At 40.2% G+C, this 53,491-nt stretch overlaps 1 protein-coding gene across 2 annotated transcripts; it reads right to left on the bottom strand.

The window, feature by feature from the left end:
* Window positions 1-4,755: 4,755 nt before the first annotated feature.
* LOC107148099 (proton-coupled amino acid transporter 2) lies at window positions 4,756-40,860 on the bottom strand. 2 transcript variants are annotated; one of them, XM_015492708.2, is made up of 10 exons: window positions 40,565-40,860; window positions 37,252-37,342; window positions 36,607-36,695; window positions 35,997-36,092; window positions 33,460-33,544; window positions 30,188-30,406; window positions 28,670-28,768; window positions 11,232-11,398; window positions 9,021-9,190; window positions 4,756-7,828 (listed from the first exon to the last, which is right to left on the bottom strand). In XM_015492708.2, exons 1-10 carry the CDS (start codon window positions 40,726-40,728, stop codon window positions 7,557-7,559), a joined length of 1,452 nt encoding a protein of 483 aa, XP_015348194.1. In that variant the 5' UTR covers window positions 40,729-40,860; the 3' UTR covers window positions 4,756-7,556. The 2 variants fall into 2 exon arrangements, with proteins under 2 accessions (XP_015348194.1, XP_048639013.1); XM_048783056.1 differs by lacking the exon at window positions 40,565-40,860 and adding an exon at window positions 40,175-40,193.
* Window positions 40,861-53,491: the final 12,631 nt, after the last annotated feature.

The raw sequence follows: 53,491 nt of genomic DNA, 5'->3' as shown, positions 1-53,491 counted from the left end.
GCTGTGACTATACCTGACAGTGAGCTTCAGAAGCCTTTGGAAATGGTTTGGAGAAGTCTGGAATAGTTTGGAGAAGCAGACTAGAGAAAGCCTAGACTGTTGTAAGTGGACCTTAATGGGCGATTCTGGTGGATGCTCAGAAGACATACTGTGTTGACATAAAATAATGACTCTATGTTAACAGGAATAAGAAAATAGTATGTTCCAAACCACACATGAGTGGCCATGTCCCTCAAAACATAGATTCAAGTTAATCTGAATGATATGTCCCACTGTGGAACAAGTTACATGAGCTTTCATAGTCACAGAATGAAAGTAAGTCATAAATCAATACATTTACCAGTTACATGGATGAGAAAATCAGGTCGGTGGGTTATAGCAAGGCGGGGAAGCCTCTTCTACAGGTTTCAGATGTTACAGCATTCTAGCTTTAGGGTAGGTGGAGGCTAGAGGTCTCCTAGGCCATTCTGAAAAGTTATTGTGACCTATTAGTCACAAGAATGTTAGGTCAGATACAGAGTTAATGTAATTGACTATAAAGGGTCTGAGATAGCCCAAGATAATTTTGGCTCTTGACTTCCAACTTTCCAGTTCTCCACAATCACAATGATCTTGTCATCCAAGGTCAGGCAGTGGTAAAATAAACAAAATTTATCATCCTAACCATTTTGAAAAATTTTTTTAAAAATCTCATTTCTATTGTATTATTATTATTATCATTATTATTTGCAGCACTGGGGATTAAATCCAGGAGAGTTCTACCACTGACCTACATTGCCAGCTCTTTTATTATATTTTGAGATAAGGTCTTGCTAAGTAAGTTGTTGAGGCTGGCCCTGAACTTGTGATCCTTCTGCCTCAACCTCCCAAGTTCCAGGCATGCGCTAACACACATGGTGCATTGTAAGCAGTTTTAAGTGTGCCGTTCAGTAGTGTACAGTATACACCCACACTTCTGGGCAACCAATCTCCAGATTTCTTTTCATCCTGCAAAGCTGAAACCTATACTCAGACAAATTCTCCATTCCCCTCTCTTCCTATGCCTGGAAGATTATAAATCCTATGTCTCTAGGTACCTCAGTAAGGGGAATTATATAGTGTATTTCCATTTGTGACTGGCTTCTTTCATACCATAATGTCCTCAAGGTTTATCCATGAGGCACCCTATGTCAGAATTTCCATGATTTTTAAGACTGAATAATATTCTATTGTGTATGTATATACCCATTTTATTTTTGTATTTATCTGTTCATAGACATTTGGGTTTTTATCCACTTATAGGCTATTATGAATCATACTGCTATAAATATAAAGGATCAATATTTCTTCAACATTACATAATTGCCCCACTTAAAATATACTACAAAAATCTTCGTGTCACTAAATTAAGAAATAATTTTTAATGGTTGGAGAATGTTTTGTTCATAAAGTTGGATTGATTGAGGTATAATCTTTATCCAGAAAAACTCACTTTTTTAAAGTGTGCAGTTCAATGAGATCTGACTAAGTGCACAGTCTTGTAACTAACACCACGATCTACAGAACACTCCTAAAATCTTTCTTTTATTTCCAGTGCTCCTACAACATCTGGCCCCTGGCAACCATCACTGTGTTCCATCCTGACAGTTTATTTTTTTATGTTTTTTATTGATTTTATTTTTTTAACACATGACAGTGGGATACATTACAATTCTTATTACACATATAAAGCACAATTTTTCATATCTCTGTACATAAAGTATGTTCACAACAATTTGTGTCTTCATACATGTACTTTGGATAGTGATGTCCCTCACATTCCACCATCCTTGCTAACCCCCTGTCCCCTTCCTTTCCCTCCCACCCCTCTGCCCTATCTAGAGTTCGTCTATTCCTCCCATGCTCCCCCTACCTACCCCATTATCAGTCACCTTATATCAGAGAAAACATTCGGCATTTGTTTTTTGGGGATTGGATAACTTCACTTAGCATTATTTTCTCCAACTGCATCCATTTACCTGCAAATGCCATGATTTTACTCTCTTTTATTGCTGAGTAATATTCCATTGTGTATATGCCACATTTTTTAAATTCATTCATCTACTGAGGGGCATCTAGGTTGGCCCCACAGTTTAGCTATTGTGAATTGTGCTGCTCTAAACATTGATGTGACTGTGTCCCTATAGTATTCTGTTTTTAAGGCCTTTGGATATAGACCGAGGAGAGGGAGAGCTGGGTCAAATGGTGGTTCCATTCCCAGATTTTAACTGCTTTCCATATTGGCTGCACCAATTTGCAGTCTGACAATTTAAACTTTTCCAGAATTTTCTGTAAATGCAATCATATAATATGTAAGCTTTTAAGTGTGGTGTCTTTCATTCGGCCTAATGCTTTTGAGGCTTATCCATGTTGCTGAGAACATCAGTATTTTTATTGCTTCTTGTAGCTGAGTAATATCCATTGTATGGATGTGCCACAATGTGCTTATTTGTTCACTTATTGGACATTTGGAGTATTTGTAGATTTGAGTGATTATGAATAAAGCTTCTAAAACATTCACATATAGGACTTTGTGTGGTCAAAACCTCTCTTATCTGGTGAAGATTTAGGAGTGGTCATGCTTGGTCATATATATGCATTTTAAGCTTTTTACAAACTGCCAAAGTGGCTATACCATTCTACATTGCTATTATCAATTTTTAAGAGTTCCAGTTGTTCCTGCCATAGTCTTTTCTTTTTAATAAATCCCTTACTATTGAATATGTAAGACATTTCCAGTTTTTTGATTGTAGAGACAATGTATGATGCCTTATAAATATGCCTTTGAGCATTTATCTGATTATTGCTTAGGATGAAATATTAGTAGTTAAGTCCAATAATGTTCTTATTTTAAATCCTGATTCATATTTCCCTCCATAAAAGCTTGGTGCCAAATACACTATTATCAAAGGAAAAGAGTGTCAATTTTTCCACATCCTTGAAAATAATAGTTTTTATTAATGTTTTAAATATTTAGAAATAGGATAAGTAGAAATGGCTCATTGTTGCTGTAATTTTTAATTCTATGGTTACTACTGAAGGTACACCCTTATGTAACCTGGACATCTCTATTTTTTCTCTTATAAATTGCCTGCTTGTGTTTTTTTGTCCCTTTTTCTATTTTTAAAGAGGGAGGTTATGAAGGGGTGTGTGTGTGTGTGTGTGTGTGTGTGTGCGCGCGCGCGCGCGTGTGTTTGCATTTGGGTATTTGTCTTCATATAGTCTGAAAATATTTATTTATATTAGAAATAATCATTTATCATTGTCTATGCTTTTTCTTAAATTTTTAAATGTGTTTGAGTCTAATTTCTTAATCTTTTTTCACTTTGGTTTCATATTGAAAGGATTTACTACATCAAACTTGTAAAATGTTTTCAGTTATGTCATTTTAAAATGATCATTAAAAATTTTATTTTAAATAAGCATCGCCTGCTTATCCACAATTTCAGTTACTCGTGGTCAACTGTGATCTGACAATATGAATAGAAAATTCCAGAAATAATTCATAAGTTTTAAATTGCCAATCTGAGTAACTGGATGAAATCTTGAGCCATCCTGCCCAGGAAATTAATCATCCCTTTGTTAAGTATAGCCACATTCTGTTAGTACCTGCTCCATGTCAGTTGAGGAAGACAGAGACAGAGAGTGCTTGTAACCATAAGAGCAAACACATTTACATGACTTCTATTGCAATATATTATTGCCGCAGTCTGGCTGGGCACAATCAGGAGCCACTTGTCAAAAGAAACTAACTTTATTTTTAGAACTACACATGCCAAACAAAACAGCCTCTCAGGAAAAACCCTCAGAGCCTCAACTGCCACCACCGGCTTTCCACAAGCCTCTCTCTCCCACACAAGCTTCTCTCCACCTCCCACAATCCTCCTGCTCTTGAGGCCGATTGGCTGGGTCACGTGGGCGGAGCCAAAAAAGTCCCCCAATGAGCAGCTCCGTGGTCTGAAAGGGCAGGGAAACAGCCCAATGAGCATCACCGCAGAGGAGCCAATCAGCTAGATGTTGCTGGGGCCGAGGAGCCAATCAGCTAGATGTTGCTGGGGCCGCTGTGAGCCAATATTATAATATTATATTATAATATAATATAATAATCATTCTATTTTATTGTTAGCTATTGTTGTTAACCTTTTACTGTGTCTAATTCATAAATTGAACTTTATCATAGATATATATGGGGTAATCCAGTATATATAGGGTTCAGTACTGTTTGAGGTTTCAGGCATAACTGGGGGTCTTGGAACATCTTCCCCACAAGTAAGGGAAGAGTATTGTATTTAACTTTTAACCATTATTAGAATCCTGCTTCTGACACTTATGGTTTGTCCAAATCTTTTAATCTCTTGGTGTCTCTCCTCATCTATGAAATGACTATAATAGTAAAACCAATATCAGATAATTTTTGGAAGACTGAATGAGTTAATAATACACATATAGCATTTCAATAGAACTTAGCTTCCAATAAGTGTTATTATTATGGCCGTTAATCCATTTTCCAGATGGCTAACTAGTTTTCCCCCATGCCATTTATTGAATTATCTGTATTTCCTACTTTATTGAAAGCTTTTCCTTGTGATTTCTTGCTAATTGGTCTTGAGGGGTCTCTGCTGAGTGGTTGAAATCCAAGATGGCTATCATTCCCTAGGTGAGCCCTGATGCAGGACAGGTAGGTTCAGGTGTGTCATCGGCCCTTTAGTAAACATCACTTATCACAGGAGACAGCAAAACGAAACAGAAGCAGTTTTTAATTTGCCTACAAATTCCAAAGAGAAGAAGACAGCATGCCTTACAGAGCCAATGGGAATGGAGGAGCCATTTGGAACATGCACGCTTGACCTGTGAATGGAGAGCAGGAATGAGAGAGAAATAGAGGGCTGGGAAGTTCTAATTGGTGGATTTAAAGCAAGCAGACAGGAGCTCTAGGATGATGGTTAGTATGTGGGAAAGAGAATGATTTGCTTTGTTCTCACCCTTTCACGGATCCCTTTTATATCTAACACCTTGCAGGAGAAAAAAATTCTGTGACCCTTGTCCCAAAAGCATGCTTCAAAAGTTAAATAATGTGAGGTAAAATGAGGTGAGGGGAAAGTCATGCAGGAAGTCACACAAACATTACCCAAAAACTTTAATACAATGCTACCACTTAAATACAATGCCCACATTGTTTGGTGTTACTGACAATTACTAAGGAGTCTCCCTAGCTTGCTTTTATAAGTTACATTAATGTTGCTCAATTCATTTTTGTTTTTCAAGGTTTAACTGTAGTCAGTTTGGTCTAAATACTAACACTGACCTGATCTTCTTACTGAGTAGGGGCTTGTCCTGGGCAGAACAAAGGTGAACTTGAGAGGTGGGGTAATAGTGAAGCAGGGTGGGAGAAAAATGTTTAAGGAGAGGAAAACCATGTTGCTGGGACTCTGAACTAAGTCGTGGAAGTCCTTTGGGTTTGCTAATGAGATTGAGAGCCCAGGGTGGAAATGATGACCCCAGACTGAAAAAGTAGAGTGTGGACCACTGTGCAGCCTAAGAGTATCCCATCTCCCAGCAAGGACCCTGCAGACTCTGGGTATGGATGGCCAGCCTTTCCTTCTTCTGAGTGGGACTTGTGTTTCTGAAATACCTTCTAAAAGTCCAGCAGGTAGAAAGTAACACACAAAAACAGCAGACCAGGTCTTGGGAATTGGGGTCACCCCTCTTCTCCTCCCCTTCACATCTTCCCTGTGCTGCATAGAGATGATGGATGGAAATAAGGGGGAAGGGCTCTTCAAATGTTCTTTTAATACCAAGGCTGAAAAAAGCATGGATCACCCCACGAACCAAAGAGCATGCTGAGAATCCCCAGGACTGCCTTCCACATCTGCTCAGCTACCTAAGAGCATTTCCCCAAGTTCAGTAATGGGAGTGGGGAGCAGTCACCACCAGGAAGGTTGAGTGGTGTCTCAGGTTGACAAGTCTCTGCCAGCCAAGGACAGACTGGAGAACAGACTCTGTTATGGCAAGTGACAAGTGACAAGGGTATCAGACCCATGTTCTACTCCAAACCCAACTTCCAATGGTAATAACCTGGGCAAAGTCCTTCCTGGTTCCCCAGAGCAATGAGTGTCCTTTAAGGACCTATGATGGTGCTACTCTTCCTCAGTAGATAGTAGACTGGTTCCATGAGAGGGGGGATTCTTTTTGGATTCATCAGTGTGTCCCCTTTAGTAAACATCACTTATCAGTCAACTTTTGCTGCATAAAACCCCCACACCTTATGAATTCAAACCACAAACATTTATTATTTCTTACAATGCTGTTGGTCACCTGTACAATTTATTTTCTGTTTTTGTTTTGTTTTGTTTTGTGCTGGGATGGAACCAGGGCCTTGCTCATGCTTAAACCTGTGCTATACCACTGAGCTACACCTCTAGCCCCTATCTACACAATTCTTATTGTCTTATGACTGGAGCTGGATGTGGTCCAGATTGGCCTCCCTCATGTGTCTAGAAGTTAACAGGCTGGTTGATCTGGGGGAAAGAGCTCAGCTGGGGTGATTGTTTTCTCTTCCACAGCATCTCTTCTCCTCCAGTCAGCTGCCCCAGGTGTTTTCACTTGATGGTCTCAGCTCAATACAGCAATAAGAATGCAAGTCTCCGTGCATAAGTTATCACCAAATCTCTGCTTGCATCACATTTACTGATGTCCCACTTGCCAAAGCAAGTTAAAAGGTCAAGATCATATACAAGGCATGGAGGTATAGACTCACCTCTTGATAGGGGGCTGCAAGTCCATTTGGTCAAGAGAAACTTATGGCCACTTTTCCAAGTCACTATAAGAATCTTGCATTATGCTTGGCACACAGTAGGTCATCAAGAATGTTAATTGCAAGAATTAAGAGGTAAAGTCTATTCAAATACTTCTCTTGTCTACCACTCCATCTCTCAGCACATCTAGACCTGTGCATTCTTTTCACTGTTGGGATCTTTGAACTGGGCTAAAACTGAATCTAGTGGTTTGGAAATTAATATGGATGGTGCTTTTCTGAGAGATATTGGTTATCTTGGACCTAACCATTTCTGATGCTGGAGTTCTTCATACCTTGCTGAATTGTGCATTATGTCCCCTCTCAGTCTACTGTTTGAACTGATCAGGAAAAGGGAAAACCTTTTGTCTACCACAGTATGGTCAGCCTTAGCTAGTGGCACCTCCTTCTGCAAGTTGCTACCATCTGGAGCCCCCTCATAACTTCTTCCTGCCTAGCTCCACTCAAGGTGGGAACCTCATCAAAAAATTCTGGTAGAATCCAGAACCTTCCATGGGAGAGTTCTAAACATAGTGGAAAGCTAGAGGAGGAAGGGGGAGGAATAAACAACAAAAACAATAATTTTTTAAAACTACCGTTTAGATCTCATAGCTGCTGAGTTCCTGCTTGCTTTACTGTGACTTTGCCCAGAGAAAAGGCAAAACAGCAACATAAAGATTGTCCATATAAAAAAGATCCATATCATCATGAGGCACGTGCTGGTGAGTGAGGAGCAGCGACAATCTCACTGAATAAAAATGGTGGAGTTGGAAAAGGGGAGAGAGTCTTCGGGCTTGATCAGTTCATCAAGGGCCTGGTAAGTCCCCGCCACAAAGCCCACAAAGCCCAGGATGCTGATGAGGGCGTCCTTGGCGATGGTGAGGGGGTTCATGCCCTCTGAGTAGTAGGTGGTGATCTCCAGCAACGGGGGGATGATGAGGGCCAGGGCGCTGCTGCTCACGGAGCCCACCAGGGAGAGGACCAGGTCCAGGCGGGGGACAAGGACGGCCAAGATGCCTATGGGAGATGATAGGGATGGAGATGGAGAAGCTCAGGCTTAGCCAAGCTTTTAGAGTTTATTCTTAAAATTCTCTTCTAAACAAACAAACCAGACGTTTCTCAGAAAGTAAGTTATAGAAGGTAAAATTTGAAAGTCTTCTTAGCACCTCTAATAACACTCGTTAGAGGCTATACATTAAAAAATTTCATATGTCTCCTCCCAGTTTTTCAAATATATGCACTCATGTTGTTGGAAGAAAAAAATGTTTTCTCTACTAACTTAGATTCAGTGGTAGGTGGTCTGCAAATTTAACTGATGACAAAGAGATTAGCAAAAGAAAAAAAAAAGGTTATTTATGACCCCAGAAACTTCATATGCATTAGCTTTCAGACCAGCCAAAGACATGGATTTAGGTAACCATTTAATAAGAACTGGAAAGTTTGACAGTTCCTGAGAGGTTTTTTTAAGCAGTTTTATCTATTCCAGTGACAATGGTTAGTCTCTGGTATAAAACTCCTAGAGAGAGACTTATGAAAGTTGTATTTTTCAGGTTGTCCCACTGAAGTCAGCAAAAGAAGTTGAGATAATGCTATTTTCTGCAGCTTCTGTTTGTACAAATGTTTTTAGCTTAAAATAATCCACATGCCACTGAAGTGCACATTTTTAATGTTAGCCCAAATTTATGCATCCTTAGGCAGGTCAAAGCTGTGGTCAGATTGGACCCAATGGCTGCCCAGTTTCAATGTCTGCCTTGGAGGTGAAGGGTGCTGGCTCTGGGCTTAGATGACTTGGGTTCAGATCCCACTTCTGACATTTACTGTATAATTATTGATTACCTGCTGCCCCGGTTTCCTCTTTTGTAAAGTGGGGCTTAGCACAGTCCTATTTTATGAGAGTTCTCATGAGGACTGAATAAAATATCATGAAATATGAACTAGAAGATGCGTACTTAGCACAGTGCCTGGCACACAGTATTCAATCAATATCTTCTGATTATTTGATAAGCTGCTGTCATTTCCTTTGGCTTGTTAGTGGGGTTGTTCTTGAGACTTAAAGGAGTTAATACAGGTAAAGCTTAAGTACAGCCCCAGAAATACAGTAAGAGATTAATAAGTGCTGGTTTTCATGACTATGCTCTAACATTTGACTGATTCCTGATAAATTTCAAGCAAAGGTTGACAGGAACATTTTGCTCTGTTTTCTACTCACATGTCAGGCAGACCAGGGCAAAGCGCATGGACAGGTCCACAAGCAGTGACCAGCGCTTTGACACCCGGGAGACGGTAAAGGGGATGATGATTTCTGCAGGGACATAGAACTGCAAGGCATAGGTACACAGGATTCCAATGATGTAGAGGAGCTTGACCGACTGGTATAGCCTGCAAGACAAGCCAGAGTCATGCTCTCCACGGCCACTTCACTTGGACACCTGGGCTCCTACAAGTATTAGCCTCTGATCTTGGGACAATCCCTTGAGCTCCTGTTGCCCTATCTGAAAATGATGGAGAGGAACCTTCTAAGAATCCAGAGGAAATTACACCAGATCCTGCAGTAAAACTAGAGTGAAGCATAATGGATTCGGGTGGAAGGGTCGTCTCTAGATGAAATGTAAAGAAACTTGAGTACGTTTATATGAACAGTACCTTTACCAACCACTTGATGCTCAGTTTCAGATTTTAGGAAAGAGAGGCTCAGGCCAGATACCTTTCCCAGGGAGAAAATCGATACGTGGCTAAGACCAAAATGTTCTGGTCTTTAGACTCTCGTGGTTTGTGATCTGTCAGCCCTCAGGAATTCTCTGGATCCCTCAAAGTTCTTGGAACATAACAGGCCCTCAACAAATACTTCTGGTTGGTTAGGGAACTACAGAATGCCAAATACTTGGGGGAAGATACAGTTTACAAGTGGAGTTCTACAAAGTCTAGGGGTGGGTGGGGAGGTCAATTAAAGGAAAAATGAGGTCATCTGCAGACTTTGAGCTAGGGGCAGAGAGAGGCCTCAGGAAAGGTTGAGTTCCATCAAGGTTTTGTTTGACCTGTGGAAATTTGAGTACTTCCCTTTCATCCACTAATGTTGTAGATCCATCGCACATGTTTAAGAAGTGTGTGTGTGTGTGTGTGTGTGTGTGTGTACACGCGTATACCCTCACAAGCATGCAGATGCTCACATTCGTGTGTGTGTGTGTGTGTGCAAGTGTGTGTGTGTTTAGGCCACTCCTTTAAAAGGCTAAATTCCACGTTTCTGTGTTTCTTACACTAGTCCTGCTTCCAAGAACACCCTGTTTACTCCATTTTCAGTGGTTCAAACCCCACTGATATTTTGAAATTCCTTTCTTTTAATCAGGTACCAGGAGCTGGATGCTTTTAGATACACCATCCAATGTGTATTAATCCCCATGGCAATCTGCCTTATTGATGAGAACGTTGAGAGGAGTTAAGTTAATCATCCATGAAGACTAGCAAGTAGTCTACTGGGACTTGGCCCCAGGGGCACCAGTGTGGTCTCATTGGACAACTGCTTTCCCCGCTGTCTCATTCTGGTGTGCCTTCTTTCCTCAGAAGTCCCCAGGCCTGTCTGCTGCTCTGGAAATCTTCCTTTCCTGGTGTATGGAATAGTTTGCAAAAGTATACTACCTACCATTGCCATTGGATGGATAATAAGCTACTGAAGCTAGTGAAGCTCCAAGATCATTGTCCACACTTGTTTACAACCCCATGTATCTAGACTGGCATCTGTGTATAATTAGCACACAGTAACAGGTTGATGAATAACATTTATCACCTTGGGAAAAGGAGCCCCAGTTTAAGCAAATTAACTATCTGCTTTAAAAAAAAAAGACACCCTATTATTAATGTCATCATCCTTTTGGGGACAAAATGCTGCAAAATGTGGCTTCATGTGGCTATTTAAACATGGCACTGTTGAAGTCTGCATCATCTAATTCCATGAATTGGGGCATATTTAGACAGAAAATTTTTACAGATTACTATGGTCCCACCAAGTTGGTTCTTGTTCTGCACTTTTTCTTATCCTAGCCACCCTGACTTGTGATGTGTACCATCGGCTGAGGCAAGCAAGACTTGGCTCCACATCCTAGTGAATAGCATTGGAAGAGTTGCCACCTCCTGACTGTTCTCTGCCTCTCACCTTCCTCCAGTACTCCTCCCTTAGGTGACCCAAGACTCTCACTTCCATTCTTTCTTCTTAAAGCATGTCCTCCTTCACACTGAAATATCAAGGCCTAGCAATGTGGGAAGCTCTTGTTGAAGAAGGAACACTGGAGCCCAAGGTTCCAGTAACAACTCCACTTCTCCATGAGGGAGTTTCTCTAGACTTTGGTGTGTTCCAGCTGTAGAAGGGAAGTGGAAGAGATCTACACGCTCCCATCCATCCCTCAATCCCCGCCGCCTATGAAGGTACCAGCAATCGGGCAGGTTAAGGGTTATGCTGGCCTTGATGTCATCCCCAAAACGTAGGTATCCCAGAGTTCCAATGCTGGTGTACAGGGCGGTGACGATGGACAATCCCAAAGACAGGATGGCTGGGAAGCGGCTGGCATCCTTCATCTTGTTTTCCAGAGGCAGGACCTACAAAAATATCACAGTGTAAAGAGGAAGGAGGAAGGGAAAAAAACATGAACATAAAGAAGAGAGTGCCATGCCACTTTTGGGTTTATATCCAAAAGAATTTAGAAGCAGCACAATAAAGGATAAATCATCAGCACTATTTTACAGCTCAAACAGAGGCTAAGATAGATGAAATAATCTGCCCAAGAACCCTTGGATAGTAAAAGACAAGAGACTGGATTTAAGTTATATCTTACTATGGAAGTAACTGTCTAGTTTTGAATTTTAGCATCAGAAGTGATACGCAGTAAGCCTCTACTGCATTGCATCCCATTTTTAGGGATGGTGACCTACAGGTCAAGTCCTCAGCTTAAATTCTCAGTTGCTGACTCATGAGAACTTAACCAAGCCACTCAGACTCTGTACCTCATTTTCCTTAATGGCAAAATGGGATAAAAAAAAAATATCTGACTTAAGAAACAAAGAATTTGGAAGCAGGGAGTTCAAGAGATATCTGTACTCTTGTTCATGGCAGTATTATTCATTATAGGCAAAGGACAGAAACAACCTAATTGTCCATCAAGAGAAAAAAATGTATAAATAAAATGTTCTAGATCCATGCGATGAAATATTACTCAGCCTTTAAAATATAGGAAATTCTTTTTTTTCTTCCTTTTTTTGGTACTGGGAATTGAACCTAGGGGTGCTCAAACACTGAGCCACATCTCCGGTCCTTTCATATATTTTATTTAGAGACAGAGTCTCTCTGAATTTCTTGGGGCCTCACTAAGTTGCTGAGGCTGGCTTTGAACTGGTGATCCTCCTGCCTCGGCTTCCAGAGCCACTGATATTACAGGGGTGTGCCACCATGCCTGGCCAAAATGTAGGAAATTCTGACACATGCCACAACATGGATGAACTTTGAAGACATTAGGCAAAGTGAAATAAACCACAAAATGAGATACCATGTAGTTCCATGTTATGAGGCACCTGTAGTAGTCAGTAACAGAGAGAGAAAATAGAATGGGGGTTTTCCAAGGGCTGGAAGGAGGAGGGAATGGGAGTTATTATTTTGTGAGTTCCAAGTTTCAGTTTTACAAGATGACAGATTTCTGGAGATGGATGGTGGTCATGGTTACCTAACAATGTGATTGTAGTTACTACCACTGAACTGTACACCTAAAAGTGGTTAAGGTGGTAAGTTTTGTGTTAGGAATATTTAACCACAATTAAAGGGAAAGGTGAAATATAGAGGAGGGGGAGGGGAGGAGAAAGAGGGAGTAGAGGAAAAGGAATAGCAAGAGTGGGGAAAGAGGGGGAAGAGTGGGAAAAAGAAAAAAGAGAGAGGCCTAAGTCAAGTCACAAGATGATGGGGACCACTATGAGCTGGAAAGACTCCTCAGGTTATCCAGATAAAGGATCTCAGCAACCTGCGACAGCTAGATCTCGCCAGCAGGTGCATCTTATTTAGACAGCTTAGTCCTTTATTTAGTTTTGATAACATGTATTTATTGTATGTATTAATGGAGTTCAGTGTGATATTTCCACACATACTTACAAAGTGCACTGGTCAAACCCAAACCTCCCTTTTCCCACCCCTCCCCTTCCAATCTCTAGTAATCACTCTTATATTTTCAGGTTGACTTTTTTTTTTTTTTTTTAACGTACATGTATGAGAACATAGAGTATTTGTCTTTCTCTGCCTGGCTTATTTCATCTAACATAATTACCTCCAGTACCACCCATTTTGCTGCAAACGACAGGATTTCATTCTTCTTTATGGTTGAATAATTCTTCATTGTGTGTGTGTGTGTGTGTGTGTGTTTTCTTTATCCATTCATTGGTTGAAGGGCACCTAGGTTGATTTCACTATCTTAGCTATTGTGAATAGTGCCACAGTAAAACACAGGGTGTAAAGGTGTCTCCTTGGTATGCTGATTTCATTTTCTTTGGGTATGTACCCAAAAGTGGAATAGCTGGATCATATGGTAGATCTATTTTTTTTTAATTTTTTGAAGAAACTTCATACTGTTTTCCATAGTGGCTATACTAATTTACATTCTCAGCAAGAGTGTGTAAGAGTTTGCTGTTATCCCCATCCCCCAGCATTTGTTATTATTATTTCTTATAATAACTATTCTGAGATGATACTTCTTAGTTGGTTTTGGTTTGCATCTCCCTGATGGTTAAGGATGTTTTTTCACACATTTATTTGCCACACATCTATTTCACACATTTTTCTGTACTATTTCTTTTGAGAAGTATCTGTTTAACTTATTTATCTGTTCTCATTTTTTGCATTGGTTTACTTGTTCTTTTTTAAAAAAAAAGTTTTTGTAGTTATAGATGGACAGAATACCTTTATTTTACTTTTTTAATTTTTATATGGTGCTAAGGATAAAGCTCAGTGCCTCACACATGACAGGCAAGTGCTCTGCCACTGAGCTATATTCCCAGCCCTTTCTTGTTCTTTTGATTTTAAGTATTTTGAGCTCTTTATATATTCTGGATATTAATCCTCCATGTGATGAATAGCTAGCAAATATTTTCTCCCATTCTATAGTTCTCTCTTTGCTCTGTTTCCTTTGTGGTGCAGAATCTTTGTAATCCTATTTTTCAATATTTGCTTTTGTTTCCTGTGCTTTGGAAGTCCTATTTGGAAAATCATTGTTGTGTTGTCTTCTAGAAGTTTTGAAGTTTCAGGTCTTATGCATTTGACCCACTTTGAGTTGATTCTTGTATAGGGTGATAGATAGGGGTCATGTTTCAATTTTCTCCATGCAGATATTCAGTTTTTTTCCAGCACTATTTATCGAAGAGATGGTCCCTTTTCCAGTGAATGTTCTTAGTGCCTTCGTTGATAATTATTTGGTTGCAGATATAAAGGTTTGTTTCTGGGATGTCTATTCTGTTCTACTGGATGATGTGTCTATTTTTATGCCAATAAAGTTTTATTTCTAGTTCTATGAAAAATAAATCCACTGGTATTTGGACAGAGATTGGATTGACTCTGTATATAACTTTGGGTATTATGGATATTTTACTGATATTAATTATGCTAGTCAAAGAACATGAGAGGTTTTTCAACTTTTTTGTGTGGTCTTCTCCAATTTCTTTCTTTCGTATTTTATAATTTTCATTGTAGAGGGCTTTCATTTCCTTAGTTAAGTTTATCCCTAGATATTTTTTATTTTTGTAGCTATTCAGAATGGGGTGGCTTTCATGATTTGTTCCTAAGAAAATTCATTATTGGTGTACAGAAAAGCTACTGATTTTTGTGCCTTGATTTTGTATCCTGCTATCTTATGGAATGTGTGTATCAGTTTTAATGGGTTTTTGGTGGAAATATTAAGCTTATCTATTTATAGAATAATGTAAACAGGGATAATCTGACTTCCTCTCTTCTTATTTGTACTTTTTATTCATTTTTCTCACCTAATTTCTCGATCTAAAACTCTTAGTCCCATATTAAATAAGAACAGTTAGAGTGGACAGCCTTGTCTTCTTCCTGATCTTAGAGAAAATGCTTTAGCTTTCCACCTTCAGTGTCATGCTGGCTGTGGGGTTGTCATATATATCCTTTATATTCTTCTATAATTTGTTCATGGCTTTTTATTGTGAAGGGTGGTCAAATTTTATCTGATTCTTTTTCTGCATCTATTTAGATGATCATATGATTTTTATTCTGCTTTTTGTTGATGTATATTGAACCATCCTTGCATCCCTAGGATAAAACCAACATTATCATAGTGGATGATCTTTTTGATGTGCTGCTGAATTCTGCTAGTATCATATTGAGAGTTTTGCATCTGTATTCATCAGGGATATTGGTCTAGAAGTTTTTTGTTTGTTTGTTTGTTTTGTGTGTGTGTGTGTGTGTGTGTTTTCTTGTCTGACTTTGGTAACCTGGCCTACGCTGGACTTCCAGAATAAATTTGAAAAGGTTCCCTCCTTTCAATTCTACAGAATTGTTTGAGAAGTATTGGTGTTAGTTTTTTCTTTAAAAGTTTGGTAAAATTTAGCAGCCAAGTTGCCCAGTCCCAGGCTTTTCTTTGTTGGAAAATTTTATTACTGTTTCAATCTCATTGCATGTTATTAGTTTATTCATGTTTGTATGTCCCTTTGGTTCAATTTGGATAGGTTATATATGTCTAGAAATCTGTATTTTCCTTCTAAATTTTCAATATATTAGCATATAGTTTTTCATGATAATCCCTAATGATTCCTTGTACCTTTGAAGTATTGATTGTAATGCATCCTTTTTCATCTCTTATTTATATTTTCTCCCTTTTTCTTGGTTTGTCTAGATGAAGGTTTGTCAATTCTGTTTATCTTTTCAAAAAACCAACTATTTGTTTCATTGATTATTTTTGTGTTTTTTTAGTCTCTATTTCTGTCCTGATCTGTTATTTAGATTAAGTTGGGGTTTGGTTTGTTCTTCCATTCCCAAGTCCCTAATAAGCATTAGGTTGCTTATTCGAAACCTTTCATTTTTAAATGTTGACACTCAATACTATGAACTCCCCTCTTAGGACTGCTGCATCCCACAAGTTTCAGTATATTGTGCGACCATTTTCATTTGGTTTGTAGAAATTTAAGTCTTCCTTCTGACTTCCCCAATGGCCCACTGTTCACTCAAAGTATGTTGTTCAGTCTCCATGCATCTGTATAATTTCTAAAATGCCTTTTGTTGTTAACTTCTAGTTTTATTCTATATTATTAAAAAAAATAAAAGACATGACTTCATTTTTTAAAAAATTTGTGATGATTGCCTTATGACCTCATGTAAAGGTCATTCTAGAGGAAGTTCCACGTGCTGATGAAAAGATGATACGCATGTGTATTCTGTAGCTGTTGGATGGAGCGTTCTGGAAATGTCCATAAAGTCCATTTGATCTATAGCATAGTTTAATTCTTTTGTTTCTTTGTTGATTTTTTTTATCTGGATGATCTGTCCACTGGTGAAAGTGGGGCATTGAAATCCCCCATTATTATTCTACTGAAGCCTCTCTCTCTTTTTAAGTCTAATACTCTTTGTTTTATAAAACTGGCACATGTAGATTATAAATATTATATATTGTTGAATTGATTCCTCAATCACTATATAATGACCTTCTTTGTCTCTTTTTATAATTTTTGTCTGAAATTTTATTTTAAATTCCATTTCATTTGATATAACTGCTGCTCATTTTAGACTTCCATTTTCTTGGAATATCATTGACCTTCCTTTCACTTTCAGTCTGTGTCTTGTGAAGAGAATTTCTTGTAGGCAGCTTATTGTTGTGTCCTGTTTTTGATTTTTGTTTTTTAATCCAATCAGCTAGTCTATGTCTTTTAGTTGAAGAATTTAGCCCATTTACAATTGAGGTTATTAAGTACAGGTAAGGACTTTTTCCTGCCCTTTTGCTGATTTTATTCTAGTTGTTTTGAATATTCTTTGTTCTTTCCTTCCTCTCCAGTTCATCTTTATGGATTGATGGTTTATTGTATAGATAACGTTTATCCATTTCCATTTCTCTTCTGTGTATCCACTCTTCTAGTGGGACTTATTCCTGCACAGGCTTTTGTGATGTGTTCTTTCTTCCACTCTGGGATGTAGGACTTCCTAACATGTCTTTTGTCAGGCTTTTCTGGTGGTCATGAAGCTGACCATGCTCTGCTCTCAGGACTGAGTGTGAACATCACAGAGGGGTGCTCCAGTTCCTTCCACAACCTCTCCCCATGCAGCATCTGTGCCCACAACATTGACTGGTAGGAGGACAAATGCTTCAGATCCCTTGCCATTGCTGGTGCCACCAGTGCCAGAGGCTCTTGCTGGTTACAGAGCTAGCATCAACAATGCCTAAGGAGACTTCTGTCACTGGATAGGGGCCATCATTCCCACGGTGAGCACCACCCACAGACTTCTATGTTCACCACACCTACCTCAATTACTAGATCGCCTCCACTTATCCATTACCTACAGAGACAGTGAGTCTATTTGTCTCCAATATGGTATATATTGTGCTCAAATTCACTAATCACAGCCAAAGAAGCCACAGGGAGATTACAGTTCAGTGCCAAGATAGACTCAAGACCAACATTACATAATAAATTGACATTCCACATCACATGTTTAAGAGAAAGCTGCTTATTAAGACTACTATAAAAGTAGTTGAGATATCTGCCTGATCTACCAGATGTGCAAATATCAATATAGAGCATAAGATATATGGGGAAAAAAGTAATATGAAACTCTAAAAGAACATAACTCTCAAGCACAGATTCCAAAAAATTGAAGTGGATTAAATGTTTCATAGAGAATTTACAAGAATTATTTTAGAAAAGCCCAATGACAGCTAAGAAAATATAGATAAACAGTTAACAAAATTAGGAAGAAAATTCTAAACATGATGAAAAATTCACCAAAAAACATTGGAAATGAAGGAATCAATGTCAAATAAAAATACAACTGAAAACCTCACAACAGGGTAGATCAAGCAGAAGATAAAAGATCTAAACCTAAATACAGGTCTTTGGAAATATCCCATCCAGACACCATTAACTCCAACCCCTTAAATGAAGAGAACACTCAAGACTTTAAGATACCATTAAGTGAATAAATATCTAAATATGTGGAAAATCTATTTAATGAAATAATAATGGAAAACTTCCCCAATATGGAGAAAGATATGGACATTCATGTACAGAAGGTTTTTATAGAACCCAAAATAGACATGGCCAGAAAAGATTTTCACCATGTCGTATTAACAGCCAACTGTCAAAAGACAAGACAGGCATTTTAGAATCTATAGAGAAAAGCACCAAGTCACATTTCAGGACATTCCCTTACTCAGCAGATTTCTTAGCAGAAACTTTGTAGGCTAGGAGGAAATGGAATGATGTATTCCAAGTCCTGAAAGAAAATAACTGCCAACCAAGATTACTATACCCAACAAGGCTATCTCTCCTTCAGCAACGAAGGAGAAATAAAAACCTTCTAAGATAAGCAAAAACAGGGAATTCATGACCAGCAACACAGCCTTAAAAAATTGAACAGGAATGCCTTTAGGCACAGCAGGCTTTTCCCACTCACCAGGTCTCCCTCTCGCCTTCCATGACTGAACACCTGGCCTCTTCTCTGGCAGTTCTTTCCAAAGACATTTGAGTTGAAGGCTCCTAATTCTGATATAGGTTGTCCCTTTTCACTGTATAGATGGGGAGACTGAGGTGCCAGGTACACAAGGGGCTGCTGACAGCTGAAGAGCTTCCTGGTTATCCTAAAAGTTCATTTCCCCACACCAGAGATTCTCAATCTTCTATCCTTAGAATGCTTCCTTCCTAGCTCTACAAAAATCCAAGTTGAGGCTATACTGCTGTTTTGAAGGACACTTCTGTCTTTAGGCTTCTCATCCCCTAATTTCCATTTCAGGCTCCCAGTAGCTAGAGACCACCTACACCTTCCCCTGCTTTTTGTTCGGGCTGTGTGCTAAACATACCTTTTATGGACCATTTAGCTGATTTGTGCCTTAGTCCTTTGTAAGAAAATAGGCAAACAAGTAAAACTTGTCTTTTGGAATTCTTTGGAGAATTACATACACGCTATAATGGCCCATAATTAGGGCTTAGTCAATGGTGGATACCATTTTTTAATATTATGAAGACCACAACTCTAGGAAGTTGGTACTTGTATAATTCTTATTTTACAAAAGAGAAAAACAATGCTTAATAAAAAGTAGTTTGTCCAAAATTATTCAACTTGGAAGTGCTTCAGACATGGATTGTAGACCAGGGGTGCCCTCCAAAGTCCCGGTACTTGCTTCTACCCAATCTTGCCTGTATTCCCATAGCATTGGGCATGTTGAGTATTAAATAGGAACTTACCATTTTTCCCCTTAAGTCTTTTTTTTTTTTTGTCTTTTATGCACACTTGCCAGCAACTCATGCAAATGAAAGACATTTGATTGCAATGCCATGTAGGGTTCTTATTTTAACTTCCTATTTTCTTCTGGGTTAAGTCTAGTTGCAGTAGGTGCTCAAGAAAATGTCGAAGGATTACATGGAGGGCAGACAATCCAACCTGAGTTCTCCCACCCCCGTGACACACTTGCTGCAAAAATGAATTTTTATAAGGCCATAACATGTTAAGTAGCTGGCTTCCTCCTCTCTCTGGCCCATCAATCAATGAAAGGGATAAATGTCAATTGATATAATATGGAATGGTCCCTGGGCGAGTGTCAGACATATTGGAGATTAAGTCGCAGCTGTTTCCTAGTTCCTTTCCCATTTCTTGGGTTCCCCTTATGTGAAATTGGAAACAGGACTAGAAGTTAGATAATTTCAACTCTGATAGAAATAAACACTAGCACATAATTGGCATTCAGTACATACTTATTGAACAAATGTTATCAGCATTTTATATATAGTTGGGGAATTATGGTTCAGAGAGTAGCCATGGCCATGGCACTATTCCAGCACATTCTGTCTCCAAAATCATTAATCATTCACTCCACTCCTGAACTCTGTTTTTTCCATGGACTGTTTTTGTGTGTGTGTGTGTGTGTGTGTGTGTGTGTGTGTGTGTAACAGATAATAAAAATAATTTTATTTGTGTTTTGAATGTGTCATACATAATGAAATGTGGCTTATACTGCCTAATATTCTGAAATTATAAATGTCAAATAAAAATTCAGAACACAAAGTATTCCCAGTTCCATCTAGATATCTAGATGGAATAAGCACTCCTTCTCTCTCTCTCTCTCTCTCTCTCTCTCTCTCTCTCTCTCATTATAACTAAAAACCTTGGACAGAATACATAAAGCAATTATGCATCAATTGTGAAGAGGAAATAGTAACAGGTGGATTGAGGAGGAAAGTTATAACTAGAAAAAATGAACACTCTGGTGGTGAATTTTCTGATTTTTTTTCCTTCCGTTATCTCCCAGCTTAAACTCAAGGGAAGCCCAAATTCTAGGACTATGCAGTGGATGAAGACAGAAAAACTTCAAGAAACACTTTCTCCTTTCAGACAGAAGACCTAGAATAAGAATCCCTGTGGGACAAAGAGTATGAGGAGAATCCACATTTTCTGTTCCTTTGATTTCTCTCCAATCTGTGTCCCCAAGGCAAGTCCCGGTCACAAAGCTGCATTTTGGTGGATCATTGCCTGTGAGGTTCACCCAGAAACCTACAAATCCTTCTCTCTGAATAGAGGAACTGAGAAAGTGGGCTTTGGCAGGAGTGGGGGTCTGAAGAGGATGAGAAATCGGGAACTAGCCACATAATTCATGGGGCCTTCAGCAAAATGAAAATGCAATGTCCCTTTGTCAAAAATCAAGAATTTCAGGATGGTGGAAGCAGAGCATTAAACCAAGTTGGGTCCCATGAGGCTACACAGTTTTTTATGGCCATGAAGCTGGCCCTGGAAAGAGACTCTGCTATTTCATCCCTATTTTCTCTCCATGTTTAACTCTAGAGGCAGACCCAGTCACAGCAAGGGCACAAACATGTAGGAGGGCCAAGGCCCTGGCATTCCAGCCAGGGGACAAGTAAAAAGAGGCCGTGGGAGCTGGTGAGTATACAGGAAAACACAGGAAGGAACTGGAGAAAGAGGTCCTCTAAAGCTGCGAATGAAGCCCTGGGCTCCTCCCTGAGCTGTACCTATGTGGAACTGATGTGAAGCATCGAGAGAAGGTTTAAGAACTGAATCACTATGTAGGCTACCATCTACAGGCTGGTCCTTGGGTGGCACAGAGGCAGGGTGGGGTCAAACACCACCTCAAGAGCTTTGAAAACTAATCTGATATTAGTACCATAGCCCAGAGAAAGTGGGTCAGTCCTTCTGATTGGAAACTAACCAGGTTGACTGTTTGATAAAACTCAAAATCAACATTCTCAAGAGGATTTCAATGGGTTCCAGAGTTTCATAAAATAATATTCAAAATGTATAGGACGAACTCAAAAACTACTCAACATAAAAATAAGCACAAAAATCTCAACAACTCCTCAAGGAAAAGACAAAAGATGCCAACCCTAAGATAACTTAAATGTTGGAAATATCAGACAAAGATTATAAAGCTATGCTCCACAAAGTGAAGGATAAGACTATTAAAGCAAATGGACAGGTATAAGGTCTCATCAAAGAAGTAGAAGCAATAGAAAAGAACCAACAGGAATGACCAAATCTGAACAACACAGAGAAAAAGGGGGTTTTTGTTGTTTTTTTTTTAAGAGAGTCTCAGAAACCTATGAATATATATCAAATGGTATAATGATCAAATAAATGAAATCTCAGAAGAAGAAAAGAAAGAGATTGGTGCAGAAAAAAAATTTGAAAAAATAATGAAAACTTCTCAAATTTGGTAAAAGACACACATTTAAAGATTCAAGAAATTAAGGGAGTACCAAACTGGACAAATCCAGAGAAAGCTATACCAGCTACAATATATCTGCTGAAAATCAAAGATAAAAAAGAATTATGTAGCAACCAGAAAAAAATATATTACACAGGGAAACAGTGACTCAAGCAACTACAGACTTCTCACCTGAAACTATTGAGGGCAAAAGGCAGGAAAACTTTATTTTCATATATATGAAAAAAGGCCTAGAATTATATATTGTGAAAAAGAATCCTTCAGGAATAAAAGCAACATAAAAACAATCTCAAACAACAGAAAGAGAAAGAAAATTGATTGCTAATAGACCTGCTCTAAAAGAAATGCTAATTGGAATTCTTCATGGCACAGGAAAACTTGGAATTTCAGTAATAAAGAGCAATAGAAATGGTAAATATCTGGAAAGACATCCCATGTTCATGTTTTCTTCTGATACATTTAAGCACTGTATATGACTATTGAAAGCAAACATGATAACATTGTCCAATGGTGTTTTAGTGTATTTAGATGTAATATACATGGCAATACAACATGGAGGATAGTAAAGAAATGTATATCATTGTAAGATTTCTACCGTTTATAAGCAGTAATAAAATATTAAAGAAAAATTACAGATTTCAAACTATATTACAGAGCAATAGTAACAAAAACAGCATGGTACTGGTACCAAAACAGGCGGGTGGACCAATGGTACAGAATAGAGGACACAGAGACTAATCCACAAAGTTACAACTATCTTATATTTGATAAAGGGGCTAAAAGCATGCAATGGAGGAAGGATAGCATCTTCAACAAATGGTGTTGGGAAAACTGGAAATCCATATGCAACAAAATGAAACTGAATCCCCTCCTCTCGCCATGCACAAAAGTTAACCCAAAATGGATCAAGGAGCTTGATATCAAATCAGAGACTCTGCGTCTGATAGAAGAAAAAGTTGGCTCCAATCAACATATTGTGGGGTCGGGCTCCAAATTCCTTANCTATTCCCTGAAGACCTTAAAAGAGCGTACTACAGGGATACTGCCACATTGATGTTTATAGCAGCACAATTCACAATAGCTAGACTGTGGAACCAACCCAGATGCCCTTCAATAGATGAATGGATAAAAAAATGTGGCATTTATACACAATGGAGTATTACACAGCACTAAAAAATGACAAAATCATGGAATTTGCAGGGAAATGGATGGCACTAGAGCAGATCATGCTAATTGAAGCTAGCCAATCCCTAAAAAACAAATGCCAAATGTCTTCTTTGATATAATGAGAGCAACTCAGAACAGAGCAGGGAGGAAGAGCAGGAGGAAAAGATTAACATTAAACAGAGACATGAGGTGGGAGGGAAAGGGAGAGAAAAGGGAAATTGCATGGAAATGGAAGGAGACCCTCATTGTTATACAAAATTACATATAAGAGGTTGTGAGGGGAATGGGAAAATAAACAAGGAGAGAAATGAATTACAGTAGATGGGGTAGAGAGAGAAGATGGGAGGGGAGGGGAGGGGGGATAGTAGAGGATAGGAAAGGTAGCAGGATACAACAGTTACTAATATGGCATTATGTAAAAACGTGGATGTGTAACCAATGTGATTCTGCAATCTGTATTTGGGGTAAAAATGGGAGTTCAAAACCCACTTGAATCTAATGTATGAAAGATGATATGTCAAGAGCTTTGTAATGTTTTGAACAACCAATAAAAAAAAGGAAAAAAAAAGAAAAATTACATATTTGTGTTATAATTGCTGGAACAACTACTAAAAGCATTTTGGAAAGAGATATAGTCAAAAAGTCAGTAGATAAATTAACGTGGAATATTAAAAATTACTCAAGTAACCCAAAAGAAGGTAAGAAAGAAAAAATAGAAGAAAAATAAAAGAAAGGGTGAAAGAAAAAACACACAGTAAAATACAAACTTAAATTCAACCATAATTACCTTAATTGAAAATGATCCAACCATATTGATAAAAGATAAAGATGATCAAAGTAAATTAAAAAACAAGAACTATATTCAGTCTCTAAAAATTCCACTTTAAATACAAAAAAAAGGACTGGACTTATAAGAAAAGAAACCTATAGCCCAATATTCCTTATGAATACAGATATAAAGTTCCTCAATAAAATACTAGTAAACCAGGAAGGAAAGGTAAAATACTGAGGAATGATATTGACCAAATTATATTGTTATATTGTATGCATGTACAAATAGGTAACAACAAATCCCACCATTATGTCAACCATAATGCACCAATAAAACTATGGAAAATAAAATAAAATACTAGTAAACTATATGGAGCAGCACACTAAAAGTATTATGTACCATGACCAAGTGAAATGTATCCCAGGAATGTAAGGGCAGTTCAATATATTAAATTAGTTAAAGTAATATGTCATAGTAATAGAATGAAGAGGAGAAAAGCCATGATCACCTGAATGGATGCAAGAAAGAACTTGAAAGAAAATCAGCATTGTTTCAGAATAAAAACACTCATCAAACAAGGAATAGAAGGGACGTCCTCAACCCCATAAAAAGCATCCAAGAGAAACCTACAGTTAACATCATATTGGATAACAAACTAAGTGTTCCACCTAAGATCAGGAATAAGAAGGGGATGTTTGCTGTCATCACTTCTATATAGCATTGTACTAGAAACTCTAGCCCAGGCAATTAGACAAGAAAAAAAACATTCAAATTCACACACACGCAAACACACACAACTATTGTGTACTAAACAAGTTGCATGATACAAAAATCATACAAAAGTCAGTTGTATTTTTGCCCCTTAAATACTATGAACAATCTGAAAAGGAAATTAAAAAGACAAAACCACTTACAATAGCATTAAAAAAAAGTGCTTAGGGACATAATTTAATTTAGGAGATGGAAAAACTTTTATATGCTAAAAACAATAAAATTTGTCTTTAGAAATTAAAGGAGACCTAAATAAATGGAAAGACATCCCATGTTCATCACTGCAAGACTTAATGCTGCTAAGATGGCATAAAGACTCAATAAAATTCCCGCTAAAATTCCAACTGCCTTTTTGGCAGCAATGTACCTTAAAGTTGGAGGAATTTCAAAATTACTATAAAATCTAAACCAATCAAAATTGTGTGATTTTTAGTATAAGGACAGATATATTCCATTCCTATAATGGAATAGAGTCAAGAATCCAGAAATAAACTCATATGATCCATGATTTTTAAAAAGATTACCAAAACTCTTCTATGAGGAAAGAATGTTACTTTCAATAAATTGTGATGAGACAACTGGATAACCATATATAAAGAACAAAGTCACCACATACCTTATGAAAATTATAAGCAGTAAAATTATAAAACTCTTAGAAGAAAACATTAGGGTAGGTTTTCATGATCTTGGATTTGGCAATGTAATCTTGGGTATGACACCAAAAGCAAAAGCAAGAAAAAAAAAAAAGAAAAATCAGACTTCATCAAAATTAAAAACTTTTTTGCGTTAAAGATACTATTTTAAAAGGTGAAAAGATAACCCACAGAAAAAGAAAAAATATTTGCCAACCATTTATATGATAAGGATCTACAATTCAGAATATATTAAAGAACTCTTAAAAACTCAGTGGCAAAAAGACAATTCAAAGCATCATATGGAACTCCACAAATAGGTACAAATTTGTTTTCCTATATGTTACAAATGAATTTAAATTTAACAAGATAACCCAACTAAAAATGGGCAAAGGACCTGAATAGACATTTCTTCAAAGAATATAAAGAAATAGCCAGGAAGCACATGAAAAGATATTCAATGTCATTAGTCATTAGGGAAATGCAAAGCAAAACCACAATGAGCTACTGCTTCGTACCTTCTAGAATGTACAAAAAAAAAAAAAAACACAAACAAAAAACTCCAAATTAAATCAATACAACAAGAAAAATAAGAAGTGTTAGCAAAGATATGGGGAAACTGGAACCCTTAATGTTTGTTGGTGGAATCAAAGTAAATGGTGCAGCCACTGTGGAAAATGGCTCCTTAAAATGTTGAACAGAATTGCCATATGACCCAGCTTTCTCACTCTGGGTGTTTACCCAAAAGAACTGTAAACAGTTGCTCAGACAAAAATATACGCATGAATTCTCCTAGGACTATTGCTTACAATAGCTAGAAAATGGAATAAACCTCAAAGTCCATCAAAACAAATGGATAAACAAAATGCTTTAGATGCATACAATGGAAAATTATTAACCCATATAAAGGTCTTAATTGCTGACACCAACACTAACAGGTATGAACCTTGAAAACATTGCTAAGTGGGAAACTGTGGGGAGTCACATTGAGGTACACCTCCTTCCAGTCCTGATGCACCATTGGGATCTGAAAGATCACTGTAGTCTGGACTCGGTCTTTTCCCCTGCTCGAATAGCAAGGCCAGTCTTCTGAGTAGGCATACCCCTGGGGTTGAGTTACACTCACCTATTCCTTTGTGATCCTACCCCTTTGCCCTGTTTGGGATAGAATGTTCCATGGAAGCTCCCTTTGTATGTCCACTTCTCTTGCTCTGCTTTTGGGTGGGGTCATCCTAGATGTCAGTCAACCTGCTGACAGCAGACATCATGAAGCTAGACTCAACCCCCTGAAACCTGACCCCTTGCCTCATTGAATGGCTTCTCCCCAATAAAAGGGTTCAGTAAGTGAGCTCTCTGGGGTCAGAGGAGCCATCACAGAACCCAAAGAAAAAGGTATCTCTGTCTCTTGTGTGATTATTTCATGCAGGCAAGTTCACCTGGAGTGACCCTGAGTGTTTTAGTTGTGGAATGCGACAGGGAACCTACCCACAAAAGGAAGCATACTCTATGATTCTATTTACATGAAATATCTGAACCGAGCAAAGGCACAGGGATAGAAAGCCGGCTTGCATCAGAAGAATGGAGAGAGTGAGTGCATAATGGGTCTCTTTTTTTTTCTTTCAGGTGACCAAAATGTTCTGGAATTAGTGGTTATGATTGTATAATATTGTGAAAGCTATCAGACTGCTTGCATTAAAATGATGAAATTTATGTTATGTAAGTTATCTCAATAAAAAAAATTAAAAGGATGGAAAAAATATACAGCACATACACACTAATCAAAAGAAAGTTGAGGCATTCAAAACCACTAGTTTAAAAAGAAAGCATCTGTTATCAGTACAGCTTGTTATAGACACAACAGTGAATCAGTATAGGAAATTCAGAAACTGACCCATACACATGTACCAATCAACTTCATATAGAATGCAAAGCAACTCAAGACAGAGTCTCTTCAACAAATGATACAGAAACAAGGGGCAGCCTGTTTTAAAAAATAAACTTCGACCTATTAACAACTTGAAAATTAACTCAAGAGCAGATCATACATCTAACTATACAATGAAAACTATAAAACATTTAGAAGAATATATCTATGAGCTTGGGTTAGGAAAAATATTTTTAGAGACAACACCCAAGATCCATAAAAGCAAATTTTTTATATATTTGACCTTATCAAAATTAAAAACTTTTGTTCCATAAAAGAGACTGAAAGGACAAGCTGCAGACTAGAAATGATATTTTAAAATTACATAATCAATTAAGGATTTGTGTTTGGAATGCCTAGAGAACTCTTAATAATAAGTAAACAACAGCTCAGTATAAAAATTTTTTACAAAAGATTTGAACAGATACTTCACCAAAAAAGGTATACAGATGCCAAATAAACACACAAAATGATGCTCAGAATCACTAGTCAATAGTAAATGCAAATTAAATCTTAATCAGATACCACTACACAACTATCAGAATGGCAGAAATAAAAAATATAGCAGGGCTGGGAATAGTGGTAGTGTGTGTGTGTGCATGAGGCCCTGTGTTCAATCCCTAGCCCTGAAAAAAAAAATACTGACAATACATACAAGTGCTAGCACAGATACAGAACAACTAGAAAGCTCCTCTACTGTGTTGGAAATGAAAAATGGAACAGCCATTCTAACAACAGTTGGGCAACTTCTCAAGTTAGAGATATATTAATATGTGACCTAGAAAACCTACTCCTGGAGAAATAAAAACTTATATTCACACAAAAGCTTATCAGAGCATTATTCACAATTGCCATAAACTAGAAACAACGGAAACACTCCTCAACTGGTAAGTAGATAAAAGGTGGTACTGCCCACACAGTGGCTGCTCTGCACTGACAGCCAGGAGTATGGATGGATATGTGCGTCACCATGGATGGGACATTAGGCTGGGTGGAAGAAACCAGTCTCAAGGGGTTACATACTGCATGATCCCATTTATATGACATTCTGCGAAAGGTAAAATAATCGAGGCAGAGAATGGAAGGTGGTATCAGAGTTAGTGGCATGGGGTGGGAGTTGATAAAAAGGGACAGTGAAGGGAGTTTTGTGTGTGACAGAATTGTTCTGTGTTCTGATGTCAGACATCTATGACTCTATGCATTTTTGAAAACTTGCTGGAATCTTATACCTCTCAAGAGTGAATTTTGCTGTATGCAAATGAAAAAGTAAATTAAAAAATACGTGAACAGCACTACCCTTCCTCAGATGTGGAAGTAGAGACTATATAATAAGTCACTATAAATATACAGTTCTTTTCAGGAAACTCGTTTAAATTTAATCAAATCCTTTAAATTGTTTGCCACTATTAGTCTTGATTTTTGAAAGATTAGGAAACTTCTGTTGATAGGAAGAGAAATGTTTAGTAGACTTACTGAGACAAAAATAAGACTTGTCACCTAACTGCCTGAATGTTGTAATCTGACTTTTTTTCTGCTGGTCACAAGTCACCCAGATGAGGCCAGAGGTTATGCTCTCCCATGTGTATTTTCTATCAGGCCCCACATAATGGTCAACAGGGCACCAAAACCCAGAGCTCACAGAGCCAGGGAAAGATCACCCCATTCAAACCTTACCACACCGATGCTTTCAAACGAAAAAATGGCTGTTCCAAAGAAGAGAGGGTAGGTCTTCCAACTCGCCACCAGTGGCAGCCGGCTGGGGTCTGGAATTTCCTGTAGGAGAGAAATGCAATGAGGTGGTTACGCTCAAGGCACATCTGAGCACTTTAAGAGAGAGAGGTACTCTGAGAGGAGACCTGAATTTTAAAACATTGAATGTCAGGAAGTTTAGAAAACTTCAAAAAGAATCAGGGCATGATCAAAACTGATTTTAATATTGCGCAATACAAGACAGCCAGAGGACAGAAACACAGAGGTGTCATTCAAGTCCTGAAGATTGTCAAAGGATCTCATGGAGTTTGGTTCATCAGAAACCTCCCAGAGAAAATCTGACACATCACAGATTAGTGCCAACCTAAAGTTCTCAAGAACACCTTTGAATAGACAGTGGTCAAAGGTGTTGGATATTACTGTTTCTATAGTTACAGAATATTCACAGGACCTCCAACTATTAGTTAAATATGAGCAATAAATTACAGGGTAGGAGAGTATTTAGAGTAAATGTTTTATATATCCTGTGACCCAAAATATGGAAATAACAGAACAATTTTCATAATTGGACAATTTTGGGGACTGGAAATGTGGTTCCGTGGTTAAGCACCTTTGAGTTTAATCCTTGGTACCAAAAACAAACAAACAAACAAAAATGAACAATCATGGGAATTGTCCAAAGGTAAATCAGAAGTGGTTATCTCATTAGAAAATTTAATTTTTTAGACTTTATCAATAACTCCTAAGGAATATGAGACTGATGTGTAGTCATTCTACAATATTTGAGTAATTTATTATTTTTACTAAATTCTATAGACAATATCATTTTTATTTTCTCTTACAGCTTCCCAGAAAAACCATCTGAAAATTACTGGTTCTGCCAAAGGATTTCTGGGACTTAAATTTCAATGTAGTGTTTTCAACTATAAAAAACAAATAGGATAGGAAGTAAGGAAATTGATGGGAAAAATCAATATCCATAATTCAACAAGTGTCAAAGACAGTCATTAACATCATAATAGATTTGCTTATTTTTTAGACACTTTTATAGCTCTGTGACTAAATATTAAACTTTTTTCTCCAGTGTTCCCTAGGGAGTAATTTTAGGTGCCTGGAATTTTAGCCCAGAGGCTATAAAACTATGGTAGAAGCACCTGTTTTTCATCTGCCTTTTGCTACCCAATCATAGGAATGGTCTGTAGTTTAATAATCAAGATGTTTTCCTTACAAAGCAAGTATAATTTTTTTTTTAAAGCCAGAAGTTGACATAAAAACAGTTGTTCAGAGAAACATGAATGAGAAGATTTGGGATAGCACAGAGTCATGGTTGTGGAAAAAATGTTACAACAAGGGGGGTCCCAGGTTGAAGAGTGAGAAACACACTTACCCCACCCCCGGGGTAGGCCCTAGATCTCCAGAGCTTAGTCTGTCATTGATACAAAGGCCCTAAATCACAGGCATTGGCACGTGGCACACACTAACCTGGGCAATGTACTGGGCAATGATAATCAAGCTGGCCAGCATGCTAATGTTGGCCAACATGGAGAAGATGGTCAGGATCCGGAGGTTCCTGATGAAGACCAGCAGCACCAGGACAGGCAGGAAGGAAAGCATGTAGAGTCGCGAATCCATGGTGGGCATCGGGATCACTGTCTCGTTGTTATAACAGTTGTTGGTTGTGCTGTTAACAGCTTCCACTACCTGAGGAAGGAATGGGGAAAAGAGGAGAAAATAAATCTTTGGATCACACCATTAGTTCAGTGCTTTGACCACAATAAAACTCCCTCACAAAGATTTGGAGTGTCTCCGTGAGTTGGGTTGAATTTAAAGCTTCTAATTCTAAATTCTCTGTATCATACTTCCTTCAAGGAGGCTATACAAGTAACTTAAAAAATTTTTAATAACAAATAACTGGATTTATAGAGGTATTTCTTGGCTCTTGGCAACCCAGCACCCATTCCTCCTGTTATCAACTTATTTGTGGTGAGTTCTCTCCTGCCGTTGAAGGCAGCCTTTGAGGACCATAAATCACAGTTGCATGGTAGAGCTAGGGGACTGGCCTTTGACTCAAGCTAGGGCGTTCAGATTCTCTCCCAGGAATCCAAAGCTAAATCTTAATCCAGTTATCTAAGAACAGAATGGGTAAAAATTAACTCTGATAGTGAATCCCTGTGGAGACTGCTTATTAGTTCTGCTATCTACTCTCTCCTAGCTGCTCTGATTTCTGTTCTTTTCTTAGATCTGTGTTTTAACCTTCTCTGTCATTTTGTAAATTAGCTAATATCCTTCCACTAAACTAATTTCTGCTGAAATTTCCCCAGAATCTCTTTTTGGCTTATAACCAAAAAGACTCATCACTTACTATTTTTTTAACTAACCCATAAACTTACTGTCTCCTAATTGGACCAATACTTACAATTGGACTAATATTGGAGACTGAACCCAGGGGTACTCTACCATTGAGCTATATCCTCAGCCCTTTTTTAAATTTTTTATTTTGAGATAGGGTCTCACTAAGTTGCTGAGGCGGTCTTGAAATTGTGATCCTTCTGCCTCAGCCTCCTGAATCACTGGGATTACAGGCGTGTGCCAACACACCCAGCCAACACTAGCATTTTGAATGTGAGAACTCTTCCTTGTGTGGATGAACTATTAATTGTAGAACATTTAACATTCCTGAACCCCACCTAATGAAAGCTATTATTATCCTCCAACCATTGTAACAAACAAGAAACACATCCCCCACAGTTTATGTGTGTAGTATATATACCTTCCTAGTAAAGTCAGGGATTAGAATTAGGTTTAGAATTAACATGACCTATGTGAAGCAAACAATACAATACAATTGTGCAAACAGTATAATTCACTGTGGAACCCTTAGAAATCAGAGTTAAACAAGAAAAAAAAATTAAGTTCAGTACTCACGGAGAGTCATGATAACACCTTGCAATACATTCCTCTATATGTTTTATAGGAAATCTCATAAATTATTTGTGTGATACACATCTTTTTATTTTATAAGATGTCAATCACAATAAACTCTTGGAGATTCTCACTGCACTGAAGTACACACTGTGGATTCATAAATGTGAATCATTAAATCTTGTTTGTTTGCTTTTAAAAAATGATTCCTCACTACAGTAGGAAAAACACCTGGAAGATTAACCTGGCATTTAAGGCCCTTTATTAACGGGTCAACCTTCAAGACTCTTCCTCTCCCATACTGACACTTTCTTTTAAAAACAATTTTACTGCTTCTTCTGAGCAAGTCCCCTATATCCTGCCTCTAGGTTTTTACTCATCCCTTCTCCCACCTTGGCTGTCCCCACTTGTGCTCCCTGCTGCCCTTGAATGCTCAGCTCTGATGCACCCCCATGGAGCTAGCCTTCCCTGATCCTATGATCCCTGCATACAGCTCACAATGAAGCTTCTTGACCTCAGGATATTGTTAGTAGTATGCTGACCTGGCACTAAAATATCATACTGACATTTGTTTTATATTTTAGAACATACCCCACTTTGCCTGTAAATTTGAGACAGTTCTTGCCTTCCTAATAAAGCAGCTGATTAATAAATGCAGATAATAAAAGTCTGCAGAAATCATATTACTTTCTGAAAAGCCATCTGGAAATGTGTTTTAGGAGATTTCAAAACAACTCTTAGACTAATAATATATATATATATTTTTTTTCGGTACTGGGGATTGAACCCAGGACCTTGTACATGTTAGGCAAGCACTCTACCACTGAGCTACATCCTCAGCCCTTTCTATTTTATTATAAGGCAGGGTGTCACTAAGTTGCTCAGGATGGCCTTGAACATGAGATCCCCCTTCCTTAGCATCCTGAGTAGCTGAGATTATAGGAGTGTGCCACCATGCTCAGTTCCACAACTATAATGAAATAAACTAGATAATTAACTTTTATTATAGTGATGGAAAGGTTTATTTTCCCACACAGTTTTGGAGGTTCCAGTCCATAGTAAATTAGCCCCGTTGCTTGGGCCTATAGCAAGACAAATCACTGGAGCACATGGCAGAGAAACAATCACAGTGTTTACTCTGATAAGGTCAAGGGAAGAAATAAATGATGGAAATCATGTAAAAATTCCAGCAATGTATCTAATGCTTAATAAAAGCTAACTAAATGCTTACTGTTTTTTTTCTCTCTTCTAACTTTTTCATATTTCTAAGTTTCTGGTGTTACTACAATAAATAAGAAAAAGAGCTCTAAAGAACAGGGTTTTTTTTTAAGTGCATTGATTAACTTATGTTACCTACACTATTTTGCTCCATTTGTTGCAAGATAACATCTGGGTTAGATCAGAAGGACTTCTTGGGAAAAATAACCATTAACCATAGATCAAGTAGCTAACAGTATATAAAGATGTCCCAAGCAAGATCAGGTACCCCACCAGACATGATCCAAATCAACTTGAGAAGCGTTTCAGTATGATTAAACTCCAAGGTAGAAGAATTGACAAATTCCAAGGGTTTTTCCAGCTCAGCATCTTAGAAACTAACCTTGAGGACAGGTCCAAGGTATGGGGCAAAGGGTATTGTGGCAAAGGTCATCACACAGAAATCTGCAGATTTGTGAACCGGGGGAGGTCAGGTTCTTGGATAATACCTAGATTCACTTCCTGTGTTGTATTGATAAGACACTAGGACTCAGAGGAACGCATTTGTTAAACAACTAGCAGAAAAGCCTCCTCTTCCACATCTCTCCTCTTCCACCTTCCCTAGAAGTTTGTACCTGTTTTAAATTCTCAGCCAGAAACACGATGTACACGCAGCAGAAGCCCAGCTGGGTGATAATGAGGAAGAAGCTCACTATATGCCTAGAAGAGAGGAGAGGAGACAGGGGCTTGTTATCATAAAACTTTGCAGTTCCATTTCTTGCCATTCTGTCCCCTGTCCCCAGGGGTTGGTGGTCCTATAACAGCACCCTCCGTCCTTCTACCACAATCAACAACGAGGCAGTAAAAAGTGATGTAACAATAGTTCTTTGTGAAAAGTGGTTTTCTAATACCCTCACACTCTCAGCACAGGGAGCAGTAAAATTCTTCCTGGTTAACAGCCTCTCCACTCTGCCACCCTAGTCAGGCTCTGCGACATTCCTCACCCCACTGTTACTATTGATGTGGGACAACAGTAAACACAATGTTTTTTATTAGCTACCATTAACATTTAACATATTTTTTTCCTACCATGGGCCAGACTCAATGGAAGGTACCAAAGATGTGCAGAAAAACAACATAGGGTCCCTTCCTCGAGTGGTACATAGGCTAAAGGGTGCTATAGACACAAGGTAATATCATAATACAAGACTAAGGACCATGGTAAAAAGGACACTTTATCCAAACTATGGGCAGCCAGAAAACCTTCTTAGGAAAAAAAACAATATATGAGCAAGAGTCCCTTAGGAAGGTGGAAAAAAAGAGAGAGAGGGGGAAAAGAAGGAAAGAAGAAAGAGAACAGCAACCGGAAGTAGAGGGAGATGAGGAGGGAGAGGTAGAGCAGGAGGAAGACAGGAAATGAGGAGAGGGCATTTCAGTAGGGGGAGCAGGCAGGTTCACTAGCTTCCTTGTGCAAAGGGCCCTGAAGGGCAGGATTTTTTTTTTTATGGGTGGAGAGACTGGGTAGGAAATTCTTTCATATGTGGAGGTGAAAGAAGGCAGCAGCCTGAACAAAGACATGTCCACTAGCATTAGAGAATTAGAGCATTTGAAAAGATACCAGGAAAGCAGAGCTTCTAGAACTTGGTGATCACCAACTTCTGGGGATGAGGGAGAAAATGACATTACAGTGCTCTGCAGACTTTTGACTTGGATGGCAAAATGAATGCGGAAACTCAGAACAAGTTTTAGGATAAAGGGAAGAAACTTTTAATGACACATTCGGTATCTGAATTGTTGCGCTTGAGGTTCTGGAACTGTTCAGTTGTAGATAACGGATAAGACCTTAGGGAGGTAGACCCATGTCAGAAAGTTCACAGGGTGAGAAGAGGAGAAGGCACACGTCTGCAAACAAAGATGAAGGAATAGATTTAGTCCCAAGTACCAGAGGACAAAGGGTGTCGACTCATGTGTGTCACTCCTGAGAGCTAAAAGGTGGACTTATAGAGAAGAGTTAGCTCAACAAGGATCCTTAGCGCCTTGGTCTTTTTCTCTCTCTTCATTTTATATCCTCTCCCTAAGAGACCTCTTCTGCCCCCAGCTTCATGGCTGATGACGTTAATTTTGTCTCTCCTGCGTGAAGATCAGATCAGAGCTGTACAGACCCATTGAACAGTTCTACCTGACTGTCTCTCAGGCATCTCAAACCCAGCTTGTCCAAAATAGAAGTCATCAGAAATCTCCCTTCTCTCTCAATCCCAGGAGGCGATTCATGACCAACTTTCTTCATCACCATTGCCACCAGCTTGGTGCAGCCACATTGCCACTCGTTGGGACTTTATCAACAGCCTCTTTGGGAGTCTGTCTACTCTTGTTCCCTTTGACCTGCCTTCCTCACAGAAGCCAGACGGTACTTCAAACAGTGCAAATATGACCACTTCCCTGGTTCAGCCCCTTTGCCTTTACAAAAAGAGCAAAACTGCAAAAGGGTCTGAAATGTGCAACTTGATTGAGCACCTTGCTCCTTCTTCTGTTTGACCTCCCTGATTCTCTCACCTCAAGCTACCTGGTCTTTTTGGACCTTAAAACTGCTGCCTACACCCTCCTGCTTCTGAGTTTTCACACCTGCTCTTCCTTCTTCCTGGAAGGTCGTCAGGCCTCTGCCTACTTCCCCTGAGAAATTCCTTATGTTTCAGGACTGCCTTCATCAGGACTCCACTCAACTGTTCCAGCCTAGGAAGCCCCCCACCTGATCTACACACACATCCTTATTTGTTAGCTACTAGCTAGTACTTCTTTCCATTATCATATTTATCCCAGTAGATAGGCTCTCTAGTCTCTGCCTTTTCCACTGGACTCTGAGTTCTGCAGGGAAAAGCCTTCTTGTTTGCCTTGTTCCTCATGGTATTTCTTTCCAGGGTCCACGAAGTAGGAACAACAGGATAATATGTAGCTTAATAAAAGAGCGAATAATATTAGACTTTCATAAAAAAGGAATGAGTACCCTATCACTGGAGGTATGTAAGGAGTGAGATCTGGGATCTGATCAATGAACTCTTTCCCTGTGACATTCTGTCCCACATGAATCACCTTTCCAGGGAAGAAGGTACCCCTAAGAGCAGCATCTTCTCCTCCAATATCCTACACTACAGAAGACCAAGCAAAAGCAAGATACCTCCCCCAGTGGGCGTGAGTTTGGAGCCAGATGCTGGGGCTGGCTTCTAGTCCATGCATCACGGTATCCCCATAGTCCATAAAGGGCTTGTTGAGCCTGAGGAGAGAACACAAGCACGGTTGCAAGAGATGGTTTAACCTAAGATCACATACTCACCAATCAGGAGATGTGGAACAAGACAGAACTCATCAAAAGGGTAGAGAGAATACTGGGGTGGGGATCTAAGTTCTATACTTTGACACCTGGCAGTAATTCTGTGGTGGCTTGTTTTCCTTTCCTGTCAAATAAGGCTGTTACTATATAGCAAGCATAATAATAAAGACTTTGTGTGGGTATGGTAGTTTCCATGCCCATGTATTCCACTGGATCCTCATGACAATTCTCCAAGGCAAGGTTAGGCAAGGATTGTTTATATCCAGTTTGCAGGTGAGCCAACCACATAAACACAATGGCCTGAGATCATCTAACTGACTCTATGGCAGAATCTCATTCAGGTCCCTGCCCCTAAATGCTCCTTTTTTTTTTTTTTTGGCCACATTGGGAAAAAAAATTAAGAAGTAAACTCTTACTTCTTATGTGTAGGATGTTTCTGGGATGCTGTTTTTCTCACCTGTGACAGAAGCGCCGGGCACACCTGACCAAGATGTGCATACAGTGGCAGGCAATGAAGCCCATCACCAGTAAACTGAGCGGACCCATCTGGAGGAAGGGGCGACAAAGAGCAGAGCAAGAGAGAGAATTTATGAAGGACACTGTGAGCAGCAATTGGGGACTTTAAGAACCACGAAGAACTTCCTAGCAAACTGGTTTGCAAGGCTTTTTAGCATTAACAGCCGTTCTTTCAAATACAGTCTCAAGTGGTCGCCCAATAAAGTTCATAAAGCCTTTCCACTGGGATATTGCAGGAAGTAGGGAAACCAGAATCATGACCACATGTCCCCTTGATGGCCTCTGAGGCATCTCCAAGGAGACCTAGACTCCACAGAGCACAGCTGAAAAACCAGTCCATAGTTCAACCTGTATGTTCTACAAGGGAGGAAACTGAGGCCCAGGGAGTAGACACATGACTTGCCAAGGACACTAAAGTCTGTGGCAGTGCCAGAGCTCAGGCCTGAACTAGGCATCTGGATGATAAGTCTGTACCAAGCCACCTCCCAGAAGGCTGCTCACCTGAGGCTGTTGTTAATGCTGAGTGCCTCTCTCCTCCCATCCTACTACCTGGCCACGTGGTCCCACCCGTGGCTTTCTCTCTTACCAGGATGCCAGCATTCTTCACAGCCAGGGGTAGTCCCAGGATCCCTGTGCCCATGTTGCCTTTCAACACATGAACCAAGGTCTGGAACCCTCTAAAGGAGAGGAAGGAGATGTGAGGATGTGTATGGAGGGGAGGAAGCCAGCAGTCACTCCCTGACTGCATGCCAACTGACACCTGAGTTAAGCTGGGCTGGTGGCCTCCGGGCCGTCTCTCAGGTCATGGATCCTTGCCTGGCATGTCTGAGTCTCCTGTAAGGTAACCACCTACCTCAGTTTTTCCACAACTGTCTCAATTTTAGCAGCTCACGGTATGCCATTACAACACATGCTATAAGAGACACTATGAGAAGTACTTTATCTGTATTTATCTCATTTAATCATCTTGTCAAGACTATAAAATAGGTACTGCTATTATCTTTTTCTTTTTTTAATACTCATTTTTTAGTTTTCGGTGGACACAACATCTTTATTTTATTTTTATGTGGTGCTGAGGATCGAACCCAGCGCCCTGCGCATGCCAGGAGAGTGCATTACCGCTGGAGCCACATCCCCAGCCCTGCTATTATCTTTAGTTTGCAGAGGGGGAAACTGAGGCAGAGACTTTTAAAAAATGTCTTGTCCAAGGATATATTGAGGAGCTAGTGTTAAAACCCAAGACTACCTCAGAGTCCCTGTTCTTTACTCTCACTTTTGCTGAGCGGCCTCCCAGACAGAAGGTCAGACAGAGGGTAAAGAAGTGACAGCCTGAGAGCCATTTCCTCTCTGAGGAACTGAAGCCATAAACTAGTGGTAGAGATAGGACTGAACTCCAAGAAAAGAGAAAAAGGCAGGAAGGAAAAAGAAATCATGGTGACGTCTCAATAAATATGTCAAATGACTTGGGTCATTTGGGGATTGATCTCCGGAGTGTTTTTCTTTTTTTTTTTTCTCTCTGCCCAGGGCATTAAGGCTGGAAAATGTCATGCCCCCAACTCCCCTAAAAACAAAAACAAAACAGCAAAAAACTCCCACTCTTTAAGACAGAGATCTAAAGGTCGGTCCAGAGGACAAGGTCTGAACCAGCAGGGAAAAAAATTCTAGGCAGGTGCCCTCTCTCCTGAAGAATCACGTAACAAACCTACTGCTACACCTCTTTACACTGGACCTGGTGAAATCAGGATGAGTACCGGGTTATATCGATAACCTTAGGAACCTTGGAAATTCCCCAGAAAAGCCTTCCAGCCAGGAGAAGCCCTTAAAAGCAGCAGAGGGATTCTGGAAGGAACCTGGTCTCTGGAATTGGACAAACCAGGGATTAAAACTCAAGGCCACCACTTAACCTGCTACATCATCTTGAGCAACCTGTTCAACTTTGCTAAGCTTCTGCAAATGTTAGGAGTAATGGTATTTTGAAAGAAGTTCCCCAAACACCCCTGTCTCTATGTTAAACTCCTAAATCCTTTAGCTTCCCAAGAATCTGCCCTTGATTTGTCAAGGGTTAGTGAGAACAATTGAAGGAGAAAGGGGGTGGAGAGTCTCCGCGTGCCTTTCCCTCTCCCTGTGGGTGTCCACATCGCTGACTGAGCACTATTCCCTGTGGCCCCCAGTGATGGGCTTGTTTTGCAACCAGGAAAGGGTCAACAGGTCACTTAGGAAATTTCTAACTAAAGGACTTAGGAAATCAGAATTTAGCTTTCAGCCATTCGGCCAACTTACAAACAGTGCAAAGCCCTATACTGGGAGCCCAAACTCGAGCCCTGGGTTCTATCCTTGACTCCTTTGATGACCTTGGACCACCATCATAGTCACAGAAGCTAGCAAGCTTTTAGGACCCTGCACTTGGGGGCTTTAGGCTCATGTCATCTGTGTGGCAGGTACAGACTATCATTTCACAGACGAGAGACGGGGCAGAGAAGTTCTGTCACTTGCTCAAGCTGGGAAGCAGCAAAGTGGGACTTCAAACCCAAGGGGCCAGCCCATAAGTGTCACGCTTACCCAGCCTGTTATATCTCTTCTCTCCGAGCCAAAAGGTCCCCTCTGGCTCTCACTTGCTTTATTCTTTTGATTCTTTTTCCCCATATTTTTATTGGTATATTATAATTATGCATAGTAGTGGGATTTGTGTTACATATTCAAACACGCACGCAATATAGCAATATAATTCGGTCAATATTGTTATCTAGTATTTCCCCTATGCTTCCCTTCCTGCCTCCTCCTGGTCCCCTTCCTCTGTCCTTTGATTCTTAAGTCGCTAAAACTGCCACCAGAGTTCAGGACACAGAGTCAGTTGGTTCCCCCAGGGCCCTTGATTGAGAAATATCCCTGCTCTGCAGTGGTAACCCCAGGGCCTGAACATTTATCCTTAGGATCACTAATACCAAGCAACCCCCAGGACCGGCTCCAAAATAACTGAACCACACCAGCGCTAGTCATAGTGTCCATTCCTGAACTGCCCTGCAGGGTAGCTGTGGAGAGAGGCTTTTTCTCTCCATTATAGTAACTTCTTCCTCTCTGTTGCACACCCCCATCCTCCTCATTCATAGTTTCCAGGGACATCGTCCTTCAATTCAGACTGCCACCTGTTCACCCCAGCTTTGCATGTAAAAAACCTAGAATGAACTCTGACTGTCCATCCACTGCTCCCCCTAGGACCCCAATGGTGTCCAGACTTTTTTCTTAAAGCACAGGAGCTCTCCACCACCTACCCCTGCACTTCCCTAAGTGAACTCTCGCTAGACTGATTTGTTGTGGGGTCAGGTGTGAAAAGGGGGGGGGGGCGGCTGGAACCCCGTAGCATGGCTTCCCTCTGTGTCAAGTTCTGAAAGCCTGTGAATATTGCCCCCCACCCTGTCTCCTCACCCCTAGGGAAGAAAGGAGCATCTGCCACACATGTTGAGTTTGGTGTCCTCCCCGCAATTCCCAGTGGAAGAAGAGGCCAGGCTTACCACAGGAAGGAAGCAATGCTTAGTTCTCGGTGGGGCCATTATGGTTTTAAGCTCAGGTTTCACCTTCTCTCCTCCAAGAAGTTAGTGATCTTGCCTCCCTCATTAACCAAAAACTGACAGTAAAACCAGCCCCTATCCTAATGACTTAATGACTTACTTCATGGGTGGCCTGGGCTACCTGGGCCTTCATTCCCCATGAATATCCCTAAGGGCTTTTCTGACTCCACTCCTTCCCCTTTAAGCTCTCATCTGACAAAGCCTCTAACAGTCTTGGTTCTCCCATCTGCACAATGGGTTGAAGGTCAGACACACCCACCTCCAGGTTTTTAACCAATGTTCAAGCTTCCAGGCTGAACAGCAGAAATGGGGCTGACAAAAAACAGCACTCACGTTATGCCCTTGGTCTTGTCCAAATCCGTGGATTCTGAAGAGTTTACATCCAAGAAACCGGAGTCCTTGTTCTGCAGGTTCTTGGTACTTTGGGGAGATGACCTAAGGTCCAAATTGAGGGAAACAGCTCCCTGGAGGTCCCTGACATTCTTTGCCACAGCCATGACTGCTTCAGAAAGGGGGAGCTCAGGGTGATAAGGAGGTTTACGTTGGAAGGAATCAAATGGGAAGGTGTCTGGTGCAGGTGCAAGACCCTGCTCAGTGGCTGTGCCTTGGCGCGCTCTGCTGAGCTGGAGCGAGGCCCCGCCCCCCATCCCCAGAGAGCGGTGCCTCCTCCTCCCGCCTGAAGAAGCCGGTGGAGGAGGAGCCACGCCTCCGAGGAGTAAGAAAGGAGGGATTGGAAAGGGAGTAGGGTCAGGATCGCTTGTTGGTGTTACCCCATAACTGTAATGGGAACAAGCACTACAGTGATTTCCAAAACCTGCGCTTAACTAGGTATTAAACACTTTACCAAGGGAGAGACACCCTTAGCTATTTTTTTCCCCATTTGATCCTGTAAATTGAATAACTGAGGCTTCTTGAAGTAAAGGAATCTGGCTGAGGTCACATGCCAGAAAGTTACAGAATGGGGACCAGAGCCCAATTTGTCAGGGTTTTAGCCAATTGCCTATTTCTGCCTCCAAGAAAATACCTCCCATCCCTTTCTCTGCATCTCAGGGTAGGGTCTCCCCTTCTCCTAGGCTCCTCAGTCCGCTGCTAAGATATTCCATCTAGGAGCTCCCACTTCTTAAAATGGAAAGAAAAGGAACATTCGCTGGCTCACCCAACTGCTTCATTGCTTTTAAGAGGCTCCACGGAGAGGGCCAGATATTTTTTGGAATGAGGAAAAAAGGTAGAGATTATACAACTCCCAGTGGCCTTTTAGCAGTCAGTCTTGGGTCCCAGGAGAGGGTGTGATTTGCCCAAGGTCACACATAACCTTCAGGACAGAACTCTGCAGCTAAAGAGGGTCTTGCGAGTTTCTCTGGGATTCCCTTCTCTGTCATTATCCCTGCTCAGTGCAGATGAACCCACAAAATTATAGCATTTTACTCAAGCTAGACCACTCTCCCCCCATCATCTCATTCTCCAAACCAACATTTATTGAGGGCTTACTATGTGCCAAGAGCTTTATTTAAATATCTCACTGCTAACTGGTAGACCCAACATAGATTTCTCAGGGTCCCTCCCTTAAATGGGACTCTTTTCAAGATCCCATATGCAATTTTGAAGTTGTATTTTTTTCCCCACCCCTTCCTGCCCCTCTCCCCAGCCCCAATAATATAAGCCGCAGGTTCCTCAAAACCTGACTATTTCTCTGGGTAGCATTGTTATTTTGTTTTCATTGATGTGGAAACTGAGGCTCAGAGAGGCAAAGAAGAGTGTGCCAAGGGTCACAGCTAGTACAGGGCAGAGTCTGAACTCCACAAGGTCCTTCTGTGTCTGTAGTCTGCAGCTTTGACTACCACACTGACCCCTTGGTTTCACTTCTGACCCCACCCTTCAAGTTCCTTGCCCTGAATCAACTAAAACCCTTGCTGTGGTTTGTGGAAGGTCCCCCATTCCCTTGTCTGGAACGATTATATAGCACTATTCCTGGTCTGTGGGGTAGCAGGCTGTGTTCTGTGACCTGCAATTGAGATTCCACAATCTGGTTCTAATCTTAGATCTCATCTCACTGATGGACCTCTGTGCCTGCTCAAGCATCAGGATCAGGGAAATAAGACCGCCTCAGAGCTGGAGATGTTTGAACATGGGTTAGTTTTTGCTTTCTTCCCCAGGTTGAGAAGAACCTTAAGTTAATCTTCAAACCTTTTGGAAAGGAGCTTATGGACGGGGGCTTTTCCACATATCATTAGAACAAAGGAAACTTGTTGGAGGGCAAGGAGACTGTAGACCCCTCACCTTATTGAACAAACCACAGGTCAGGTGAAAGGTGAAAGGTGAGAGGGTTTCTCCCAGGGTGGGAGATCCACATTAAGCCCTTCTAGTGTTGACTCAGATACCCACACCTTGGGTTTCATTGTGACTTTATCATGAAGTTATCATGGCCTTGGAGGAACATTGTCCCTCTTTGAGCCTCATTTTCCCCTTTGTGAAGTGGGTACTAAACTGCAGATGACTTCAAAGAGCCCAAGGACTGGAGGGATTTGGTCAGGGTGCTCTTTCATGTTGAGATGCAGGCCTAGCTTCCCTGGGGTGAGGCATATGTGCAATTTCTGTAAGGATAACAGTTCCATTGGACAGCTTCGTAGAGGAGGGAACAAGTGGAATTTAAATAATGATAATAATTGTATGACTCCTTGAATTATCAGAGTCTTGTTTCTCTCATTCTTTCATGGTAGTTTTGAAATTTGGTGTGTATCAGATTGTCTGGGAAGATAATAAAGAACAAAGAGACTGAGACTTGAAGAGGCCGTAGAATCTAAGCCTTCACATGTTTCTCAATACATCATGGAATAAGATAGGGGATGAAATTTGTGTTCCACTCTTCTGTTGGGTAAGAGTAATTGCTCCCTGCCTTTTTTTTTAATTGACACATAATAATGGTACATCTTTATGAGGTGCAGTGTGATGTGTTGAGACATTTATATATCATGTGTTGACCAATTCAGGATATTTAATTTGTTATTCATTATCTCCCATATTTATGGCTTTGTGATGAGAAATTCAAAATCCTCTCTTCCAGCTATTTTGAATTATACAATGTTGTTGACTATAATTACCCTTCTGTGTAGCAAAATACCAGAATGTATTTGTCTTCTGTGGCTGTGGCTTAGTACCTGTTAACCAATCTCTGTCCATCACTCCTTCTCCCCTACCCTCTCCAGCTTCTGGTAACCACTATTCTACTATCTGCTTCTATGAGCTCAGTTTTTTTAGATTCCACATCCTTATGATATTGTGCAGTATTTGTGTTTCTGTGCCTGGCTTATTTCAGTTAACTTTATCATGTCCATATTACCACAGATTACAAGATTTCATTTTTTATGACTAAATAGTATTCCGTGTGTATGTACCACATTTTCTTCATCCACTTATTCATTGATAGACACCTGGGTTGATTTCATATACCTATTGTGAATGCTGCTACATTTCATAGCTTTTTAGTGGAACCAAAGCAGAGAGCTAGGAAATTATTTGCCTGAGGTTGTACCAGCTGGTGGAAATGAACTCCTTTGGACTAGAAGTTGGTGAATCCGAGCAGGATGGGAATTTGTCATGCCATCCCTTTTCCCTCAGGTATTTTTTCCTGTCTGTGGCTGATTACTGTGGCTCCTCCTTCTACATAATCATTATGACAATAATCATGTGTGCCGCAGTCTGGCTGGGCACAAATCACGAGCCACTGAAGCAGGAACAAACTTTATTTTTAAACTGCAGGAAAACACTTCACACAGCTCCCGGGGAATCCTCCCAACGCCACGAGGCTTGTCCAGGAACCCCCAGCCGGCAATATCTCTCCCGGAAATCCCTCCTCCTGCACTTCCCCAACCAATGGGAACTCTTGGGGAATCCCCGGAAATCCCCACGAGAACTCCACAATAGTGCGAGAACTCAAAAGTTGCAGCAGAGGCGGATAGTAATGCCTCGCCTGTCAATCAATACTGTTGGCAAAATGCCAGGGGCCATACAGACTCGGCTGTGGCTCTCAGCACATGTGTATCAAGTCTACCCCAAGTTTGTCCCATGAGGTCGGCACCGTTACCCCCATTTTACAGATAATGAGACTGAGGCCAGAGGGGTTACTTCACTTGCCTGAAGTGACCCAGTAGTACTAGAGGCAAAGCTTTGATTTGGGTCCAAGCTTCTTGAAATGTACCACTGAAGCTGCTCTTTGGTTATTTATGTTCTTCAACCATACCTAGGCAGAGCAACCCTGAACAATTAAATTCCTTCCCTGTGTAGAGTTTATGCAGTTCAAAACTGGGATTTCAGGCATCAGTCAAATTGCTGAATAAATTTTAGGGGCTGAATAGATGGCCAAATCCTCATTTCTCTCTGTAAGGACATTTTCAACATCATCATTTCTTTAAAAAGTATTTCAACAGCTGGACACACATAATTTTGGGATGAAGGAGAATACGTTTAATATTGACAGTACTCCTCTGCTTTTGGAGGCCACTGCTCTACCATGGGGTTCCAGTTGTGACATGATGAATGTATCTGTAGGCAGGAGTGAGAAAGGGGAAAAGTACCGTTCCTGGGTCACAGTCAGTGTCCCAGAAAGTGCAGCCCTTTTTACTATGATTTTATCACTAGAGGAAACTTGATAGGTCATCTGGTTGATCTGTCCTGTCTTACTGATTTGGGAAACTGAGGCCCAGAGAGAGGAAAAGACATAGTGAGTGGATACTGATTTGACAACTGTGACCCCAGGTCTCTTGAGTTCCAAGCTCTGTTGCTTTGACCAGTTCTCAGCTGCCTTGAAGTGCACTAGGAATGGGAATATCTGCTCATTCATTCAAATTGTCGCTTAGAGTCCCTGCCACAGTCCTAGTGCTATAGCAGGAGATGGGAAGAATGCAATGAACACACCGAACAATACCTGTGACTTAGTCAGCTAGAGCTGTGTAACAAAATACCACAGGGCATTGGCTTAAATGGCAGACATTTATTTTCTCCTAGTTATAGAGGTTGGAAGTCCCAGATGAAGATCTGGCAGGGTGGATTTCTGGCAAGGGTTTCTCTTCCTGACATTGGACGTCCTCTATGACCTTTCCTAGGTGTGTGCACACGGTGGGGTGGGACACCTCTTATGAGGTATCTCTTCTCCTAAGGATACTAATTCTGTCAGATCAAGGCCTCATCTTTATATCTTCGTATAACTTTACTTTGTTAGCGGCCCCATCTCTAACTACAGCCACTTTGGACGTTAGGGCTTCAACACATGAATTTTGGTGGGGTCAGGTGTAAAAAGGGGGAGCTGGAGCCCTGTAGCATGGCTTCCCTCTGTGTCAAGTTCTAACTTGATTTTATAACAATCTCTCAGATGAATCACAGCCTAAGCAGGAGGCAGGGAGGGTCTAGACAGCCTAACGGGAGAAGTGGACAAGAAACAAATAGTAGTGGCTTGTGGCTCATGCCTGGAAGAAATAAACCCAGTGCAGTCATGGGCAATGATGGGGGTGGAGGGAAGAGGCAGAGGGAAGAGATGAATTTGTCAGGAAGGAACTTTGAGAGGTGAGATCTGAGCCAAGGCCTGGAGAGAGAGAAGGAGAGAGCTTTCAAGAAAGTGAGGGGTGAGGGTGGGGGCCCTGGGCTGCTGAGGTGTTGGTGAAAACGGAGGCGTGTGTGTGTGTGCTCACAGATGAGAGAAGGAGAGAGGTGAGGAAGCACACAGGGTATCTTGAGTTCTCATGTGAGTACCATATTAGATCTAATCTCCAAAGGTCTAGCCGGATGCAGTGGCCCACACCTATAACCTCAGCCACTCAGGAAGCTGAGGCAGGAGGATCACAATTTCAAGGTCCACCTGGGCAACTTAGGGAGACCCTGTCTCAAAATAAAAAACAAAAAGGGCTGAGGGTGTAGCTCAGTGGTAGAGTGTCCCTGGGTTTCTATCCCCGGTACCAAACAAACAAACAAAATTATATCCAAAGGTTTATCTGACCCTCCATGACATTGGTAAAATTTAAAGTTATCCCTCAGATCCATTAAGTGTTGTCATTGAATGTTGACACGCGTAGGTATGGGGTCTGACACTTTCCTAGGTTTCTGAACTTGCTGCACCAGGTGGATGGAGGCGGGAAGGCCAGTGGTTCAGTAAGAAGCTTCTGGTGAAAGATAATGAGTGACAGCTGCCACTCATTGCAGGTGTGAGCTCTGCTTCTATGACCCCACTGAGTTGCATTCAAAGTCTAATGTAGCAGCCTAAAACCGGTGTCTTCACAGCAATGAGACTGTATTCCTGTCTAAACCCCCTCCCTTCTCCAAATTGCCCTGAAGACATGATTAGCCCTTTAAGTCCCAAACTTTCAATTGTGCGACTATTTCAACAAAATTGGCACAGATGCACGAAAATAGTTGGAAATCATAATCTAGAGCTTATACATTTATCATATATATTTATCAAATACATGGCCATATTTCTCAAATCCTCGAATCATTCACCTATTACTTTTCACAAAAGAATAGAATTCTAAAAACATAATATTTGTTTCAATACTTGACATAACTAGCATATGTGTTTTCAATTTAAGTTTTTATAGGTGTCCTACGTCTAGGATGATGAGACGTAATGGATTAAGAGTCTTCGTCATAACCCACAAGGTCCTACAAGATCTGGCTTCTATTCTTCCAAACTCACTGATCTGCTTTTTTGTTCTCTGACGAAATTTGTTCTTATTTTTCTAGTTTCTTGAGGTGCAACGCTGGATTGAGATCTTTCTGCTGTGTGTGTGTGTGTGTGTGTGTGTGTGTGTGTCTCCAGAGATTGAACCCAGGGCCTTGCACCCTTTGCATGTGCTACCACTGAACTACACCCTTCTCTTTTTCTGCTCATTTGATGTAGGTTTTGCTATAAACTTCCCTCTCTGTATTGATTTTTCTATATTTTACAGGTTTTTGAGATGTTTGTATTCCTGAAATCATTTATATCAAGAAATTTTTTAATTTCCTTCTTTATTTTCTCATTGACCCATTGGTTGTTCAGGAGTACACTCTTTAATTTCCATGCATTTGTGTGACTTTCCAAAGGTTTTCTTGGGTTTCTGGTTTTATTCCATTGTGGTTTAGAAAATAAACTTGATTTAAAAAGAATTGTTTTCAGCTTTAAAAAAATTATTGAGACTTATTTTGTGGCCTGCTACATGATCTTTCCTGGATAATGTCCCTTGTGTTATTTAGAAAAATTTATATTCTTCAGTTATTGAATAGGATGTTCTGTAGATGTCTGTAAGAGCCATGTGGGCCAGGGTGAGTTTAACTCTGATGTTACTTTGTTGATTTTCTGTCTGCATGATCTTCCCACTGTTAAAGATGGGGTGTTAAAGTCGTCCACTATTGTCATATTGGAGTCTGTCTTTCTTTTTAGATCTATTAATATTTGCTTCACATATTTAGGTGCTCCAATACTGGGTGCATAAATATTCAAGTTGTTAGTTCCTCTTGCTGACGTGATTCTTTCTATCAGTTATAGGTGTCCCACGTCAGCGAGAGGAGATAACAAAAGATCTTCATTGTTTCTTTTTACTGCTCTTGGTTTAAATTTTACTTAAAATCTGTTTTATCTAGTATAAAATACTAGATTAGATTCCATTTACATAAAATATCTTCTCATCTCTTCACTTTCTGTCTCTGTGTGTCCCTTAGAGGTGAAGTGAGTTTCTTGTAATCACCATATAGTTGTTTTATTCAGTTAGTCTTTGTCTTTTAATTGGAGCATTTAAGCTATTAACATTTAAGGTAATTATTGATAGGGAAGATTTTACTTCCACCATTTTGTTACTTGTTTTCTAGTTTTTTAATGTAATTGGCTTATTTTCTTTCTCCTTCTCCTACAGTCTTCCCTTTAGCATTAAGTGATTTTTTTTTCCTAGTAGTGTCTTTTGATTCCTTGCTAATTATTTTTGTTATGTCTATAATAGGTTTTTGCTTTCTGATTACCATGAGTCTTACCAAAAATAAACAACTTTTGGGCTGGGGATGTGGTTCAAGCGGTAGCACACTCGCCTGGCATGCGTGCGGCCCGGGTTCGATCCTCAGCACCACATACAAACAAAGATGTTGTGTCCGCCGAAAACTAAAAAATAAATAAATAAATATTAAAAATTAAAAAAAAACAACTTTGGATTATAACAAGCTATTTTAAATAAGAACTTGACATTGACTACAAAGATAGGAAAAGAAATGAAAGCAAAAGCATTAATAAAAAACTATCTGTGCACTCTATTCCTCCCTATATTTCAACTGGTATCAGAGACTGAACCCAAGAGCATGTAACACTGAGCCACATCCCCAGTCCTTTTTTATTTTTTATTTTGAGACTGTCAAGGCTGATCTCAAGCTTGCAATCCTCCTGCCTCAGTCCCCTTGGCCATTGGAATTACAGGCATGCACCACCACACCCAGCTCTACTTTTCAATTTTTTATGTCCCATTTTACATCTTTTTATATTGCCTATCTCCTTACATGTTAATCTAGTTACTATTTTTAATTATTTTGGATTTTAGTCTTGACCTTAAAGACATAAACCATTTGCAACTAATGTATATGACAGAGCACTCTGAATTTGTCCAATTTTATCATAAACTGTCTTGGGATAGACTGATTGAGGTGAATCTGACTGCTCACCTTTTGACCTTCCTGTTGCTGGATATTTGTATCTTTACCTAGGTTTGGGAAGTTTTCTGTTATTATCTCATTTATTAATGTCTTCTTCATCATTCTTGAACTTTAATAACCTTAACATTTGTTCTTTTAAATCTGTTTCCTAGTTCCCATAAGCTTCATTCATTCCTCTTCATTTTTTTCTCCTCTAAACAAATATGTATTTTCAAATAGCTTGTCTTTAAGCTCATGAGATCTCTTTTTCTGATTGATTGATTCTGCTGTTTTATCATTTTGTTTTGTGTGCTTTTCAGTTGCAGGATTTGTTTTTCATTTGATCTCTGTTAAGTTACCCTGATAAAGCAGTGAATTGTTTGTGTTTTCTTGAAGTTTATTGTGTTTCCTTAAAACAGCTATTTTGAGTTCTGAGAGTTCACACATATCAATTCATTTATGGTTGATTAATGATGCTTTATTTTGTTTTTTAAATGAGGTCATAATTCTCTAAAAGTTCTTAATGCCTGTTGGCACATGATGATGACTGTGCACTGAAGGATTAGGTATTTATGCTACTCTTCATAATCTGGCTTGCTTTGTCCCATCTTTCCAGAAATTTCTCTGTGCTTGTGGTCAGTTCTGCTATTTCAGAACCAGAAGATGTTATAAACTTGCTACAAATCCACAATTGGTGTGTTGTTGCTTTTTCAGCACTAGAGGGTGCCCCAAGCCAAATTTTGTTGTAAATCTTCAGTTGGTTTATTGTTCAGGATAAGCATGGGGAGTGTCTAAAAAAGGCAGTTTAGATTCTGGTCCTGAAGCAGGCCCAGTTGCCTCATGCATGGTCACTAACTTGTGGTCATGTGCCATGGGATTTTTGCCTGGCACTGGGCTTCTCCATTGAAGGTCTGGCCCTAGACTCCCAAGCAATAACTTGCACCTACTTCTCCCTTCTTATTGCAAGAGGACAATGACTTTTTCTCAGTGTTGTTCTGCTCAGAGTCAGTGGAGGGGTAGGGTAGTCAATTCCCTGGCCACTGTGTCTGCCTCAATAGTAAGTCACATTTAGAGCCCACCTCCTGCCAAGACCAGCATAGCACAGGGAAAGGACCAAGGTTGTATTTCTGTGGCCTATGTGGTGTATTTATAGCATAAGCCTACTGTAGCTGGTCAGCAATAATGCCATAATATGTCTGCCTCACCAAGGTCACAGATCTCTGTTTGGCAATGGAATCTGTGGCCTTGAGGTGGGGCCAGTAAGTTCTGTCTGATGTTAGGTTTCACCATGGTAAGCCTGGCAGTGAGTTCCAATGCTAAGTCTTTCAATTACGTCTTTTCTTACCTGCCAGCAGCTTCAGTCTTCTTCCATGTGTGCTGCCCAAGGTTGGAGGGAGGGATGGTGAGGAGTACCTTGATTGCCAGGACTGAAGCTGGGCCACACCTGATGCTCATAGCTAGAGAGCTGCATAGTGTGGGGCATACCCCAGGCCCACCCATTACTGGTGGTGATGCAGGACAAAACATGAGTCTGTCCCACGGAGGCACAGGTCTCTTCCTGGTGCTGGGTTGGTCCAGAGTCTCTGTGAACTGGCCTGGGTGCAGCAACCATAGGATTGTGGCAAGTATGGGTTTTACCATGGCAGTCCCTGCTCTGAGTTCCATGGCAAAGCTTTGTACCTATTTCCCTGTCCTACACATCAGAAGATGGAGTCTGCCTCCAAGCCGTGCTGCCTGAGCTTGGGGAAGAGGTGGTGGAGGCATCCCTTGATTGCCAATGCTAATGCAGGTTCAGAAGCTCTGGGGACAGGGGCTGTGAGGCTCTGCCTAGTACTGGGTCTCACTGTATCTGGTGCTGGGTTGCAAGTCTAAGGCCTGTACTTTATTCCCTCTCCCTCCCCCAAGCATGAGGTGTCTCTCTCACTGTTTGGAGTTGAGGGGCAGGTATGATACTGGACTTGCCATCTTCTTTAGTGCAACTTTTCTTCATATTATTCGAAGACCAGGTACTGTGATCTCTCATCTGGTTTCCTTAGTTCTTGTGAAGGTAGTTTTGTGTGTGCGCACCTGTTCTTTGGGAGGCAGAGCTGGAGAGTCTTAATCTGTTGCCATCTTGCTCTGCCTCCCCTTTGTGAATGCTTTGTGTTGACCTAAGTTTACAACTCATTGGGGTAAATAGTGATGTCATCCAGGCTTGCAGAACAACCACTCCCAAGGAAATGTGCTCCTACCAAGATATTTGTACTTTAGACCAGTTCCTGGGCTTCTTGTTTCAAACATGCAAAACCAAATGAGTTGATGTGACCTTAGAGGTCAAAGAGTCCAATCTCTTTATTTTATATATGGGAAAAGTAAGGCACAGAGAAATTTGTCCATTTTACCTTGGGCCCCCGACTGTCGGTTACAGTTGGGTATCATTTGGACTGGACTCTGTTTTTGTGGGCAAACAGAAAGGACAGGTGCTTTTATGCCTCCTCTCTCTTTTCCCAGCAGCTCTAGAAACAGTCTTAGTTTCAACTGCCATTATCAAGAATGAAACACATACGCATGCGCCTGAGCCAATCATCTGAACTCCAACGGTCTTGTACGAACAGGGTCATCTGCTCATAACTGAAAAAGGAGCAGAGTCAGCCTCTCTGGACCAGACTGAGGGTGGCAGAAGTGGTTTCCCGAAGAAAAATAAAAATGAACAATTACCAGAAGGAAGCAGAAGGAGATGTTACAACACAGGGGAAAATAAAACCTGAGCGTTAGCAGCTGTAGGCCTCTCTACCAACTGAAGAAAATCGCAATAGAAGACAAGGACATACCACAACTCAATGACATCCAACAGAAAGTGAATTCTGTAATATCTATTGAAAATTTTAAAAGCACATTCCCTTCAACTTGGCAATTCCATTTCTAGGGATCTACATCACTGGGGTGTGGGCAAAGCATTATCTGTAACAGTGTACTGGCACCACTCCCCCCAAAAATCTTAACTAAGCTTCTCCAAAAATCTTCACCATAATTGATTTTAGGACTATCAGCAAAAGAGTCTCTACAGAAAAGTTCAATGTAGTTATTATTTTATTATTTTCCTATTGCTCTATTTTACTTGGCCACTGGCTGGGAAGAAATTAGCACTGCTGAACGCCCGTTTACTTGTTTTTCACAAACATGTATCCAGTATAGTAGTTTGTAGAAGTGTGTTTGCAAATGCAAAATGTGATTTTAAAAAAATCCTTTAACAAGGCCTCTGGCCTTGAGCTGGGGCTTCACAAAGATGTCTACATTTCTAAGATAAGAGAAGTTACCAATTGGGCTCCATGGTAATAGCAGGCAAGGGGAGGAAAGAAAGGGGAGAAGAAGCTCTCCCTTTCTCAGGTGTTGTCCTTGAAGGGTTGACTTGCCCAGAACAGTGAAAGAAAAAGCTGCTTTTATGTGAACTTCTGCAGTCTGTGAACTTCTGAGCCCCTTCTTACATGCTGGGTATAAAACTCTGAAACTCCCTAAACTCGGGGCTCAGGGGATTGATTGATTTCAGCAAAAGCTGTGTCCTCTGAGCCTGGATGCAGCCAAATAAAACTGTTTCCTGCTATCTTTGGTGCCTTGTCTCATCTGTCCCTACAACAATAGTAAGGAAAAGAAACAACTTGCATGTACACCAAGGTAAAGTGGAGAAATAGATGATTATAATTGTTGAGTGAAATGTTGCTGCAGGTGCTAAAAAGACTCAAATACATCTGTGTGAAATAATGTGGAGGGCTGTTCAGGATACATCTTTGTGAAAGAGGAAATGTTACCCACACTAAGTACTGAATGATGCATTTTTCTAAAAATAAATGAAGTGCATTTTTTAAGAGAAAAAAAAAAAGAAACTGTCGATGCGTATAACCACCGACACCCACAAGTTATGCCTGTGTTTTGTATGCTTGAGAAAAGTCTGAAAGAATTGACAGAAGTTCCACCTACAGCGTAGGAGAGTGAAGTGGAGACCTAAGGGTGGAGACAGGGGTTGGAATTCCTCATTTTAAATTCAATGCTTCTGATTTTTAAATGCATATGTTTTAGTCAGCTTTTTCACTGCTGCAACCAAAAGACACAACAAGAACCATTAGAGGAGGAAAAGTTTATATGGGGGCTCCTGGTTTCAGAGTTCTCAGTCAACCAGAGTTCTCTGGTCAGCTTCATTGCTCTGGGCCCAAGTGTGGCAGGACATTATGGCGGAAGAGTGTGGTGAAGAAAAGCAGAGAGACAGCTCTGCTCAGTAAGGACGAAATATAAAACCAGAAGGAAAGCCCCCAGGGACCCACCTTCTCCAGCCACACCCTACCTTGCCTACAGTCGCCACCGCCACCCAGTTAATCCCTGATGCACTGATGAGTTTAAAAATCTTAGAATTCAATCATTTCATCTCTAAACTTTCTTGCATTTCTCACACTGGAGCTTTTGTGGGACACCTATTTAAACCATAACAGCATATACGCTATTTTTGTTGAAAAATTTTAAAAAATGTAAAGGGCACTTAAGAATATAGAAGAAGCTGATAAAAGACAACTAAAACAGAAGAGAGGGGTTTGAAGTATGTCTGTTACTGTTATCTCCTCCCAGGAGGAGCCAATAAATTAATTCTAGGAGGAA

Source organism: Marmota marmota, unplaced genomic scaffold (genome assembly GCF_001458135.2).
Source record: "Marmota marmota marmota unplaced genomic scaffold, marMar, whole genome shotgun sequence".
Classification (NCBI taxonomy): Eukaryota; Metazoa; Chordata; class Mammalia; order Rodentia; family Sciuridae; genus Marmota; species Marmota marmota.
The sequence above is the reverse complement of the archived record's forward strand: the minus strand, read 5'-3'. Positions and strand labels throughout refer to the sequence as shown.

Excerpts from the sequence above, each read along its gene's own strand:
- LOC107148099 (XM_015492708.2), bottom strand. The coding sequence starts at position 40,728 with ATGGCTGTGGCAAAGAATGTCAGGGACCTCCAGGGAGCTGTTTCCCTC. Across the intron at positions 30,407-33,459 it reads TGGCTGAGAATTTAAAACAG|GTAGTGGAAGCTGTTAACAG; the intron begins GTACAAACTTCT and ends TTCCTTCCTCAG. Across the intron at positions 28,769-30,187 it reads TTGCCCAGTACATTGCCCAG|GAAATTCCAGACCCCAGCCG; the intron begins GTTAGTGTGTGC and ends TCTCTCCTACAG.